This window comes from Hyla sarda, chromosome 1, assembly GCF_029499605.1.
Source record: "Hyla sarda isolate aHylSar1 chromosome 1, aHylSar1.hap1, whole genome shotgun sequence".
Lineage (NCBI taxonomy): Eukaryota > Metazoa > Chordata > Amphibia > Anura > Hylidae > Hyla > Hyla sarda.
Window position 1 is genome coordinate 322895452 of NC_079189.1, and position 72089 is coordinate 322967540.

The 72089-nt window shown below is 42.8% G+C and overlaps 1 protein-coding gene across 1 annotated transcript; it reads right to left on the bottom strand.

Annotated features, from left to right (window-relative positions):
- Positions 1-3601: 3601 nt before the first annotated feature.
- Positions 3602-55229, bottom strand: IGFBPL1 (insulin like growth factor binding protein like 1). Its single transcript, XM_056519224.1, has 5 exons — positions 54525-55229; positions 17787-17896; positions 13701-13817; positions 12982-13141; positions 3602-3748 (listed from the first exon to the last, which is right to left on the bottom strand). The coding sequence occupies exons 1-4, from the start codon at positions 54961-54963 to the stop codon at positions 12986-12988; spliced, it is 822 nt and encodes a 273-aa protein (XP_056375199.1). The 5' UTR covers positions 54964-55229; the 3' UTR covers positions 3602-3748; positions 12982-12985.
- Between the last annotated feature and the right edge of the window lie 16860 nt (positions 55230-72089).

Genomic DNA, 72089 nt, shown 5'->3' on the forward strand with positions numbered 1-72089 from the left:
GTAGTTTTGCAAAAGCTGGGGGGACACTGGTGGCAAAACTACAAGTCCCAGCATGCCTGGACAGCCTTTAGCTGTCTTTACATGCTGGGAGTTGTAATTTTGCAATAACTGGAGGCACACAGATGGCTATGGTCTTCTCTTCCGCCGCGACTTCCCTCTTATCTCCTGCCGGGAGCCGGCTCCACTCCGTCTCCTCCGCGCTCCGGCTGATAGCACTGCTCAGGTCAGTTGTATTGCTGTGCTTGACAGCTACAATACAACTTACCTAGAAGTTTGAAACTCCGCTTTTGGATAACGCATGATCTCGAACACTATGTACAAAGACTAGAGAAACAGTGCGATCTCGCTGAATAACGCAAGATCACGTTGTATCTCTGTCGCAGGGAACCTGTTCAGGCAGGGGAAGCCGGAAACATCTGACTGGGCAGTCTCGCGCTGACTCTTTCCAAAAGTGCCGGCATGAGACAGTATAATATAATGTCTATAGTGGCATTACTATACAGTTCAAATTATGAAACACATTTGGAAAAGAGCTACTTACAGTAAATTATATTAAATTAAATTAAAAAAAAATGGAGAACCGAGGTGATTAGTTCTCTTTAAGGACCAAGGGATAACTGTACTACCTGGTCCCATTAACAGGGTTTAAAAAATGATTCCCTTCAGGGCACAAGGCCCCTCCGGGACTGAGAGAAAACTGTGTATTAAAAACACAATCAAGATAATGGAATGAGGTCTTATTTGGACCAATATTAACCTAAGAGAATTATTAGAGGATCATATCACAATTATTCTTTGTTTCTGGGGCAATATATCTTCCCCTGTATCTGATCATCTAATTCCTCCTTCTCTATCCAAATAGAGAAGGAATTACAGCAGTTTTGTTTTATTTGTACAATGTGTGCACTGTGTTACTTTTTCATGCACTGTAACGGAACACATTAACCCCTTAAGGACGCAGCCCATTTCGGCCTTAACTACTCCGACAATTTTATTTTAACGTTTTCATTTTTTCCTCCTCGCCTTCAAAAAATCATAACTCTTTTATATTTTTATCCACAGACTAGAATGAGGGCTTGTTTTTTGCGCGACCAGTTGTCCGTTGTAATGCCATCACTCATTTTACCATAAAATGTATGGCGCAACCCAAAAAATACTATTTGTGTGGGTAAATTAAAAAGAAAACCGCAATTTAGCAAATTTTGGAAGGTTTTGTTTTCACGCCGTACAATTTACAGTAAAAATGACATGTGTTCTTTATTCTTTGGGTCAATACGATTAAAATGATACCCATGATAATATACTTTTCTATTACTGTTGCGCTTTAAAAAAAATCACAAACTGTTTAACCAAATTAGTACGTTTAAATTTTGAAGACCTATAACTTTTTCATTTTTCCGTATAAGCGGCGGTATGATGGCTCATTTTTTGCGCCGTGGTCTGTACTTTTTATTGATACCATATTTGCTTATTTCAAATTTTTAATACTTTTTTTTAATACATTTTTTGGAATAAAATGTTATAAAATAGCAGTTATTTTGGACTTTTTTTTTTTACGTTCACCCCGTTGACCATACGGTATCATTAACACGCACGCAGCGATACCAAATAGGTATATAAAAAAATGTTTACACTTTTTGGGGGTGAAATAGGGAAAATGGGACAATTTACGTTTTTATTGGGGAGGGGGTTTTTCACATTTTTTTTACTTTTATTTTTTACTTTTTTTACTTTTATTTTTACACTTTAATAGTCCCCATAGGGGACTATTTATAGCAATCATTCAATTGCTAATACTGTTCAGTGCTATGCATAGGACATAGCACTGATCAGTATTATCGGTCATCTTCTGCTTTGGTCTGCTCGATCGCAGACCACAGCAGAAGACCCGTGGAAGGCAGCGGAGGCAGGTGAGGGGACCTCTGGCCACCATGCTGGATGATCGAATCACGGCATCTGAGGGTTAATGGTGGACATCCGCGCGATCGCGGATGTCCGCCATTACGGGCGGGTCCCTGGCTGCTATCAGCAGCCGGGACCTGCTGCGCATGACGCGAGCATCACTCCGATACTCGCGGTTATGTATAGGACGTAAATGTACGTCCTGGTGAAGTAAGTACCAGCTCACCAGGACGTACATTTATGTCCTGCATCGTTAAGGGGTTAAATGAGTTAAAATATACTGTATATTTTTTCATACCTATTTTACTGCAGTTTTCTGGTATTGATTTTACAATGTGGGAACTTAAACTAAAAAACTACTTTATTTAGTTTATTTGAAGAGTGTATAGAAAAAAGTAAAGAAAGTAATGTGAAGAAAATAATTTCTGTAAAACAATAGTTGAGCTAACATTAGATTCTGTATATGTTGTACAAGCAAAAAGGGAATGGTTGTTTTATAATAAATGGTAGACACCCCCCCCCCCCCTCAACACAGAGGTGGCAACTTACCAGCAGAAACCCGAATATATTATTATTGTCTATGACCTCTAGATTAACACTCAGAAATGAAGCTATAAAAGATGTACCGTATTTATCGGCGGTATAACACGCACTTTTTAGGCTAAAATTTTTAGCCTAAAGTCTATGTGCGCGTTATACGCCGATACCGCCCCAGGAAAGGCAGGGGGAGAGAGGCCGTCACTGCCCGCTTCTCTCCCCCTGCCTTCCCTGGGGTCTAGAGCCCTGCTGCCGGCCCTTCTCACCCCCTGGCTATCGGCGCCGCTGCCCGTTCTGTCCCCCTGACTATCGGTACCGGCGCCGATAGCCAGGGGGAGAGAAGGGGCAGCGGCACCCATTGCCGGCGCCGCTGCCCCGTTGCCTCCCCCATCCCCTGTGGCATAATTACCTGGGTCGGGTCCGCGCTGCTGCAGGCCCCCGGCATGCGTCCCCTTCGTCGTTGCTATGCGCTGCACGGCGCGGCGCATGACGTCAGAGCGCCGCGCCGTGCATAGCAATGACGCAGGGGACGCACGCCGGAGGCCTGTAGCAGCGCGGACCCGACCCAGGTAATTATGCCACCGGGGATGGGGGGAGGCAACGGGGCAGCGGCGCCGGCAATGGGTGCCGCTGCCCCTTCTCTCCCCCTGGCTGTCGGCGCTGCTTCTCTCCCCCTGGCTATCGGTGCCGGCACCGATAGTCAGGGGGACAGAACGGGCAGCGGCGCCGATAGCCAGGGGGTGAGAAGGGCCTGCAGCAGGGCTCTAGACCCCCAGGAAAGGCAGGGGGAGAGAAGCGGGCAGCGACGGCCTCTCTCCCCCTGCCTTTCCTGGGGGTGTATCGAGGTATACACGCGCACACACGCACCCTCATTTTACCATGGATATTTGGGTAAAAAACTTTTTTTACCCAAATATCCTTGGTAAAATGAGGGTGCGTGTTATAGGCCGGTGCGTGGTATACCCCGATAAATACGGTATATGTCTGGCTTGTAAGAGAATAAGTTCATATATTAAAGGACATGCTTTAGGCATACATCAGCAAAATAGCAGTCTATGTTTTGTATATTTGTCACAAAAAGTATCAGAACCTTAATCTATAGATGTTTCGGTGTTCCTCAGTGAGTCCCCATTTTCCCATTATTTTGTCCCTCTGGCACCAATGGTTTTTAGCTATGAAACTTTATTAAACACATTTTGTTCTATTTTAAAGATCGTACAAAAACATTGCAATGATATAAAACTATTTCTACATGTCTTATACATAAGTAAGCAATCAAAATGTTATAAAAACCAGATGCGCTTCAATCCTGTAAGAAAACAGAAGAAAAACAAAAAATTAGTGATGGCCCCAAATATTAATGGATTATAATAAAGAAACACATTTCTAAAACTTACAATCATGGGAGATAGATAAATCTAAGGAATCCTACCACTGCAGTTTTTGAGCCAAAGTCATAAGTGGATCCATAAGGGAGGAGAAGTGTAAGTCCTTCCTTTATATGTCCTATTCCTTTTGAATACACTTCTAGCTTTGGCTCAAAAACTGCAGTGGTAGTATTCCAAAAACTGCCAGAAAAAAAACTAAGCACTAACATGCACTTTTAAAATTGTCATTAGTATTTTTGTCTTTTGTTACTTTTCATCTATTGCCTTTAATTTTTTACCTAAAAAAAGTGTGTAAATGTGTCCATAAATAAGTAGCATATTACTCATTTCTATGAAAATATGACCATACAATTACATAGAGCACGTTACATGTTCTTGATTTTACGGAAAAATTTTTACATAAAATATGCCTGAAAATACAGTCTGTGAACATAGCCTTAGGATATGTTCAGACGGTGGAATTCCACCAACAGTGGAGCACTGGACAGCATTGCATTTCCGTGCGGACTCAATTCCGCCATGTGCACAGTGCAGCAGAATCCCATTGATATCACTCAATATCTGCTGATTTCCGCACAGAAATTCCATAGTGTGAACATAGCCTTAGGTTGCACGCACACAGAAAGGAACCTTGCCCATGTAAAGTCCTGTGCAGCAGGTCTTTCTGAACCTTAGTCAGTGTCCTGGGGTCCTGTCATTTTAACTATAGCTTTAAAACAGGGCTGCATGAAAGACATGGATGGTTCTTCCGGCAGAAATCTTTGTGTCTGTATCAAAGCTACAAGGTTTTCAGTCGTGCCATGCCGTGAAATGTCACCAAATTTTCAGACAACTTATGCGTAGTACAATAGTACATGTGAGCATTATCCATAGAGCAATTTACTTCAATCAAAAATGTTGCTGTTTTTCCATTGAAAAGTGTGTCTACATTTTCAACCAATAGGGGTCTCCCTTCTTCTATATCTAAGGTTCACTGCCTGTTAGGCTCAGTCCTTCTCTAGCAAGAGTAATGTTCACACTGAGGAATTTTGCCATAAATTCCGCTGTAATTTACTGTCTTATGATTTTGATGGGATTCTGCAGTCCCATTTAGACAACAGAATTTTTGTGGTTGGCATTCCACCTCAGAAATTATTTTCAGGCATTCCACAAAAATATAAGACAAATCTTATATTTTGTGGAATTCCATGGTGGAATCTCATTGAAATCAATGGGACTTTAATTTCTGCAGATTTCTTTGTTCCCAGAACACAGAAATTCCACCAGGATTCTGCCACAATTCTGGCGGAATTCCGCAACTTCGTCCAGCAAGGTTTGCTGAATGGAGTTTCTGTGGAATTGAGGAAATTCCGCCGTGTGAACATACCTTAAGTCAGACTACAAGAAGAGAGGGTGAGGCTTTTAGGATCATAAGAACACTACAATATACACAGAGGGGGAGATTTATCAAACCTGTCCAGAGAAAAAGCTGCCCAGTTGCCCATAGCAACCAATCAGATTGCCTCTTCCATTTTTAACAAGGCCTCTGAAAAATGAAAGAAGCGATCTGATTGGTTGCTATGGGCAACTGGGCCACTTTTCCTCTGGACAGGTTTTGATAAATCTCCCCCAGAGAGTGTAGAAGCTCCACAAGGAGGAAAAACTTGGGGTTATTTTTTTAAACATATAAGCTTTGTATTTAAAATAATACAAAGCGGGCTATGAAAAATACAAAAATAATCAACGCATTTCAGAATAAACCTTTGTCTAGGTCAAGTTTATACAAATAATCTATCTTCAAATATATAGGTAAGTTACTACACTTGTCACACCTCCTCTGGAATACAACCTGTTCCTGTTGACCCTTAGATTACCACATAACCCCAAACATAGATAACCTGTTAATTACACCTGCATACAAGTACCATATAATTATAAATATAGAAAAATAACCTCTCTCCTAAAATGATCAATAAACAGCCTGAACATAGCCTGAAGAGCGCTCCACAGCCTTTATACCACTCACCTGCTAGCTGTTGTAAGACTAAAACTCCCAGCATGTCCTCACTGCAAGGGCATGCTGGGAGTTGCAGCTCGTGCCGCACAAGCACCACCCTTTCCGCACATGTATCACCCACACATCTACCACATGCACACGCTTGCACATCTACCACCCGCCCGCTAGCTGTTGCAAAACTACAAATCCCAGCATGCCCTTACAGTGAGGATATGCTGGGATTTGTAGTCTTGCAACAGCTAGCGGGCGGGTGGTACTTGTGTGGCGTGGACAGGTGGTAGATGTGTGGAGGGGGCTGGTACTAGTGCAGTGAAAGCGCTTGGTAGACATGCAGGCGGGTGGTACTTGTTCGGCGAGGGTGGGGGATAAATGTGCGGGTGGTTGGTAGATGACAGCTAGCAGGCGGGTGGTATTTGTGTGGCACAGTTGAGTGGTACATTACAGCTAGCAGGCAGTGGTACTTGTGTGGCATGGACAGGTGGTAGATGTGTGGAGGAGGCTGGTACTAGTGCAGTGAAAGCGGGTGGTAGACATGCAGGCAGGTGGTACTTGTGTAGCGAGGGTGGGGGATAAATGTGCGGGTGGGTGGTAGATGACAGCTTGCAGGCGGGTGGTACTTGTGTGGCACAGTTGAGTGGTACATTACAGCTAGCAGGCAATGGTATTTGTGTGGCTTGGACAGGTGGTAGATGTGTGGAGGGGGCTGGTACTAGTGCAGTGAAAGCAGGTGGTAGACATGCAGGCGGGTGGTACTTGTGCGGCGAGGGTGGGAGATAAATGTGCGGGCAGGTGGTAGATGACAGCTAGCAGGCGGGTGGTACTTGTGTGGCGCAGTTAAGTGATACAATACAGCTAGCAGGCGGGAGGTACTTGTGTGGCACAGTTAAGTGATACAATACAGATAGCAGGCGGGTGGTACTTGTGTGGCACAGTTGAGTGGTACATTACAGCTAGCAGGCGGGTGGTACTTGTGTGGCACAGTTGAGTGGTACATTACAGCTAGCAGGCGGGTGGTACTTGTGTGGCACAGTTGAGTGGTACATTACAACTAGCAGGCGGGTGGTACTTGTGTGGCACAGTTGAGTGGTACATTACAGCTAGCAGGCGGTGGTACTTGTGTGGCGCAGTTAAGGGATACAATACAGCTAGCAGGCGGGTGGCACTTGTGTGGCACAGTTGAGTGGTACATTACAGCTAGCAGGTGGTGGTACTTGTGTGGCGCAGTTAAGGGATACAATACAGCTAGCAGGCGGGTGGTACTTGTGTGACACTGGTGGGTGGTAGATGTGCGGGCAGTAAAAAGGCTGTGGAGCGCTCTTTTGGCTGCGCTGCACAGTCTGTCTTGCGGTAAGATGTGCGTAGGTTGCGTCCCAGTCCCGCGGTGAGTAAGCAGGTAGTGGGGGCGGAGATTGAGTGAACTGTGTCCCTGTAGTGCAAAGTACGGGGAGGGTGTATGGAGGGTGTGTGTGCGTCAGCCAATCAGGTGCCTCAGCAGCTAAGCAACTGCAGGGGTCACATTCGGCTACGGGGACACAGTTTCCTTCGGATCAACGGCACAGTCAGCTTCCTAGTGTTAAGTTCTTTGACCTCTGCAGGCTGTCATGCTGCTTCTGCCCCCTCTATGACCTAACATCCAGAAAAAGCTCCACACAAGAAGAAGACTGCAGGTGCACACCATAAAAGTACATGTAAGTGATGCTGTGTATCCTCCAGTCTGTAATTTGCCGCCAAGTCAGGTGGCTGGGCTTCAGATCACCCGGGGCCTTGGGGATGGGGGCCTTGGGCAATTGCCCACAGGGCCGGTTTTAGAGGGGGCAACCTGGGCAATTGCCCAGGGCCTCCGTGTCCAAAAGGGCCCCCTAAACTCTAAAGGAACATTTTTCCACGATTTGCGTAAAATCGCTGCAGACTACAGTAATATGAGAGTGGCCCTGTAGGAGCCTGGGCTCCAGAGAGCCCACAGAGCAGAATAGACACTCACACTGAATGGTAAAGGACCTTCCTGATGAAGTCATTGCAGGTCCTTTACCATACAGTGTGCTAAGAAGAAGAGGTAATAGGGAAATGCATGGGGGGGAGGGGGCCATAGGGAGCAGAATATGTGATAGGGGGCCATAGAGAGCAGTATTTATCTGATAGGAGGTCATAGGGATCCATATACATGTGATAGGGGTCATAGGGATCCATATATATGTGATAGGGGGTCATAGGGAGCAGAATATATGTGATAGGGGGTCATAGGGAGCAGTATATATGTGATAGGAGGTCAGAGGGAGCAGTATATAGATGATAGGAGGTCATAGGGAGCAGTATATAGATGAAATACGGGGTCAAACAGAACAGTATATGTGAGATAGGGGGACATACATGAGATAGTATATGTGAGATAGGGGGTCATACAGAGCAGTATATATGTGCTAGGAGGTCATAGGGAGCAGTATATATGTGAGACAGGGGACATACAGAGCAGTATATATATGATATGGGGTCATACAGAAAAGTATATATGAGAGAGGGCCATGGGGAGCAATGTGTGGAGGGGGGGAGGGTCTATTGGTCCAGTTTCAGGTCTGTACACCAAAGGTCATCACCAAAAACAGAATATCTGATCGGTGAGACCTGACCCCTGGGACCACCACCGATCATGAGAAGAGAGGTCCCTTGTCCCCCAAATGAATGGAGCAGCAGCACATGATCACCTGCAGCTCCATTTGTTCTCTATGGAAACATTGCTGATCGCTGCACTCACATGTATGGAGACTAGTGTTGCTCGCTAATATTCACAATGCAAATTTTATTTGCGAATATCGCATATTCGTGAATATTAGCGAATATTGCATATTTGAAAATTAGCGAATATTCGCGAATATAGCACTATATATTCGCAATTACGAATATTAGTTTTTTTTTTTTCATAGTACACATCACAGTGATCATCTCTCTCTGCTTCCAGCTTGTGTGGTGTAAAGAAGACTCTAATACTACTGTGTGAGACTGGCGTGCACATTTTCGCATATGAAAATAAAACGTGAATATTACGAATATGCAAATTTAGCGAATATATGACGAATATTCATCCATATATTCACGAAATATGGCGAATTTGAATATGGCCTATGCCATTCAAACACTAATGGAGACCCCATAGAGAATGAATTGAGTGACATGGGATCCTGTGCTGCTGCTCCAATCACCCAGGGGTTCCAGTGGTCGGATCCTACCGATTAGATTTTTACACTGTCACCTAGATATGTTGTAGACATGGTAATGGGGCAGCAGCAAGCACAGCATTAGCGAAGCAGGATGGCAGTGTAAAGGATGGGGGTTGTGTTACTATAGAGTTTTGGGTAGACTGCAGAAGGGGCCACAGATGTCTTGGTATAATCTTTAGTCATCAGGAGACATCATTATATTTGCCTGGGCTGACGCCCCCTGTGGTCACTAAATTTAATAGTCCTGTATGCTGTGACTGCTTCTGATCAGATGAGAGCTGCTCTAACATGGCCACAATACAGGAGTGTTTTAGGGTCTGATTTATTTTAATGGTTAAAGCGCAACTGTCACATAAAAATAAGTCAATAACCATCAGCACAGTCTACGAGCTGATCACTGGTATACTGCGGCCTATGAGCTGATCACTGGTATACTGCGGCCTATGAGCTGATCACTGGTATACTGCAGCCTATGAGCTGATCACTGGTATACTGCAGCCTATGAGCTGATCACTGGTATACTGCAGCCTATGAGCTGATCACTGGTATACAGCGGCCTACGAGTTGATCTCTGGTATACTGCAGCCTACGAGCTGATCATTGGTATACTGCGGCCTACGAGCTGATCACTGGTATATTGCAGCCTGTGAGCTGATCACTGGTATACTGCGGCCTACGAGCTGATCACTAGTATACTGCACCGACGAGCTGATCACTGGTATACTGCAGCCTACAAGTTGATCTCTGGTATACTGCAGCCTACGAGCTGATCATTGGTATACTGCGGCCTACAAGCTGATCACTGGTATACTGCGGCCTACAAGCTGATCACTGGTATACTGCGGCCTACTTGCTGATCAATGGTATACTGCGGCTTACGAGCTGATCACTGGTATACTGTGGCCTATGAGCTGATCACTGGTATACTGCAGCCTACAAGCTGATCTCTGGTATACTGCAGCCTACGAGCTGATCATTGGTATACTGCGGCCTACGAGCTGATCACTGGTATACTGCGGCCTACTTGCTGATCAATGGTATACTGCGGCTTACGAGCTGATCACTGGTATACTGCGGCCTATGAGCTGATCACTGGTATACTGCTGCCTACGAGCTGATCCATCTTATACTGCAGCCTTTGAGCTGATCACTGGTATACTACGGCCTACAAGCTGATCACTGGTATACTGCACCGACTAGCTGATCACTGGTATACTGCAGCCTACGAGCTGATCTCTGGTATACTGCAGCCTAAGAGCTGATCATTGGTATACTGCAGCCTACGAGCTGATCACTGGTATACTGCGGCCTACGAGCTGATCACTGGTATACTGCTGCCTACGAGCTGATCAATCTTATACTGCAGCCTTTGAGCTGATCACTGGTATACTGCGGCCTACAAGCTGATCACTGGTATACTGCAGTCTACGAGCTGATCACTGGTATACTGCGGCCTACGAGCTGATCACTGGTATACTGCGGCCTACGAGCTGATCACTGGTATATTGCGGCCTACGAGCTGATCACTGGTATACTGTGGCCTACGAGCTGATCATTGGTATACTGCGGCCTACGAGCTGATCACTGGTATACTGCAGCCTATGAGCTGATCACTGGTATACTGCGGCCTATGAGCTGATCACTAGTATACTGCACCTACGAGCTGATCACTGGTATACTGCAGCCTACGAGCTGATCACTAGTATACTGCAGCCTACGAGCTGATCATTGGTATACTGCGGCCTACGAGCTGATCACTGGTATATTGCGGCCTACGAGCTGATCACTGGTATACTGCGGCCTACGAGCTGATCAATGGTATACTGCGGCCTACGAGCTGATCACTGGTATACTGCGGCCTATGAGCTGATCACTGGTATACTGCTGCCTACGAGCTGATCAATCTTATACTGCAGCCTTTGAGCTGATCACTGGCATACTGTGGCCTACAAGCTGATCACTGGTATACTGCAGCCTACGAGCTGATCACTGGTATACTGCGGCCTACGAGCCGATCACTGGTATACTGCGGCCTACGAGCTGATCGCTGGTATACTGAGGCCTATGAGCTGATCATTGGTATACTGCGGCCTACAAGCTGATCACTGGTATACTGCAGCCTATGAGCTGATCACTGGTATACTGTGGCCTACGAGCTGATCACTAGTATACTGCACCTACGAGCTGATCACTAGTATACTGCACCTACCAGCTGATCACTGGTATACTGCAGCCTACGAGCTGATCACTGGTATACTGCAGCCTACGAGCTGATCACTGGTATACTGCAGCCTACGAGCTGATCATTGGTATACTGCGGCCTACGAGCTGATCACTGGTATACTGCGACCTACGAGCTGATCACTGGTATACTGCAGCCTACGAGCTGATCACTGGTATACTGCTGCCTAAGAGCTGATCACTGGTATACTGCAGCCTACGAGCTGATCACTGGTATACTGCGTCCTACGAGCTGATTACTGGTATACTGAGGCCTACGAGCTGATCACTGGTATACTGCAGCCTACGAGCTGATCACTGGTATACTGCAGCCTACAAGCTGATCACTGATATGCTGCGGCCTACGAGCTGATCAATGGTATACTGCAGCCTACGAGCTGATCACTGGTGTACTGTGGCCTATGAGCTGATCACTGGTATACTGCAGCCTATGAGCTGATCACTGGTATACTGCAGCCTATGAGCTGATCACTGGTATACTGCAGCCTATGAGCTGATCACTGGTATACTGCAGCCTATGAGCTGATCACTGGTATACTGCTGCACCTATGAGCTGATCACTGGTGTACTGTGGCCTACGAGCTGATCACTGGTATACTGCTGCACCTATGAGCTGATCACTGGTATACTGTGGCCTACGTGCTGATCACTGGTATACTGCAGCCTACGTGCTGATCACTGGTATACTGCAGCCTACGAGCTGATCACTGGTATACTGCTGCCTACGAGCTGATCACTGGTATACTGCAGCCATCTCTCTGTTTTGGCACTTTGTGTCTTCTATGCTTTAAAAATTACTTTTACCCACGGTTGCCAAAAGTCAGAGAGGAATGGCCAGGGATCTACAATGCCAAGCCTCTCTTCTCTGGCATCACAGCACTGTCCCAGTCTGACTGGCATGCAGCTCTGTTTCTTTCTCAGTCAGTGAGCGTTGCTGGGGCAATGCTGTGATGTCATCAGATCCCTGACTACGCCTCTCTGACTTTTGGCAACTGTAGATAAGTCGTTTTTACAGCATAGAAGAAAGGGAGCACCAAAACAAATGTATGGCTGCAGTGTACCAGTGATCGGCTTGTGCTGTGCTGACATGTTATTGACCTATTTTCATGTGACAGTTGCGCTTTAAACAAAAAGTTAAAATATAATATGGCTTTCTTTTGTATATATGTGGTGCTCGAGTAGGACCCAACTCCTCAATATACCAAATAGATAGACTCGACTCGGAATAAATTTACACATATTCAACTGCATATGAGTGCCGAGTCTATCTATTTGTTACACAAAAAGTATTCACTATGGGGGAGATTTATGAAAGCCTATGTAGAGGCTGACTTGTTTTAAGGACATTACATCAAAGTTGGATCAGCCTGTAGTGTGGTTTTCCACTTTGATTTTGAGTGTGACTCCATAACCAGACCTCCATGGGTTGATAAATTTGATTTCCATTGATAATTTGTGTGTGATTTTGTTGTCAGCACATTCAACTATGTAAAGACGAAAGTATTTCATACGATTAGTTCATTCATTCAGATCTAGGATGTGTTATCTTAGTGTTCGCTTTATTTTCTTGAGCAATATATATATATATATATATATATATATATATATATATATATAATGCTTGTACCACTACATACTTGGAAAGTTTATCTTTATAATTGTTTATAGACAAACCTACTACTTATTGTACGTACTGTGTTATTACCTGATCAAACAATGACCTCAGAGCTAGAATGATGGTTCTTCTTCATCCTGCGTAAGCTATGTTCTGTAACCTTTATTGACCCTTCAGCAAAGGCATCTCCAACCATATTAGTTGCATGACATTGGTAGGTTCCTTCATCTTCTTTTGTCAATGGCTTTATCTGAAAAAAAACACCAGATTTTAGGCCTGGTATTGTCAATATATATATATATATATATATATATATATATATATATATATATATATATATTCATATTGGGGGACATTTTTAAAAGCATTTAGTAGGTTTTTTTTTTTGCTTAAATTTGTCGCAAAAAAAGTTGCATGTGCGACTACTCTTTTTTTTGTGCGATTTGATTGTGCAGTGCCCTAAGCAAAAAAAATTAAAAATAAACTTGCTTACCAAAGCAAAAGTGATTTTGGACTTGCAGTGGTCAGAGATTTATCAAGTGCGAAAGTTGCAAAAAAAGTTGCATCGCATGAAAAAACCTACTAAATTTACTCCATCTCAGACATGGAGCAGAAAAAGCCCCTACGAAAGCAAAAAAAAAAAAAAAGGCTGAAACCAGTTGATAAATAAGTCGCACATAAGCAAAAAATTTTAAGAAAAAAAATAACTAAAGAAAGGAATACATAAGCAAACATTGATAAATGCTCCCCATTATTTTTACTGTTGCTCTGGACAGGATTCGCTATATGCCATTCTGCTTTCAACTCACCATAACCCAGCTAGAGCTTTCATGACGGGAGGGACCACCACGTACTTGAACAGCAACATTGACTCTGTCTCCAGGAAGCTCTTCAAACAGCCTTATTCCCTTAGGAGACTCAGTTACCTCCAAAAGAAAAGAAAAAAAAAATGCAACAAACATCAGCAAACTCGTCCAATTTCAGGGTGATGTGCTGACACTTATCAGAGAAATTGAGTTGTTCTTTTCTGTCTGACCACAGTGCTCTCTGCTGACACTTCTGTCCATGTCAGGAACTGTCCAGAGCTGGAGACGTTTGCTATGGGGATTTGCTCCTACTCTGGACAGTTTCTGACATGGACAGAAGTGTCAGCAGAAAGCACTGTGGTCAGACAGAAAATACATTGAAAAAGAACTTCCTCTGGAGCATACAGCATCTGATAAGTACTGAAAGGATTAAGATTTTTATATAGAAGTAATTTACAAATCTGTTTAACTTTCTGGCATCAGTTGATTTGAAAAAATAAAAAAATAAATTCCCACCCAAGTTCCCCCTTTAAGACCTTAGACGAAACCTCAACATTAATCAGACAGTGAAAAAAATATTCCGACCCCTAGGTCAGACTAGACCCAAGAGTAAAACTGATAGATTAATCAGACCCCATACCAGACCCCAACAAATAATTCAGACCCCCAACTACAGGGTGGGCCCTTTATATGGATTATCCTTAATAAAATGGGAATGGTTGGTGATATTAACCTCCTGTTTGTGGCACATTAGTATATGTGAGGGGGGAAACTTTTCAAGATGGGTGGTGACCATGGCGGCCATTTTGAAGTCAGCCATTTTGAATCCAACTTTAGTTTTTTTAATAGGAAGAGGGTCATGTGACATATCAAACTTATTGGGAATATCACAAGAGAAACAATGATGTGATTGGTTTTAACGTAACTTTATTCTTTCATGAGTTATTTACAAGTTTCTGACCACTTATAAAATGTGTTCAATGTGCTGCCCATTGTGTTGGATTGTCAATGCAACCCTCTTCTTCCACTCTTCACACACTGATAGCAACACCGCAGGAGAAATGCTAGCACAGGCTTCCAGTATCCGTAGTTTCAGGTGCTGCACATCTCGCATCTTCACAGCATAGACAATTGCATTCAGATGACCCCAAAGATAAAAGTCTAAGGGGGTAAGATCGGGAGACCTTGGGGTCATTCAACTGGCCCACGACGACCAATCCACTTTCCAGGAAACTGTTCATCTAGGAATGCTCGGACCTAACACCCATAATGTGGTGGTGCACCATCTTGCTGGAAAAACTCAGGGAATGTGCCAGCTTCAGTGCATAAAGAGGGAAACACATCAAGTGGATTTGTTGTTGTGGGCCAGTTGAATAGCCCCCAAGGTCTCCCGATCTGACCCCCTTAGACTTTTGTCTTTGGGGTCATGTGAAGGCAATTGTCTATGCTGTGAAGATACGAGATGTGCAGCACCTGAAACTATGGATACTGGAAGCCTGTGTTAGCATTTCCCCTGTGGTGTTGCTATCAGTGTGTGAATAGTGGAAGATGAGGGTTGCATTGACAATCCAAAATAATGGGCAGCACATTGAACACATTTTATAAGTGGTCAGAAACTTGTAAATAACTCATGAAAGAATAAAGTTACGTTAAAACCAAGCACATCATTGTTTTTCTTGTGAAATTCCCAATATGTTTGATGTGTCACATGACCCTCTTCCTATTGAAAAAACAAAAGTTGGATACAAAATGTCCGACTTCAAAATGGCCACCATGGTCACCACCCATCTTGAAAAGTTTCCCCCCTCACATATATTAATGTGCCACGAACAGGAAGTTAATATCCCCAACCATTCTAATTTTATTAAGGTGTATCCATATAAATGGCCCACCCTGTAGAATGCTTCCCCAAAGGTGTTTTCCCACCATAAAGACTTATTTCACACCCTCATAGAGGATAAGTGTCCAACCACTGAGACCCCTCGCAATCTTGTGAACTGAAGCCTCTAAACTCTCATCTTAATAAAACAACAGTCATGCATGTCGATTGATGCTCCATTCTCTGACTATGGGGGCTGCCAGAGATAGCTAAGTACACCACTTGGTCACCTTTAGGAGTCCCACATAGAATAAATGTAGAGGCAATGCACTTGCATGACTGCTGCTCCATTCCTACTGGAGCTTTGTGATCCCATTCTCAAGATTGTGAATAGAAGATAAGTTTTGACGGTAGAACAGCCCCTTAAAATTTAAACCCCAGCTCAGGGGAAAAAAAACATACAGACTCCAAACTCCTAACACTCTTCTGTTCAAGGCGTCATCTTTCTGTTGCTGGAATGTGTCAGGAATCAGAATAGTACAAAAAAAGGATGGAAGTGTGGAAACAGCCTTGCTCACTCCTCCCTGATCCTCCTGTACCAAGAGAACTAGTTTTACCTTATAATCACCCCATTGCATATGTCACTGTGTATAGAGGAGTAAGGCAGGACTACCATATGTCTTACAAGTGGCCAAAAGATTTAATATGGTTAAAGGGGTACTCCGCTGCTATACATCTTATTCTCTATCCAAAGGATAGGGGATAAGATGTCTGTTCATTGGGGTCTCACTGCTGGGGCCTCCGTGATCTCCCGCAGCACCCCGTGTTCTAAACAATTGCTGGCATCCTGTGGCAGTGATCGTGATATCAAGGCCATGCCCCTTGTGATGTCACACCATGCCCCCTACATTCATGTCTATGGGAGGGGGCGTGTCTGCCGACACGCACCCTCCCATAGACATAAATGGAGGGGGCGTGGTGTGACATCACAAAGGGCATGGCCTTGATATCACGATCACGGCCTCCAGCTCTGAGCGTTCTGAACAAAATGTTCAGAATGCTGAAGCCCTGGAGTACCCCTTTAAGGACATTTTTAGCTGTGGATTTATGGATTCCATACCACAAAGCAAGAACATTATACCATGTAAGTCACACACATTTTGTTCTACATTTTTTATTTGTAATATATCATTACATTTACAAGCATTTTTGTGTTTTTTTCTTTTTAAACTTTTGTAAGATGTTTTTTCATGTCATTTTTTTTAGTCCTGTGTTGCAGCCAATCAGAAAAAGAATGCCACCTAGAGCATGCTGCAGTTAGAAAAAGAAAATGTCACAAACAGAAGTCCTTGCAAATGCAAACATTTGTGTTGCATTTTTTCTGGAAATGTCTGTGTGTGAAACCTTCCCAATACATATTTATGTGCTAAATCCATGTCCCCTATGTTGTGGAACTGTAATGGGCTGAAAAAAAGCATTGAAAAAAAAAATACATAAACTAATGTAAAATTCTAAAATTTTTACTAGGGAAAAAAAACATAAAAAAGCATGTGTAAAACAAGCCTAATGCAGCAGAACCGATTAGGCAGTTCCCAGAATTCAAGAAGTTTGCAGACAGACACTAAGCTAGCATAATTATTAAAGGGGTACTCCCGTGGAAAACTTTTTTTTTTTTTTAAATCAACTGGTGCCAGAAAGTTAAACAGATTTGTAAATCACTTCTATAAAAAAATCTTAATCCTTCCAGTACTTTTTTGGGGCTGTATACTAAAGAGAAATCCAAAAAAGAAATGCATTTCCTCTGATGTAATGACCACAGTGCTCTCTGCTGACCTCGCTGTCCATTTCAGGAACTATCCAGAGCAGGAGAAAATCTCCATAGCAAACATATGCTGCTCTGGACAGTTCCTAAAATGGACAGCAGAGGTAAGCAGAGAGCACTGTGGTCATGACATTAGAGGAAATGCATTTCTTTTTTGGATTTCTCTTTAGTATACAGCCCCAAAAAAGTACTGGAAGGATTAAGATTTTTTAATAGAAGTGATTTACAAATCTGTTTAACTTTCTGGCACCAGTTGATTTTTAAAAAAAGTTTTCCACGGGAGTATCCCTTTAATCCATCTTTGGATGACAGTAAAAGCTGTAACTTAGAATGAATACAAAATAAATAAAGAAATGTATTTAATTGACTCACTTTTATGTGTACAATAATTGTATATGTAAATAATTTGACAAAGTCTTATCACGTGTTGCCATCGGGCACTTATTACCTTTCTCCAGGAGATGCTGGGAGTTGGAACGGCCTTTACTTCACAAGACAAATACACCTGGGCACCGGTTACATTGTGGATCTTTTTAGGTGCCACAGTTATAACAGGAGCTAGAAGGAAAGAGACAGAAAGTTATTAAGAGTCAACATACTGACACATATACTGACATCTGATCTTATTTATAGAGTATCTACAAAATGACACATCCCCATGCTACAAAAATAAGTACATGAGACATTGCAACTGCGATTCCAAACATCTTGACATAAGCCGGTGTAGAAAGAAAAATTTGTGTCATTTTACCCTTAGGGTAGGGCTAAATGGAAACTTTGGTCAGGCAACATGTTAATCACAATTCTTTAATACAGGGGTCCCTCAATCGGTTCCAGGACGACCATTGTATGTTGGGGCCATAACTCTATGGAAACCTGGTAATTGGTTCTGAAGCCCCCAAAATGTCATCCAAAAATAGGAAAAAATTTGGATTAAACAAAAACTTGTGAATAGTGCCCCATACACTTGGTTAAGAGTTGGCCGAACCCACCAACCATAGCAGGACAGGACGACTACATAAAGTGTTTGCGGGCCATCTGACTGTACCCAGACAGATAATGGTGAGGGAGGAAAAGGTCATGTGTGTTGGATTTCAACTGGCTGACCCTGTTGGTTGGCTAAACATTCTCATGTATGGGGAGATCTGGAGAGGTAGCTTTCAGGCGAATGACCATGTGGCCGACAGCTTATGAAGGTGTTTTGCCACCTTAAGAATCGATGTTTAAGAACCAAAATTGCCATGTAGCCCTAGTCTTGCTCTGTTGGCAAGAATGGAGAGGAGAGTAACCTATTGCCAGGTACCAAAAGGCATTTAGATTCTTTAGGCAGTGTTAGTATTATGTTGTGTTACTTTAGGAACCAATATCATTCAGTTTTGAACTTCTGACTCCCTATGTATACAGCTCCACAGCTGTGTATATACAGTGTGAAAACAAAGTATTCCTCCTTCAGCCTGTTACCAGAATACAAGATCATCACTCATAGGATGTGGGTGTCATGTTTTACTAAGTAGGACAGCTGCTTCTTGTTCTGCATTAATGCCACAAAGCATTATAGTTAGAGCTTTTTATATTTTCCTAATGGCTTCCAGCTAACGTCTTACAGTGTTTTTCTATAAAATAAAAAAGATGCAGGTAAAGGATAAAGATGTTTGGAAAATACACATAGCATTTTCTTGAAAAACGTTACACACCAGCCCTAAAATGGGTATTCCTTTTTAGATATATTATCCCCTATCCAAAGGATAGGGGATAAGATATCTGATCATGGGGGTCCCGCCGTGGGAAACCCCTCGCGATCTCCGCGCAGCACCCAGCATTCTGGTCACGAGACTGAGACGTGACATCATGCCATGCCCCCTCATGATGTCACAGCACGCCAGGGGTCAAGTCCTGGGAAAAAAAAGTGTGGGAACTCACCTAAGATTTCCACTCAAGGGCTGGTCCTGCAAATAGGAATGTTGTTCCTGCTGTGAAAAAGTGCAGGAACTCAGTTCCCATGCGTTCCTGCAGGACTTGAGTCCTGCACCACGCCCCTCCAGAACGCAGGACCCTGGCAATCAGACATCTTATCCCCTATCCTTTGAATAGGGGATAAGATGTCTAAGACCGGAATACCCCTTTAAAGACGTTTTTTCAACTTAGCAAGAAACAGCTTATCTCTAGGAACTTATACTATATGTTGCTCATGGGGTGGTCCCCCTATTTCAAGAGAATGTAGGAATAGGGTGCTATAATTTTCTTGGTACAATACAATATCTAGTCTTGGCATCGGCAGTGAACAGTAACTTAGCCCTATAAAAAGAAAAAGAATAATATTGAATTGCTGTTCCTATATGGCTCATTGACTAGTGTGTAGGGAACAGTGTTCAGAGCGATCCAGTGAGTCCACATGACCCAGCTGCAGCAGTCCACATAACCCAGCTAAATTTTCCCTATATTCTTCTTTTCCAATGTTATGGTTAAACCCTGTGTAGTTTCTCCCACGCAGAAGAACCTACGTAGGATAAAGCAGTACAGGCACTTCTGTGACATCTTTCCCAAAACTTCTCTGATGCTTAGAAGGTGTCTCTATATATTTTTACATATTTAGTGTAGACCATCAATATCAAGTCCATGGAGGTATTACTAACATTATGGAGCGGTGCCAGGGACACAAAATTATATTCCAGCTTAAAGAACATAAAAAAAAATGTACTCCTGTCTGTATGTTGTATTCCTCGCTTTGCACCACCAGACGTTCTGTAGTTTCTATAGTTTTTCTTACCTCCTCCCTTTTGTGCCAGCATATCACAAGTCAGACAACAAAGGGGTTTCATTCTCCACCTTGTGCTTTTTTTTGCTTCAACCACCCCTTTCTGGTGCACCAGATAGTTTTGGTCTCAAGCAGGAAAAGACAGCTGCAAAAATACCTAAAACCGCCAAAAGCATGCCAGGTGTCAATCATATTTCCTTTGTCCAATGTATAACCCAACATTCAGCAGCCAAAGGAGATATAGAGATAAAGGGAACATCCTATATGCTGGCCAAGCCCAAGACGAAATTTTCATGGTTATTTATGAATATTTCTATTTATTTATAATATTTTATTACTATGTATAATCTTATATTATTTAAAATGAATTTTGCAACAAAAATATTGCATAAAACTAACTTAAAATGAAGAGAAAAAAAAAAGCAAAAATAAAAAGACTGTATGATTTGCCAGATATAAACATGGTTTTCCATGAAATGATTATGACATAATAATAACACAGTACCAAAAAACATAGCTAAGAAAAGCATTATTAGTCACTCCTGGTGTTTGTCTGTTATAGTAATGAAGGACAGTGGCACAGTATGGCATATTCTGTTGGTATACTGTATGCACATGGAATAATAAATGATTCACATAAGAGGTTGGACTCCCGCAGATATTTTGGCAGCTGTGAGAGGTCACATCATTTTTCCAAAATAGATGTGAAGGAAAGAAGGGCCATCTGTTAAAAGACATGCCTTCTGAATATTTACCATTGAAACAAGTATATCTGTATCTGTAAGTGCCTAATTGACTGTGCTGGAAGATAATGCAGCGCCCACCAAATCCCTAAATTATTCCCCTTGAGAGAAAGCATTAATACCTGCCAAGTGCCTGCTCGCCTCCTTTGTTGTCTGTAAGACTGTATCCTACAGAAATCTAAGTCATCCTGAGATGTCTTCTTGAAGTGTCTTTAACAATATAAAAATAGATAGATAGATAGATAGATAGATAGATAGATAGATAGATAGATATGGGATAGATAGATATGAGATAGATAGATATGAGATAGATATGAGATAGATAGATATGAGATAGATGATAGATAGATAGCTAGATATGAGATAGATATGAGATAGATAGATAGATAGATAGATAGATATGTGATAGATATGAGATAGATAGATAGATAGATAGATATGAGATAGATATGAGATAGATAGATAGATATATAGATAGATATGAGATAGATATGAGATAGATAGATATGAGATAGATATGAGATAGATATGAGATAGATATGAGATAGATAGATATGAGATAGATATGAGATAGATAGATATATATGAGATAGATATGAGATAGATAGATAGATAGATATGAGATAGATATGAGATAGATAGATAGATAGATAGCAACAGGAGAATACAGCAGCACACTGCTAGCACAAAGATAGATAGATATTAGATAGATAGATAGATATTAGCTAGATAGATAGATATGAGATAGATGGATAGATAGATATGAGATAGATAGATATGAGATAGATAGATAGATAGATATGAGATAGATATATAGATAGATATGAGATAGATATATATATATATATAGAGAGAGAGAGAGAGATATGAGATAGATAGAAGATAGATATGAGATAGATAGATAGATATGAGATAGATAGATAGATAGATATGAGATAGATAGATAGATAGATAGATATGAGATAGATAGATAGATAGATATGAGATAGTTAGATATTTTATATATATATATATATATATATATATATATATATGATAGATAATAAATAGATATATGATAGATAGATAGATGATAGATATATGATAGATAATAAATAGATAGATATGAGATAGATAGATAAATAGATAGATAGGAGATAGATATGAGATAGATAGATACAAAACCGGAAGACGCAGCACTCCAGAAAAAAATTAAATAAACGTGTTTTTATTCCAACATATCAAGTCCACAAGCAATGCTTCTACTCTCTATGGAGCCATTTACAAGCTTGTAAATGGCTCCATAGAGAGCAGAAACATTGCTTGTGGACTTGATATGTTGGAATAAAAACACGTTTATTTAATTTTTTCTGGAGTGCTGCGTCTTCCGGTTTTGTATCTAAGAGGAACCCTGATCAGGTTTGCTGGACGCTGGCACCCACCACATTTTCTACACTGGATAGTGCTGCATATTGGATTTTGATAGATAGATAAATAGATATGAGATAGATAGATAAGCGAAAAAATGCAGCAGCACTCCGTTGTGGATGAAAAAGTGGAGTTAGGCTTTATTCATCAGGTGCAGTACACAACATTTCGACCGTCTCTCACGGTCTTTGTCAAGCCTTGACAAAGACCGTGAGAGACGGTCGAAACGTTGTGTACTGCACCTGATGAATAAAGCCTAACTCCACTTTTTCATCCACAACGGAGTGCTGCTGCATTTTTTCGCTTATATTTGGGGACCCTGCCCGGGTTGGACCAGCTTGCAACCGTAATCCACATGGGAGTGCGGTTCTCCTACAGGACTAGATAGATAGATATATAGATATGAGATAGATAGATAGTAAATTCTTATCCATCTCCAATTGAGGCGATTCACTAGCAGTGCTGAAACGGCACCAGCGGAGGATCAGCAGGAGGTGAGTATTTTATTTTTATTTTTTATCATCCTACCCTGAGCCATTTTAAGTGTAAAGTTAAGGCTCTGGAAACCCCTTTTTTGTTTTGAGAACAGGACGGGAGTCCACGCTTCAACCACTGATCAACTGATGTGTTTAGAAAACTTACCGTATATACTCGAGTATAAGCCGAGTTTTTCAGCACGATTTTTCGTGCTGAAAACACCCCCCTCGGCTTATACTCGAGTGAACTCCCCCACCCGCAGTGGTCTTCAACCTGCGGACCTCCAGAGGTTTCAAAACTACAACTCCCAGCAAGCCCGGGCAGCCATCGGCTGTCCGGGCTTGCTGGGAGTTGTAGTTTTGAAACCTCCGGAGGTCCGCAGGTTGAAGACCACTGCGGCCTTCAACATCATCCAGCCCCCTCTCGCCCCCCTTTAGTTCTGAGTACTCACCTCCGCTCGGCGCTGGTCCGGTCCTGCAGGACTGTCCGGTGAGGAGGTGGTCCGGTGGGATACTGGTTCCGGGCTGCTATCTTCACCGGGGAGGCCTCTTCTAAGCGCTTCGGGCCCGGCCTCAGAATAGTCACGTTGCCGTGACAACGACGCAGAGGTGCGTTCATTGCCAACGTACTTCTGCGTCATTGTCAAGGCAACGCCTCTATTCCGGGCCGGAAGCGCGGAGAAGAGGCGCCCCCGGTGAAGATAGCAGCCCGGACCACCTCCTCACCGGACCACCTCCTCTCCGGACAGCCCTGCAGGACCGGACCAGCGCCGAGCGGAGGTGAGTACTGTACAGAACTAAAGGGGGTGAGAGGGGGCTGGATGATGTTGAAGGCCGCAGTGGTCTTCAACCTGCGGACCTCCGGAGGTTTCAAAACTACAACTCCCAGCAAGCCCGGACAGCCAATGGCTGCCCGGGCTTGCTGGGAGTTGTAGTTTTGAAACCTCTGGAGGTCCGCAGGTTGAAGACCACTGAGGGCGAATGATGAGAAGAGGATGATGAAGGGGGGGGGGTGTGGGGATGATGAAGGGGGGTGGGGATGATGAAGGGGGGGGTGTGGGATGATTACAAGGGGATGATGAAGGGGGGGTGTGGGATGATAAGGGGATGATGAAGGGGGGATGTGCGGGATGATAAGGGGATGATGAAGGGGGGATGTGTGGGATGATGACAAGGGGATGATGAAGGGGGGATGTGTGGGATGATGACAAGGGGATGATGAAGGGGGGATGTGTGGGATGATGACAGGGTGATGATGGGGGTGTTAATGACGGGGGTCTGGATGATGACAGGGGGGGGATGAGGTATTTCCCACCCTAGGCTTATACTCGAGTCAATAACTTTTCCTGGGATTTTGGGTTGAAATTAGGGGTCTCGGCTTATACTCGGGTCGGCTTATACTCGAGTATATACGGTAGTCGCAAAATGGTTTTAGGTTGTAACAACTTACTTTCACCCTACCAACAAGTCTCCAAGGCAGGTAGATAAATAGCATAAAGTTGTGGTGAATATCATTAGTTTCCTGTTTTATCTAAGATAAACAAACTCATATATTTTGAAAACAGACATAACTATATTACTGCTGCTTTTAGCAATAAAGATTGTTCCCATGTTCCTTGGTTTACAGTAAGCGACAACCTTCATGGTTTCTGCTCAGTATCAGATACAGTTCTGATAACTGTGCTGTAGCTGTAGTATGCCACACATCTGTGTATCCATCACATGACTAGGACAGATTTTTATACACTGCAAGTATAAAAATATAAGGACAATTTTAACCCCTTAATGACTGGGCCAATTTTCATTTTTGCTCTTTCGTTTTTTCCTCCGCACCTTCTAATAGTCATAACGCTTTCAATTTTCCATCTACAGACCCATATTAGACCTTGTATTTTTGTGGCACCAATTGTACTTTGTAATGGCATAAATGATATAACCACTAAATCTACAGCGAAACCCCCAAAAAATATTTGTGGGGCAAAATAAAAAGGCCATTTTATAATTTTTGCTGCTTCTATGCAGTGCACTTTTCAGCAAAAATTACATATTGGCCCTGATTTACTATTGTAAACCTGACCTGTTTTGTCGGGTTGTGTGCCAGAATTTGGCGCATTGCTCCACAAATTGTGTCTACATCAGAAGTTTTGGAAAAAAAAATGTAAAAACCTGACCAAGCCATTTTACTCTGAAAATCCCAAAAAGGGGCGTGGATGTCAGTAAAAGGGGCGTGGCCGTCGAAAAGGATTGGGTCCCTGATATTTTTTTTAAAATGGCAACATATTTACTAAGGGTTCCACAGAAAATGTGGTGGAGGTGAGCTGAGGAAAACCCAACAGATCAGAACATGTGTAAAAAAAAAAAAAAAATGTAGGGAAAAAATCAAAATGTAGGGAAACCTTAGTAAATATTATGGAAAAATACTTGTAGAAAATAAAAACCCACAAAGAAAACTACACTCCACTCTTAGTAAATCAGGGCCAATATCTTTATTCTATAGGCCCATATGAATACAACAATACCCAAGTTATATAGGTTTTGATTTATTTTACTACTCTTAAAAAATTATGACTTTTTGTATGAAAATTTGTATGCTTAAATTTGTCCTATTCTGATCCCTATAACTTTTTTTTATTTTTTTTGTATACAAGGCTATTTGAAGGTTCATTTTTTTGATCCATGGTCTTAAGTTTTTATTTGTACCATTTTTGTTTTGCTGGGACTTTTTCATTGCTTTTTATAATTTTTTTTCTGCCATGTGAAGTGACAAACAATAAGCAATTTTGGACTTTTGTATTTTTTACCTTTATGTTATTGACCATGCAGTTTAATTAACATCATATTCTAATATTTCAGACATTTTCACACACGGCAATACCACATACGTTTACATTAATTTTTGTTTACATAATTTTATTTAAAAAATTGGAAAAGGGGGATGATTTAAAATTCTATTAGGGGAGGAGCTTATTTACAATTATTAGGCTTTTATATATACTTTTTTTTTTACAATTTTTTTAGTCCACATGTGAGACTATTAAATGCAGTCTTCAGACTGCAAACACTGAATAATGCTGTTCCGTAGAACAGCATTGATCAGTATTATCATCATTCCATTTATACAGCCTGCCATGGCTGGCTGCCACATAGAGGTGGCGACGGATGGCAGGGTAGCATATTTAAGACTTTAAGGCTTAAGACTCTGTCCTTACAGCTGATCATGACTCCATGATTTTGCCGCAGGTGTCCTGATCAGCTACCCTGAGCTACCAACATGTAAATTTTGCTTTTATACGCCGCAATCAACTTTGAGTTCAAAATCTAAAGGGTTAATGCAGGACATCCACGATTTCCAGCATTAGCCATGGGATCAACCAGCTATGACATAGTTTGGGAGAAGGCCCAGGACATACATGTACGCCCTGTGCACTAAGGGGTTAAATGACTGCACAAACAATTATTTTCTGAAACTGTAATACCTGTTTAGAGCATAGGCTCAGATACAACCAATAAAATGTTAAAATCAAGCAGAACTTTACAACAGACAAAAACGACTATATGTCTATTTTTATTCCATTGTTATCATGGTAGATATAAATGTTATATACTAATTGACAAAAAAAAAATAATACACAAGAAGGAATTGCTAGAATTAAATGAAGCGTTATATGTGCAAATATAATGAATAAAAAGCAATATAAAAGTCTGATCAATGCCAAAACTACAGATTGTGACACCAAAAAGTTAGAATTTCCTACGTCATTAAGAGGTTAAAGAGAATGAGCGGATGATTAAATTATATTTACCCACTATTTAAGCATGTTATTTTAATATTTTTTCATAACCCCTAAAGTCAACTGTTACGCCGAGCACTCCGGATCCCCGCTCCTCCCCGGAGCGCTCACAGCGTTCTCTTATTCACAGCGCCCCGGTCAGACCTGCCGACCGGGTGCGCTGCGATATTGCTCCCAGCCGGGATGCGATTCGCGATGCGGGATGCGCCCGCTCGCGATGCGCATCTCGATTCCCTTACCAGACCCGTTCCCCATCTGTGCTGTCCCGGCGCGCGCGGCCCCGCTCCTTAGGGCGCACTCGCGCCGGGTCTTTGCGATTTAAAGGGCCGGTGCGCCACTGATTGGCGCAGCAGGTTTTAATCAGTACCTTCACCTGTGCACTCCCTACTTATACCTCACTTCCCCTGCACTCCCTCGCCGGATCTTGTTGCCATTGTGCCAGTGAAAGCGTTTCCTTGTGTGTTCCTAGCCTGTGTTCCAGACCTCCTGCCGTTGCCCCTGACTACGATCCTTGCTGCCTGTCCTGACCTTCTGCTACGTCCGACCTTGCTCTTGTCTACTCCCTTGTACCGCGCTTATCGCAGCAGTCAGAGAGGTTGAGCCATTGCCGGTGGATATGACCTGGTTGCTACCGCCGCTGCAAGACCATCCCGCTTTGCGGCGGGCTCTGGTGAATACCAGTAGCAACTTAGAACCGATCCACCGACACGGTCCACGCCAATCCCTCTCTGTCACAGAGGATCCACCTCCAGCCAGCCGAATCGTGACATCAACATTTTATTGCAACACCTTTGAGTAGAATAATCTGGAAAAAAAAAAAAGTACAGATGTCCTAAAGAGTTAAGAGACTGTTCATTCTAATGATGGTCACACAACGGCAACAAAGAGCTACTGAAAAGGTATTTAATGCAAAAGTAAATTTTATTGATACATGGTAAAAAATATTGCACTAAAAAGAATGAGCAAAGAAGAGGCATCAAACTCTACTAGATATATGGTATATAGTTGGTAAATTGCCAAGCAGCATGTAATATATATATAAATATATATATATATATATATATATATATATATATATATATATATATGATAAAGGATTGAAAGCAGGTAATATAATATAATATAACAGTGCAGAGACATCACAGCCACAAATGTATCCCAAATAAGACGTCATCAAAAAAGAGCTAAGTGTGGCAGCTAAGGACACTAGATAAGGTAACACAATCCTTAAAAGTTACCTACCACAGTTAGTGAAGTAATATGGTGGGTCCTGGGATACTGCCATCCCAACACGTGTTTCTGTCCACACGACCTTCATCAGGGGGTCTTTTTGCCTCTCCTTTGCTTATTTATCCTTTTCGATAACATTTTACCGTGTATCAATATTTATTTTTACATAAAATATCTTCTCAGTAGCTCTTTCTTGTTGCTGTGTGTTCACTATTATGCACTATTATGATACTTTAGTATATATATTTGTTGTCCCTCTCTTTCATGTTTTTGTCTTTTCATTCTAATGATTGGGTACCCCATCTAACCATCTCACAGAGCCTCTACTGTAAAAAAAAAAATTAATGCTACATAATTTTAGAAAATGGAATGAACACTTTGTAGGCAAATCTGTGGGAAGTGTTTTCAGAATTTTTTTCAAGGATGTGTTCAAATTATTCAACTGAAGAGTAATAAAAATGACTGGAGCACATAGGTAAAAAGAACAATGCTAAGCATTGATATAGCAATGGATTCTAAACACTCCTTGGATTGATAAAGATGGAACTCATCCCCAGATAACATGCCATCCTTGGATCCGGTGCACATGATAGCCACATATGTTATATCAATTAAGGGAAACCTAAACTCTCTAAACTGACACCACTAGCTAAAATCACTATCCTGTCCAAAATCAAGAGCATGTTGTCTCCAAGTTTTAATCCTTTTCTAACAGGCTGGTTGCTTCCAGCGCATACACAGTGCAAAGATAAAGCTGGGCAAGTATACCCTGCTTCACGTGGTATGCCCTGGAAGCCACCAGTTAGTTAGAAGAGGAGACTTAGAAAGTAACAGTGATTTCAGACCTGCTTGTGATGATGTACCCCCGGGACCACAATGAAGCCAGATTGGTCGGGATTAGAGCACAGCCAGCTTGACTTCTCTCCAAAGCATCTCCTCCTTCTAGCCTAAAAAAGGCATTTGCCATACGGTGTGTGTGTTTAGGGATTATAGTCCTTCCCTACAAAAATAAATAGAATCCAGCAACTGCTATGGCTAATGAGGGCACCTTTAGAAAGCATAGGAGCGGAACCGTCAGCTAGTCGAAGTAGTGTGCAATGCAAAAAGCTTCTGACAGGTTCAGTTGCCAGTACATAAACTATATACTTAACTATGTATGTAACATTAAAAGAAATGTTAACTGTTGTTTTTATTATTATTCTTGTCCTGACCAGACACTACCATGTGCATTTCAAGGAGTCTTCATAGAAAGACGCTCACAAAGGCCTTTTGTGCAGAAGGAAAGCCATTGCATCTTCTTGCCAAGCCCTTGCGAATGTGTCCTCTCCATTCACTATTTTCTTTTGAATAATCTCAATGCACAAAGCAAAATATTTTATTGAAATTCTTTCGTTTCCATGACAAGCTGCATCTTACCCAGAATCCTATAGAGCTTATAGAGGGGTTTAGAAATGTAAACTATAACTGGCTGTATTTTAGTAACATATATTAGTCATCCGACAGACAATTCTGCAAGGTTGAATGACATAATTGATTCTGTAACTTCAAGATTACTTCTATATCTCCAGATCTGGAGGCACAATCTAGTTACTTTCATCCTTATCTAAGGTGCTTTCATCCAGTTCAGCTTTGAAGCTTGAGATGACATGGACATTGTTTCTGAGGACCCCATTATATATTTTTCCCAATATATGCATATACATGACCCCTCACGGCGAACAGCTGATCAGCAGAGGGGCTTCCCACAGAGAGGCCCCATCTTGCTTGCACACAAACACTGTTTCTTTTGTGTTCATTGTTACCATTTGACTAATTGGATACATTTTTACCAAATAAAGCATTTAATAGAGTTATATGGTATACTAGACATCCTAAAACAAGAAATAATGTGCTGTTAAGTCATTATGCCTCTCTATACAACACCACTACCACTGTGGATAAACTAAAGCATTCACCATTCACTAATCAGACAAGTCAAATAGGACCGATGTGACATTAGCCTATTCAGCTAAGCAGAGGCTATGGTTTATGCTGCTTTTAGATACACACACACACACACATATATATATATATATATATATATATATATATATATATATATATGTATATACAGGTGAAACTCGAAAAATTTGAATATCGTGCAAAGTTCCTTTCTTTCTTCTTCTTTCAGTAATACAACTTAAAAGGTGAAACTAATATATGAGAGAGACTCATTACATGCAAAGCAAGATAGTTCAAGCCGTGATTTGTCATAATTGTGATGATTATGGCTTACAGCTCATGAAAACCCCAAATCCCCAATCTATTATATGATTTGGGGAGCCATGTCATCTGCTGGTGTTGGTCCATTGTGCTTCATTAAGTACAGGGTCAACGCATCCGTCTGCCAAGAGATTTTGGAGCACTTCATGCTTCCTTTCCTTTTAAGTTGCATTAATGAAATACAATGGACTTTTGCATGATATTCAATTTTTTTCAGTTTCATCTGTGTGTGTGTATATATATATATATATATATATATATATATATATATATATATATACTGTATATATGGTTGTATGCTAAAGTTTAAGCACCCCTGACAATTTCCAGGAGTTTCATTTATAAATAATTGGGTGTCTGGATCAGCAATTTATTTTACCTATCAAATATGTGAAAATAATATTTCAGTAGTAAAATGAGGTTTATCGAATGAATAGAAAATGTGCAATATGCATCAAATCAAAAGTAGACAGGTACATAAATTTGGTTACCCCAATATCACATCAATATTTAGATGCACCTCCTTTAGCAGAAATAATGGCCTCTAGACACTTCATGTAGCCTGTAAGGAGTGTCTGTTCTGTATTTTGGACCATTCCTCCTCGCAGAACTTCAGTTCAGTTAGGTTTGATGGTTGTTGAGCATGGGCAGCCTGCTTCACATAACACCACATATTGTCAATGATATTCAGGTCTAGGGACTGGGATGGCCATTCCAAAACATTGGACTTGTTCCTCTGCTTATTCAAATTGCATAATCATAAAACTTTTGCATACCTAAACACATTTACATACATATAGTCCAGTATAATATATTAGGATTGTATAATATGGGCATATAAATGAATGACACAGAATCTGTATCAGAATATGTGCATTGGGACATTTATATTCAGGGAAGGTTAGGTAGACATTACACATTAAAAGGGGTACTCCGGCCCTAAGACATCTTATCCCCTATCCAAAGAATAGGGGATAAGATGTCTGATCACAGGGGTCTCGGCGCTGAGGACCCCTGCAATCCTTCATGCAGCACTTCGCTATCATCAGCCTCCGTAGCGAACATCACTCCGGGTCTGATGAATCACGATCCTTGGGCCGGAGTATCATGAGGTCGTGGCTCCTAGCCCCCCCGTGTGATGTCACACTCTGCCCCCTCAATGCAAACCTATGGGAGGGGGTGTGGTGGCTGTCACGCCCCCTCCCATAGGAATGCATTGATGGGACGGGGCCATGATGTCACGATCCTCCGGCCCCTTGATCGTGATTCATCAGACCCGGAGCAATGTTCGCTTCGGAGGCTGATGATAGCGGGGTGCTACATGAAAGATTGCGTGGGTCCCCAGCGGCAGGACCCCCACGATCAGGCATCTTATCCCCTATCCTTTTGATAGGGGATAAGATGTCTTAGGGCCGAAGTACACCTTTAATTTTCAGCTGTCAGATTTGCACAGGGCCGGAGTACCCCTTTAATTTTCAGTTGTCAGATTTGCACATAAAGTAGAGTCCATTACTGTTGTATGGTTCATAATATGTCCTAGTGAAAAATATAAATACGGGATGTTTCAATCCCTCCACATTTTAATGATCTCCAATTACTTGTGGCTTTTGCTCACATTTATATAATTGGAATTCATTTCTTCTTCATCTAATCCTCTGTAGTGCTGCCGCTTAATTACAAGTACACAGTCAGGGGTCACCCAATTTCTTGGCAGGAAAGCCTCGCTCATTGTTCTGTTACTACTCTGGTGAAACTAAGCACTCCTTAATAAGATCCATTCACTATCCTAGAATATGGCAGCAAAACCTTTTGTTTGTTTCAGTGTCTTATTAACAGCAATACAGTTTAAAAAATATAAATAAATAGCATATGGGAAGCTAAAAAAATGATTGATAAAGGCCCTCCCGCTGTCGTTTAAAAAAATATTTTCATGATAGTGTTTAGATTTTATGATGACTAAAAGAAGCACTGCAGTTTTTGTCTGCCTATATACTGCAGAATAGGCTATTGTTAGAGAATAATGTAGATGTTCTAGTGTATGCCTTGTGCGTACCTCTTTTAGCTGATGTGGCAGGAATTAGCTTGGTTCTATGTTGGTTTGCAATTCCACCCTGAAATAATTCTCTAAAGCTGACTACATTTTCCATAAATCATCTGGCTGTACAGAGATATTTGCCCAGATTTATCGATCAGTCTGAAACCCTAATTGTCTGCATTTTCCCATAACAACCAATCACAGCTCAATTTTCATGTCTTAACTAGCTCTTGTACAGTGAAAGTTGAGCTTTGCTTGGTTGCTATAGGAAAAAACAGACAATTAGGGTTTCATGCTGATTGATAAATTAGGGCCATTGGGTGTGGAGTTTTATCATTGCACCTGGTCATCTCATTAAAGGGGTACTCCAGTGGAAAACAGTTTTTTTTATTTTTTTTTATCCACGGTTGCCAGAAAGTTAAACAGATTAGCAAATTACTTCTATTTAAAAATCTTAATCCTTCCAGTACTTATCAGCTGCTGTATACTCCACAGGATGTTCTTTTCTTTTTGAATTTCTTTTCTGTCTGACCACAGTGCTCTCTGCTGACACCTTTGTCCATGTCAGGAACTGTCCAGGGCAGGAAAGGTTTGCTATGGGAATTTGCTCCTGCTCTGGACTGTTCCTGACATGGACAGAGGTGTCAGCAGAGAGCACTGTGGTCAGACAGAAAAGAACAACTCAACTTCCTCTGTAGTATCCAGCAGCTGATAAGTACTGGTAGGATTAAGATTTTTAATAGAAGTAATTTACAAATCTGTTTAACCTCTTGGGGACGCAGGGCGTAGAGGTACACCCTGCATCCCCAGTCCTTAAGCATACCCTGGTCCCGTTCAGTGGGTTTGAACCATTCTCACCTGCGGAGAATGGTTTAAACCCGGTGGGTCCTGATTGCTACGGGCAGCCAGGACCCACAGCTAATGCCGGACATGGCCGATTGGGACGATGCCTGTCATTAACCCTTTAGATGCCTCAATCAAAGTTGATTGTGGCATCTAAAGCGAAAGTAAAAGAATCCCGGCAGCTCAGTGGAGCTGACTGGGACTATCGCGACAAAAGTGCAATGTCCCGATCAGCTTATCGGACGACGGGAGGGTGCTTACCTGCCACTCCGTCATCCGATTGGCGATCTACTGCTTCATGCCTTCTCAGCAGAGCGCCGAGAACACTGATCAATGCTATGCTATGGCATAGCATTGATCAGTGTAAGCAATCAGAAGATTGCATGTTGTAGCCCCCTGTGGGGCTAAACAAAATAGTAAAAAGTGTTAAAAAAATGTAATAAAAGTTCATTAACCCCTTTCCCGTTCATTGGGTTTGAACCATTCTCACCAGTGGCGAACGGGTTAAACCGGGTGGGTCCTGATTGCTACGGGCAGCCAGGACCCACAGCTAATGCCGGACATGGCCGATTGGGACGATGCCCGTCATTAACCCTTTAGACGCCGCAATCAAATTTGATTGTGGCATCTAAAACGAAAGTAAAAGAATCCCGGCAGCTCAGTGGAGCTGACTGGGACTATCGCGACAAAAGTGTAATGTCCCGATCAGCTTATCGGACGACAGGAGGGTGCTTACCTGCCGCTTCGTCATCCGATTGGTGATCTACTGCTTCATGCCTGCTAAGCAGAGCGCAGAGAACACTGATCAATGCTATGCTATGGCATAGCATTGATCAGTGTAAGCAATCAGAAGATTGCATGTTGTAGCCCCCTGTGGGGCTAAACAAAATTGTAAAAAAGTGTAAAAATTTTTTTTAATAAAGGGCATTAACCCCTTTCCTATTAAAAGTTTAAATCACCCCCATTTTCTCATTTTTTAAATAAAAGAATGTAATAAAAAATAAAAATATTCATATGTGGTATTGACGCATGCATAAATGTCCGAACTATTAAAATAAAAGGGTACCAATCAAAAAGTCCCATCAAAACAAAAATGGTACCGATAAAAACTACAGACGATGGTGCAAAAAAATGAGCCCTCATATAGCCCCATATGTGGAAATATAAAAGAGGGGTCAGAAAATGATAATTTTAAACATACTAATTTTGGTGCATGTAGTTTATAATTTTTTAAGTATTAAAATAAAATAAAACCTACATAAATTGGGTATTATTGTAACCGTATGGACCTACAGAATAAAGATAAGGAGTAATTTTTACCGAAAAGTGCACTGCGTAGAAGCGGAAGCCCCCAAAATTTACTAAATGGCGGGTTTGTTTTTATTTCACCCTACAAATAATAATTTTTTTGTTTCACCGCAGGTTATATTATAAAATAAGTTATGTCAATACAAAGTACAATTGGTGACGCAAAAAACAAGCCCTTATATAGGTCTGTAGGTGCAAAAGCGTTATGATTTTTAGAAGGGAAGGAGGAAAAAAACAAAAATGCAAAAACGAAAATTTGCCTTAAGGTGAAAATGAGCTGAGTCCCTAAGGGGTTAACTTTCCGGAGCCAGTTGATATGAAAAAAAATAGTTTTCCACCGGAGTACCCCTTTAAGTGCTTTGATTTTCTCTGGGTCAGATTATTGATCACATGACCAAATGACAGTAGTAATGGCATCGGTTTAACGGAAATGTTGTGAAAAGCTATTGAAAAGCTTTCTATTTATTTAGTAAACAAATATCAATTTATCCATTGTACAGATTAAAAGGATACTCTTTTGGATTCCATCTGACTAATGGACCCTTCTGGAGGTGTTTAGCGTGTACTTTAGCATGTAAATTAATAGTGTGATGGACTTGAGTGCCCCATTCGCTCTCACCAGCTTGTCTAGAGCGTTGTTATGGAGTGCCTGTACTCTTTCCCTTCATAAGGAAACAGATACCGTATTTTTCGCCACATAAGATGCTCCGGGATAGAAGACGCACCCAATTTTAAAGGATGAAAATCTAGAAAAAAAAACATTCTGAACCAAATACAACGTAAAGTATAGGACAGTGATCTTCAACCTGCGGACCTGCAGATGTTGCAAAACTACAACTCCCAGGAGTTGTAGTTTTGCAACATCTGGAGGTCCGCAGATTGAAGACCACTGGTATAGGAGGTAATACTCACGTGTCCCCGCCGCTCCGGACCCATCACCGCTGCCCTGGATCTCGCCCTCCATCGCTGTCGCCGCATCCCCGGGGTGTCCCTGTCGCTCCGGAACATCTCTGCTGCCCGGTATCCTCGCTCTCCGTCGCTGCCATCACGTCGCTATGCACGTCGCTCCTATTGGATGACGAGACAGCGTGCGCGACGACGTGATGATGACGAAGAAGAGTGCCGACAATGCAGGGGATCCCGGCACGGAGCAGACACCGAGGAGGCAGGTAAGGTCCCTCCCAGTGTCCTGTAAGCTGTTCGGGACGCCGCGGTGATATTTCACCGCGGCGGTCCCGAACAGACCAACTGAGCAGCCGTGTTAGTGTGACTTTCGCTTCAGACGCGGCGGTCAGCTTTAATCGCCACATCTGAAGGGTTAATACAGGGCATCACCGCGATCGGTGATATCCTGTATTAGCCGCGGGTCCCCGCCATTGATGGCCGCAGGGACCGCCGCGATAGGACAGGGTTTTAATGTGTATTTGCCGTATAAGATGCACCAACTTTTCCCCCCCAGTTTTGGGGAAGAAAAAGTGCATCTTATATGGCGAAAAATACGGTAAGTAAGAGAGCATTTAGCTGTTGCCATATCTCTCATACAAACTCACTTCAGATTTGTCAGTTTATTTTGAAGTCCTGTTTTACATAAAGGCTATCAGTACATTTGACAATTGTTTTTTTTATAGTAAAAATGATTTTCCAGTCGTTATAATTATACTAGTGTGTCATTATGACTATTTTACATATCACTTTTATGGTCATTATTTAATATTAAAAGAAAAAAAATGAAATACAAAACAAAACAAGACCCAGGTGCCAAGTGTAACCAGTGTATTTGCAAACTGTTGTGTTGGGCGCTGTCCGGTTGACATGCACTTCGAGGGCATGGACACTTCCTATTCAACAGTGGATCAGCCTTTGAATAACAGGCCTCAATGAAGCACAGGCCACAGACCAGACCAAAGCGTTTCCTAATCCCTCCTGATCTGTGCGAGCTTTAGGAATAAAATGACTATGAAAACCCTTGGTGCGGATGGCAGGAAATAAATATTCAATAGGAGTAATGCAATATGAAGGCACAAGCTTTGTCTATTAACAGACAGGATCAGTAGCATTGAACCTCTCAGAGGAGAATATTACAAAGAGCCCCATTCCCCGTGTGCAGAGGTTAATCAAATCATACATCCTATCAGGCAAGAAAAACCAAGTGAACCTGCAAATATATATGCAAACCACACAAAATTACTCTTTTAATAGAGCATTTATCTTTCTAGTTTTCAATTAGAGTGATCTTTGTAGGATTTGTTACGGCACATTAATCATACCTGTTATTTTAATCTCTACACTAATTTGGACTCATGAAATCCCTAGGCAAGCACATTCTGCACTACAAATAACATTTTAATAACATTTTGGATCGTATGTACACAAAAGATTCAGCTCCCATGCCCACCACAACCAAGCACGCAATGACTTTACAATGTGAGAGAAAAAAAGATTTCCAATCACTGCTATACTGAATGTAAGTGGATTGGGGCGCTTTTGGTATATATATATATATATATATATATATATATATATATATATGTATTGATATGTGTGTATACTGTGTGTCATAGACAGAAATGGTGGTCGGGAATCATTAAATTTCCCAATGGTACCTGTCATACATAGCAACCAAGTTTCAGGAAGCGCATAGCTCCGCTAGAAAAAAAGCTGAGTGATATAGGAAGAATCAAGGTATAGTGTAATCCCTAGAATACCATATCTGCTGAGGACTTAGAAGTCAGTTTTCAGGCCCGAAATTTTAGAATGAAAGGCAGGTTGATAGTGGGGCCATTTATTCATTTCCTGGCCAGTCCAGGTTTTCAGTTGGTCTCAAATCAGCACAGGTGCTGAGTAAGGATTGTTACTTGTCTTTAAGGCAAGGTGTAAGTCAGTCTGCAGGCGGAGACTGTGAGGAACCTGTAACTCTTATGTATGAGTAACACATTTGATAACTCTTTTGTTGGTTGACTGGTAGCAAGCCACCGGTATAGATAGGGATAGACAAGCAGGAATGCATTTTGGGGGGGATTCATCAATCTATATGGAGTAATTTTAGGTGTATTTTCTTGCGCAAAATTTTGCGCAAGGATATTCCCTGCGTTCTTTTTGTGCGTCTTTTTTGGTGGAACTTTTTCTAAAGATGTCACCGTTCAGGTGTACCGTAGAGCCGTTTTTTCCTGTAGACATGAATTTACTAACTGCGTCTTTTTTTTTGTGCACAAACAGAATGCAAGTGTCATTTTTTTGCGCAAATATACACCAGCTCCGAGCACACGTACAAGTCTGCCTTATATTTTTTTCAAGAGCTGAGATGGGCTGGATTCTATTACTGCACATGATTCACAGAGACCGGTGCGCAAGTTTAGTAAATTTTGCGCAGCTAAATGACAAATACACGCAGCAGAAAGGGATAAAAAAAAGCACTACCCCTTTCTGAATCTTTGTCCCTAAGTGTGAAGGTCCATGGGACCTTTTTTAAGCATAATGATACATGCTATTCAGGGGCTTTTTATGCCCAGACTGATTGTATTAATAAAGCGCACAATCACTTATTGAAATGCTACATCACTCATGGAAAACATTATTATTTTTTCACTTCTATATGATGTTCTATCTAAGTCTAGACTTAAACAGAACACATTATTATGTTAAACAAAGCTTTTTACACCGATTTTACTGGCGTTTTTTTCTTTTTATTTTAGAAAGTGTGAACCTTGTCCATAAGTGATGACAGAGTCTATTTAAAGTCGAAATCTTGAGAAATTTACATACATAATTTGAATAAACACTAAAAAAGCATGTACAGGGAACATGAGTGGCAGACAGTTTATGCCAGTAAGCGCTTGCAATGTATGATACACATGGTAGATATTGGTAGGATAAACTACCAATATTTGTTTGGTTGGATCTGACTACAGATGGCCTTGCTCCTAAATGGAGGATCCGTAGTGCTGGAGCAATTCATCCTCAGGCAATACACTGTACATTCAATTGTGGTTGTAGTTAGCACTCGAACCCAGTCCCATCCAAGTGAGCCCAAGCCTTCTTCACTTAGATAATCCAATTATAAGTTTTATGTTGGTCTGCCTTCATCAAAATGCATTAACCCCTTAAGGACCAGGCCAATTTTATTTTTGCATTTTCGTTTTTTCCTCCTCGCCTTCTAAAAATCGTAACTCTTTTTATGTTTTCATCCACAGACTAGTATGAGGGCTTGTTTTTTGCACGGCCAGTTGTCCTTTGTAATGACATCACTAATTTTACCATAAAATGTATGGCGCAACCAAAAAATAATATTTGTGTGAGGAAATTAAAAAGAAAACCGCAATTTTGCTAATTTTTTAAGGTTTCATTTTCACGCCATACAATGTACGGTAAAAATGACATGTTTTCTTTATTCTGTGGATCAATGCGATTAAAAGGATACCCATGATTACATACTTTTCTATTATTGTTGCGCTTAAAAAAAATCACAAACTTTTTAACCAAATTAGTACCGTATATGCCGGCGTATAAGACGACTGGGTGTATAAGACGACCCCCAACTTTTACAGTTAAAATGTAGAGTTTGGGATATACTTGCCATATAAGACTACCCCTCCTACCGCGATGTACAGAACCTTGTAGTTCCCCCCACATTAGATAGGCAGCATGTTCCCCCACATTAGTAGGCAGCATGTTCCCTCACATTAGGTTGGCAGTACAGTTCCCCCACATTAGGTAGGCAGTATAGTTCCCCCCACATTAGGTAGGCAGTATAGTTCCCCCCACATTAGGTAGGCAGCATGTTCCCCCACATTAGGTAGGCAGTATAGTTCCCCCCCACATTAGGTAGGCAGCATGTTCCCCCCCATAATAGTAGGCAACTCCCCCCCCATAATAGTAGGCAGCGCCCCCCCCCCCCCATAATAGTAGGCAGATCCCCCCACATTAGGTTGTCAGCTCCCCCCCCCCCCGGGAACATACAGCGTCAGCCTCCAGCCATATAAAGTGTATGGCTGGAGGCTGTATGTCTGTACTGCCCCCACTGTGATCCGGTCACCGCTCATCCGGCCCGGGTCACCATCTACTGCTATGGCCTATGGACCATAGCAGGAGGTGCCAGTACCGGGGGGGTGGTGACCGGATCACTGAAGAAGATAATGCACCGCCGGTCACTTACCATTCCCTGGCCAACACGCGTTCTCCTGCGGTCCTCCTGGTCCTCCTGCGTCTCTATGGTTGTGCGCACGGGACGTCACTGACGTACAACCATAGAGGCGGAGGACCAGGAGGACCGGAGGATCATCGCAGGAGAACGCGCGTTGTTATGGTAAGTGACCGGCGGACACAAGGCTGTCCGGGATAGGAATACTTATTTTTATGTGTCCGGCCCCGTTCCCGTGTGCGGCTGCAGACGGGGTCCGGCCATAGCATGTAAAAACTAATACTGTCTACTAAAAACCAGGGGGCCTCCAGCTGTTGTGAAACTACAACTCCCAGCATGCCCGGACAGCCTTTGCCAGTCCGGGCATGCTGGGAGTTGTAGTTTCAGAACAGCTGGAGGCCCCCTGGTTTTTAGTATCAGTAATTAGTTTTTACATGCTATGGCCGTCCCCCGCCTGCAGCCTCACACGGGAGCCGGGCCGGGCAGATAATCATAGGTATTCCTATGCTGGACCCCAGTACCCGGCGTATAAGACGACCCCGACTTTTCAGAAGAAAATTCGGGGTTAAAAAGTCGTCTTATACGCCGGGATATACGGTACGTTTAAAATCTCTCTATTTTCATTTTTCCTTATAACAAGATGCATGAGGGCTAATTTTTTGCGCCGTGATCTTTATTTTCTTATTGATACAACAATTGTGTATATAAAACTTTTATACATTTTTCAATACTTTTTTTTTTAATAAAATGTGACAAAAAGCAGCAATTTTGGACTTTTTTTTTTTTTAAGTTCACGCCGTTCACCTTACGGGGCATAGCACTGATCAGTATTATTGACGATCTTCTGCTCTGGTCTGCTGGAAGGCAGATCAGTGCAGAAAATGCCCGGAAGGCATCAGAGGCAGGTGAGGGGACCTCCATCCACCATATTAGCTGATCCGATCCCTGGGGCCGTGTCACAGGCAATCAGATCAGCATAAAATGTAGCCGCGCTGCTGCAGATGCCTTGATCTGTATTGATCACGGTATCTGAGAGGTTAATGGCAGACATCACCGCGATTGCGGATGTCGGCCATTACCGGCGGGTCCCTGGCTGCTATCAGCAGCCGGCACCTGCTGCACATGACCCAATCATCGCTCCGATGCTCACGGTCATGTACAGGACGTAAATGTACGTCCTGGTGCACGAAGTACCACCGCATCAGGACGTACATTTACGTCCTTGGTCGTTAAGGGTTTAAACTATGTAAGAATTTTGAATTTATGACACAATTTAAATTTTACTATATCAGGATTCTAGCACTTTAATTTCTTGGTATTGTGTGTGGGTGCTTCTTTATAAAAAGAGTCATAGGAAAAAGGGATCACATTTGTGTAAAGCACAAATAAGAAACCATGTGGTACTCAACATTTTCTTCAATTACCATTTCTCCTATTGATCTCTGTAAATAAAAATAAAAACTTTAAAAAATTGACAGAATTTACAGAAATTTGACTAGGTCAGGCAAGCTAGATTTGCTTTACTTATTCTTCACTATGTAGATTTCACTAATATAAAAAGTGATTGATTTTGAGGCTCCATATGACCCTGGGTTTACAGACTTTATTATATACACTTTATTTTAAGAAATGGAATTTGTCATTGTAAAAATTACAGACACTTAAATGAAGAGTACAAGCTGCTACATCCCGTTTTACAGCCAAATGTGCTCTATAGCTTGGAAATTATTTAAAGTCTGTGTCCAATATGTTGATGTAAGCTGTTCCTTTCTTGGATTGTTTCATCGCAACAAGACCACACAGGAAAATAGAAACATAGCATGTGTAGGCAGATAAGAACCATTTGGCCCATCTGTAAATAATGAATAATCCCTGGTTCTCTCTTATATGAAGGATGACCTTATACCTATCCCATGCATGCTTAAACTCCTTCACTGTATTTGCAGCTATCACTTCTGCAGGAAGGCTATGCCATGCATCCACTACTCTCTAAGTAAAGTAATACTTCCTGATATTGCTGCAGATACCTTGTTCCTTTCATTTAAAACCATGCCCTCTTGTGGTGTTTTTTTTTTCTTTTTAAATATACTCCCCACCCCCTTACTGTGATGATTCCTTTTATGTTTTTAAAAGTTTCTATCATATCCCATCTCTCTGAATTAAACCCATGTTGTTTTCACCTTGCAATCCATGGGATTTTAGATTTTCCACAATCAATTTCCCCACCATTGATGTCAGACTTACTGGCCTATAGTTGTCTGATTCCTCCCTACTACCTTTCTTATGAATGGGTACAACATTTACTAATTTCCAATCTTCTGGACAACTCCTGTTACCAGTGATTAGTTAAATAAATCTGTTAACAGTTTTGCTAGTACGCCACTAAACTTTTTTAATACCCTTGGGTGTATCCCATTAGGACCCAGTTACTTATTTGTTTTTACTTAGATAGCTAATGTAGAACATATTCCTCTGTAAAGACACAGGAGCAGGGACTCCTCTCAAAAGACAGTAGTCTCCCCAAATGAGTTGGGGAGGTTACACTTTATGCTTCCACCCCACTTAGTTAATATGTGTGGCTACCTTCTGGACAAATAAAATCAGTAGAGGAACTGATCCATGGGGAAGCGCTGGAAATCTTCGAGCTGTAGCTATGAATGTAATGTTACATCCAAAGTCCTGCCCCGGTCACTTTTTTTTTTTTAGCAGTACTAAATATCATGAATACTTAGCAGCTCTGGCTAAGATATGTGACAGAAACATTCAAATACATAAAGGAAGTGGAGACTACTGTGTTTGACAGTAGTCTTTGTTCCTGTTTGTAGTTGGACATTCCTCACACATTTGTTCTAGTCTGAGCAACTGAAAATTCATGAACAGGCCGGAAGAGGTGCATACCTGTCTTACCTTTCCGTTTAAATTTGCCCTGCTATGTACATATTTCTACAATAAAGACGATAATCAGCTCTGGATGAGTGCTGCAGTTTTCTTCTTTATCTTTGTAATGTTGGATGTCTATATGTATTTTACAGTGCATCAGTACCACATGAACCTACGTTGAAGTATGCTGTGTCCTAGCTAAATACCAGTATAAGTGTGTCAAAAGGTGTATAAAGTCGAGCAGTGCTGGAACTCCATGCTTTATGGAATTCATTGACTGTTCATTAGTGCTGATGAAGTGATAGTGATTGGGGCAAAACTTTGGCAAGGAACATTACATTCACAGCTACAGCTGGCAGAAGGCCCCAAACACATTCCCATGAACACTGGGCAGACATCTCCCAACACTTCCCCAGGGACCTAGTACCTTGCACCCTCCTTTCTGGGTGGGCTGCATACATTTTTCCTGCTCCCTCCTTCTGTCTGAGCAACCACACACATTAACTAAGGATAGGGTATAACGCGCAGATCGGTGAGGTCTGACCATTGAGACCCGCACAAATCCTTTAACAGGAACATAACTGTCCCCTTAATAAATGGTCTGGCCTGTGTCTGCATAGCCACTAGTCCAGTCATTGATAATTGGGAAATGTTTGGTGGCCCCATATAGAATGAATAGAGCAGATGCTGCACAGGTGCGCCTCACACTATTCCAATATGTCATATAAGCGAGTGCACCCCTCACCTTTTTGTAAATATTTTATTATATATTTTCATGAGACAACACTGAATAAACAACATTCTTCTACAATGTAAAGTAGTGAGTACACAGCCTGTATAACAGTGTTTAATGTTGTGTCTCCTCAAAATAACTAAATAAACAGCCATTAATGACTAAACTTTGCAACAAAAGTGAGTACACCCCTAAGTGAAAATGTCCAAATTGTGCCTAAAGTGTCAATATTTTTTGTGCCTACCATTATTTTCCTCCTTACCTTTTAAATATCATAACTCTTTCCATTTTCCACCTAAAATCCATATGATGGCTTATTTTTTGTGCCACCAATTCTACTTTGTAATGGCAACAGTCATTTTACCCAAAAATCTATGATGAAACCAAAAAGAAAATCATTGTGCGACAAAATTGAAGAAAAAATGCAATTTTGTAAATTTTTGGGGCTTCCTTTTCTACGCAGTACTTTTTTATGTAAAAATGACACATTTTCTTGATTCTGTAGGTCCATACGATTAAAATGATACTCTACTTATATAGGTTTGATTTTGTCTTACTTCTGGAAAAAACCATAACTATATGCACGAAAATTAATACGTTCAAAAATGTCCTATTCTGACCCCTATAACTTTTTTATTTTTCTGCATACGCGGATGTTTGAGGGCTGATTTTTGCACCTTGATCTGAAGTTTTTATCGGTACTATTTTTGTTTTGATCTGACTTTTTGAATGCTTTTTATTCATTTTTTATGGTATAAAGGGTGACAAAAAATACACTAATTTTGACTTTGGAATTTTCTTTGGGAATCACAATTATACATTTTTTTTTTACACAATTTTTTTTTTTTGCAATATTCTAGCCCCCATAGGGGACTATAGCATGCAGTACATTGCCAGCACTGACCATTGCATTTATCAGTGTTATCGGTGGTTGATTGCTCAAGCCTTGATCTCAGGCTTGGAGCAATCAAACCCTGATGATCAGACATGCAGGTGACAGGTAAGGGACCCTCCTGATGCATCCTAGTTTTGCACCGTGGTCCCGATTAGCCCGACTGAGCAGCCGGGAATGTATTTTTTAACTTTAGACACGGAGATCAACTTTGACCGCTGCATATAAATGGTTAAGAGCGCACTTCATCACGATCGCTAACGTCGCTATTAGCCACGGGTCCGGGCTACTGTTAGCCGCTGGGACTGACCCGATATATCGCTGCGTTATATCGCTGGAGTGGGCACAGGACGTACAGGTATGCCCTGTGTCGTTAAGGAGTTAAACCTCTTGGGCATGGAGTTCACCAGTGTTTCACAGTTCGCCATTGGAGTCCTCTTCCACACATACATGACAATATCACGGAAGGCGTAGATGTTAGAGACCTTGTGCTCCTCCATCTTCTGTTTGAGGATGCTCCACAGATGCTCAATATGGTTTAGTCCAGGAGACATGATTGGCCAGTCTACTACCTTTACCCTCAGCTTCTTTAACAAGGCAGTGGTCATCTTGAAGGTGTATTTTGGGTCATTATGTTGGAATACTGCCCTGCGGCCCAGTCTCCGAAGGTATGGGAACATGTTCTGCTTAGTTAACATGCTCTGCTCAGAATGCGACAGTGTTGAACTGTAACTCCCCAGTGCCAGCAGGCCAAGCCAAGGCCAAGACAATCCCACCACCATGCTTGACTGTAGGCAAAACACACTTGTTTTTGTACTTTTTATTTGGCTGCCTCCACACATGCATGACACTATTTGAACCAAATACGTTTATCTTGGCCTCATTAAACCACAGGACTTGGTTCCTGTAATCCATGTCCTTGCTTAGTCTGCTTGTCTCCAGCAAACTGTTTGCAGGCTTTCTTGTGCTTCATCTTTAGAAGACTCTGCCTTTGGGGATGATGCAGATTACTTTGATGCAGCATGCAGAGTATGGTTTGGGCAGTGAAAGGCTGATCTCCCACTCTCTGTAGCAATGCTGGCAGCCCTTATACATCTTTTTTCCAAAGACAATCTCTTGATATGACTCTGAGCATGTGCACTCAACCTCTTTCGTCAACCATGACGAGGCCTGTCCTCTGAAACCACTGTATGGTCTTGCCCACCGCAGCTCAGTTTCAGGGTCTTGGCAATCTACTTATAGCCTAGGTCATAATTATGTAGAGCAGCAATTCTTTTTTCTTTTTCTTTTTCAAATTCTCAGAGAGTTTGTTGCCATAAAGTGCCATGTTGAACTTACAGTTACCAGTATTAGAAAGTGTGAGAGGGATAGCAGCAAATTTAAGGCAGCTGTTCCTGTTACGCCGAGCGCTCCGGGTCCCCGCTCCTCCCCGGAGCGCTCGCAACATCCTCGCTACGGCAGCGCCCCGGTCAGATCCACTGACCAGGTGCGCTGCGATACCGCCTCCAGCCGGGATGCGGTTCGCGATGCGGGTGGCGCCCGCTCGCGATGCGCATCCCGGCTTCCGTACCTGACTCGCTCTCCCTCGGTCCTGTCCCGGCGCGCGCGGCCCCGCTCCCTAGGGCGCGCGCGCGCCGGGTCTCTGCGATTGAAAGGGCCACTGCGCTACTGATTGGCGCAGTGGTTCCAATTAGTGTCTTCACCTGTGCACTCCCTATGTATACTTCACTTCCCCTGCACTCCCTCGCCGGATCTTGTTGCCCTTGTGCCTAGTGAAAGCGTTCCCTTGTGTGTTCCTAGCCTGTGTTCCAGACCTCCTGCCGTTGCCCCTGACTACGATCCTTGCTGCCTGCCCCGACCTTCTGCTACGTCCGACCTTGCTTTTGTCTACTCCCTTGTACCGCGCCTATCTTCAGCAGTCAGAGAGGTTGAGCCGTTGCTAGTGGATACGACCTGGTTACTACCGCCGCAGCAAGACCATCCCGCTTTGCGGCGGGCTCTGGTGAACACCAGTAGTAACTTAGAACCGGTCCACTAGCACGGTCCACGCCAATCCCTCTCTGGCACAGAGGATCCACCTCCTGCCAGCCGGCATCGTGACAGTAGATCCGGCCATGGATCCCGCTGAAGTACCTCTGCCAGTTGTCGCCGACCTCACCACGGTGGTCGCCCAGCAGTCACAACAGATAGCGCAACAAGGCCACCAGCTGTCTCAACTGACCGTGATGCTACAGCAGCTACTACCACAGCTTCAGCAATCATCTCCTCCGCCAGCTCCTGCACCTCCTCCGCAGCGAGTGGCCGCTTCAGGCCTACGACTATCCTTGCCGGATAAATTTGATGGGGACTCTAAGTTTTGCCGTGGCTTTCTTTCACAATGTTCCCTGCACTTGGAGATGATGTCGGACCAGTTTCCTACTGAAAGGTCTAAGGTGGCTTTCGTAGTCAGCCTTCTGTCTGGAAAAGCTCTGTCATGGGCCACACCGCTCTGGGACCGCAATGACCCCGTCACTGCCTCTGTACACTCCTTCTTCTCGGAAATTCGTAGTGTCTTTGAGGAACCTGCCCGAGCCTCTTCTGCTGAGACTGCCCTGCTGAACCTGGTCCAGGGTAATTCTTCCGTTGGCGAGTACGCCATACAATTCCGTACTCTTGCTTCTGAACTATCCTGGAATAATGAGGCCCTCTGCGCGACCTTTAAAAAAGGCCTATCCAGCAACATTAAAGATGTTCTGGCCGCACGAGAAATTCCTGCTAATCTACATGAACTCATTCATCTTGCCACTCGCATTGACATGCGTTTTTCCGAAAGGCGTCAGGAGCTCCGCCAGGATATGGACTTTGTTCGCACGAGGCGTTTTTTCTCCCCGGCTCCTCTCTCCTCTGGTCCTCTGCAATCCGTTCCTGTGCCTCCCGCCGTGGAGGCTATGCAAGTTGACCGGTCTCGCCTGACACCTCAAGAGAGGACACGACGCCGCATGGAGAATCTCTGCCTGTACTGTGCCGGTACCGAACACTTCCTGAAGGATTGTCCTATCCGTCCTCCCCGCCTGGAAAGACGCACGCTGACTCCGCACAAAAGTGAGACAGTCCTTGATGTCAACTCTGCTTCTCCACGTCTTACTGTGCCTGTGCGGATATCTGCATCTACCTTCTCCTTCTCTACTATGGCCTTCTTGGATTCCGGATCTGCAGGAAACTTTATTTTGGCCTCTCTCATCAACAGGTTCAACATCCCAGTGACCAGTCTCGCCAGACCCCTCTACATCAATTGTGTTAACAATGAAAGATTGGACTGTACCATACGTTACCGCACGGAGCCCCTCCTAATGTGCATCGGACCTCATCATGAAAAAATTGAGTTTTTGGTCCTCCCCAATTGCACTTCCGAAATTCTCCTTGGACTTCCGTGGCTTCAACACCATTCCCCAACCCTGGATTGGTCCACAGGGGAGATCAAGAGCTGGGGTACCTCTTGTTTCAAGGACTGCCTTAAACCGGTTCCCAGTACTCCCTGCCGTGACCCTGTGGTTCCCCCTGTAACCGGTCTCCCTAAGGCCTATATGGACTATGCTGACGTATTTTGCAAGAAACAAGCTGAGACTCTACCTCCTCACAGGCCTTATGACTGTCCTATTGACCTCCTCCCGGGCACTACTCCACCCCGGGGCAGAATTTATCCTCTGTCCGCCCCAGAGACTCTTGCTATGTCCGAGTACATCCAGGAAAATTTAAAAAAGGGGTTTATCCGCAAATCCTCCTCTCCTGCCGGAGCTGGATTTTTCTTTGTGTCCAAAAAAGATGGCTCCCTACGTCCTTGCATTGACTACCGTGGACTTAATAAAATCACGGTAAAGAACCGCTACCCTCTACCTCTTATCTCTGAACTCTTTGATCGCCTCCAAGGTGCCCACATCTTTACCAAACTGGACTTAAGAGGTGCTTATAATCTCATCCGCATCAGGGAGGGGGACGAATGGAAAACGGCATTTAACACTAGAGATGGACACTTTGAGTATCTGGTCATGCCCTTTGGCCTGTGCAACGCCCCTGCCGTCTTCCAAGACTTTGTCAATTAAATTTTTCGTGATCTCTTATATTCCTGTGTTGTTGTGTATCTGGACGATATTCTGATTTTTTCTGCCAACCTAGAAGAACACCGCCAGCATGTCCGCATGGTTCTTCAGAGACTTCGAGACAATCAACTTTATGCCAAAATGGAGAAATGTCTGTTTGAATGTCAATCTCTTCCTTTCCTAGGATACTTGGTCTCTGGCCAGGGACTACAAATGGACCCAGACAAACTCTCTGCCGTCTTAGATTGGCCACGCCCCTCCGGACTCCGTGCTATCCAACGTTTTTTGGGGTTCGCCAATTATTACGGACAATTTATTCCACATTTTTCCACCATTGTGGCTCCTATCATGGCTTTAACCAAGAAGAATGCCAATCCTAAGTCATGGCCTCCTCAAGCGGAAGACGCCTTTAAACGGCTCAAGTCTGCCTTTTCTTCTGCTCCCGTGCTCTCTAGACCTGACCCATCTAAACCCTTCCTATTGGAGGTTGATGCCTCCTCAGTAGGAGCTGGAGCGGTTCTTCTACAAAAAAATTCTTCTGGGCATGCTGTTACTTGTGGGTTTTTTTCTAGGACCTTCTCTCCGGCGGAGAGGAACTACTCCATCGGGGATCGAGAGCTACTGGCCATTAAATTAGCACTTGAGGAATGGAGGCATCTGCTGGAGGGATCAAAATTTCCAGTTATTATTTACACCGATCACAAGAATCTCTCCTATCTCCAGTCTGCCCAACGGCTGAACCCTCGCCAGGCCAGGTGGTCTCTGTTCTTTGCCCGGTTTAATTTTGAAATTCACTTTCGCCCTGCCGATAAGAACATTAGGGCCGATGCTCTCTCTCGTTCCTCGGATGCCTCGGAAGTAGAGCTCTCTCCGCAACACATCATTCCTCCTGACTGCCTGATCTCCACTTCTCCAGCCTCCATCAGGCAAACTCCTCCAGGGAAGACCTTCGTCTCTCCACGCCAACGCCTCGGAATCCTCAAATGGGGTCACTCCTCCCATCTCGCAGGCCATGCGGGCATCAAGAAATCCTTGCAACTTATCTCTCGTTTCTATTGGTGGCCGACTCTGGAAACGGATGTTGTTGATTTTGTGCGGGCCTGCACTGTCTGTGCCCGGGATAAGACTCCTCGCCAGAAGCCTGCTGGTCTTCTTCATCCTCTGCCTGTCCCCGAACAGCCTTGGTCTCTGATTGGTATGGACTTTATTACAGACTTACCCCCATCCCGTGGCAACACTGTTGTTTGGGTGGTCGTTGATCGATTTTCCAAGATGGCACATTTTATTCCTCTTCCTGGTCTTCCTTCAGCGCCTCAGTTGGCAAAACAATTTTTTGTACACATTTTTCGTCTTCACGGGTTGCCCACGCAGATCGTCTCGGATAGAGGCGTCCAATTCGTGTCAAAATTCTGGAGGGCTCTCTGTAAACAACTCAAGATTAAATTAAACTTTTCTTCTGCTTATCATCCTCAATCCAATGGGCAAGTAGAAAGAATTAACCAGGTCCTGGGTGATTATTTACGGCATTTTGTTTCCTCCCGCCAGGATGACTGGGCAGATCTTCTTCCATGGGCCGAATTCTCATACAACTTCAGAGTCTCTGAATCTTCTTCCAAATCCCCATTTTTCGTGGTGTACGGCCGTCACCCTCTTCCCCCCCTCCCTACTCCCTTGCCCTCTGGTTTGCCCGCTGTGGATGAAATAACTCGTGATCTTTCCACCATATGGAAAGAGACCCAAAATTCTCTCTTACAGGCTTCATCACGCATGAAGAAGTTTGCTGATAAGAAAAGAAGAGCTCCCCCCATTTTTTCTCCCGGAGACAAGGTATGGCTCTCCGCTAAATATGTCCGCTTCCGTGTTCCCAGCTACAAATTGGGACCACGCTATCTTGGTCCTTTCAAAATCTTGTGCCAAATTAATCCTGTCTCTTACAAACTTCTTCTTCCTCCTTCTCTTCGTATCCCTAATGCCTTTCATGTCTCTCTTCTTAAACCACTCATCATCAACCGTTTCTCTCCCAAACTTATTTCTCCTACTCCTGTCTCCGGTTCTTCAGACATCTTCACCGTAAAGGAGATACTGGCCTCCAAAAAGGTCAGAGGAAAAACTTTTTTTTTAGTGGACTGGGAGGGCTGTGGTCCTGAAGAGAGATCCTGGGAACCTGAGGACAATATCCTAGATAAAAGTCTGGTCCTCAGGTTCTCGGGCTCTAAGAAGAGGGGGAGACCCAAGGGGGGGGGGTACTGTTACGCCGAGCGCTCCGGGTCCCCGCTCCTCCCCGGAGCACTCGCAACATCCTCGCTACGGCAGCGCCCCGGTCAGATCCACTGACCGGGTGCGCTGCGATACCGCCTCCAGCCGGGATGCGGTTCGCGATGCGGGTGGCGCCCGCTCGCGATGCGCATCCCGGCTTCCGTACCTGACTCGCTCTCCCTCGGTCCTGTCCCGGCGCGCGCGGCCCCGCTCCCTAGGGCGCGCGCACGCCGGGTCTCTGCGATTTAAAGGGCCACTGCGCCACTGATTGGCGCAGTGGTTCCAATTAGTGTCTTCACCTGTGCACTCCCTATGTATACCTCACTTCCCCTGCACTCCCTCGCCGGATCTTGTTGCCCTTGTGCCTAGTGAAAGCGTTCCCTTGTGTGTTCCTAGCCTGTGTTCCAGACCTCCTGCCGTTGCCCCTGACTACGATCCTTGCTGCCTGCCCCGACCTTCTGCTACGTCCGACCTTGCTTTTGTCTACTCCCTTGTACCGCGCCTATCTTCAGCAGTCAGAGAGGTTGAGCGGCGGGCTCTGGTGAACACCAGTAGTAACTTAGAACCGGTCCACTAGCACAGTCCACGCCAATCCCTCTCTGGCACAGAGGATCCACCTCCTGCCAGCCGGCATCGTGACAGTTCCCAATTGACACCTGAGACCTTGTAACACTAACAAGTCACATGACATTAGGGAAGAAAAATGTCTATTTGGGCCCAATTTGGACATTTCCACTCAGTGGTATACTCACTTTTGTTGCCAAGGTTTAGACATTAATGGCTGAGTGTTGAGTTATTTTGAGGGGACACAACATTAAACACTGTTCTACAGGCTGCGTACTCACTACTTTACTTTGTAGCAGAGTGTCATTCCTGTTACGCCGAGCGCTCCGGGTCCCTGCTCCTCCCCGGAGCGCTCGCGGCGTTCTCCTTCTGCAGCGCCCCGGTCAGACCCGCTGACCGGGAGCGCTGCACTGACATTCACGATGGGGATGCGATTCGCATAGCGGGACGCGCCCGCTCGCGAATCGCATCTTAAGCCACTCCCGGTCCCCGGCTGTCACGTTCTGGCGCGCGCGGCTCCATTCTCTAGGGCGCGCGCCAGCTCTCTAAGATTTAAAGGGCCAGTGCACCAATGAGTGGTGCCTGGCCCAATCAGTCTAATTAGCTTCCACCTGCTCCCTGTCCATATAACCTCACTTCCCCTTCACTTCCTGGCCGGATCTTGTTGCCTTGTGCCAGAGAAAGTGTTTAGTGTTGTCCAAAGCCTGTGTTCCAGATCTTCTGCTGTTGCCCCTGACTACGACCCTTGCTGCCTGCCCTGACCTTCTGCTATGTCCGACCTTGCTCTTGCCTTGTCCTTTTGTACCGCGCCTATCTCAGCAGTCAGAGAGGTTGAGCCGTTGCCGGTGGATACGACCTGGTTGCTACCGTCGCTGCAAGACCATCCTGCTTTGCGGTGGGCTCTGGTGAATACCAGTAGCAACTTAGAACCGGTCCGCCGGCACGGTCCACGCCAATCCCTCTCTGACACAGAGGATCCACCTCCAGCCTGCCGAATCATAACAATTCCTTTAGCATTGTCACATGAAAAGATATAATAAAATATTTACAATCTACATTTTAAATATTTACAACTGTAAATGTCCCTGTGCCATCCAGATATACCTGGCATGCATCATTTTGCTTTTGTGAAAGTTTTGTACCCAAAAAAGCACAAAGCATGTTCAACAATAGACTTGTAGAATTTGCACTCATAAGTCTCTTCTCTTGGGATATGGAGTCATTTATAACCCATATATCAGATGGAAGTGCCAAGGGAGAAAGTCATTGTTTCTGTAAGCATTAATATGTTGGCAGATGGCATGTTACATAACCCCATGTTCACTGTGTTTTGACCACATCTCCTAAGGGGATCTTGCAAAATTAGTACACTCATTAAATTAGCATACATAAGCACCTCTTTGTGTCTGACCGCTGAAAGCCATCACATTGATGAAAGCTTGATGTTCTCAGTTAATGGTAAAATTTTAAATTTGTAAAATTTTTATGTAAAAAAGAAGGACTAAAATGCAAGGAACTATGACCACGCCATCTGATTTAATCTTGTTGCGATTTTGGAAAAGCAAGAAAAACTACTGGTCTGAGGTTTTTGTAATAAGAGCTATTGCCACTCATTAGACTATATCTCAGACATACAGTCACAAGGCCACAACAAAGGGCCTGGTCTACAATGCATTCCTGATGTTGCAGTGAAGGGTTATTGTGTTGTCAGTGCTGACAAAAGCAGCTTCTTCCAGCAGTCAGGTATTGTGCTCTTCACACATTCAGCATTCATTGTATTGCATTGCTTTCAGTCGAATTCAGAACTGATGCTCATTGCTAGATGGTGTCAAGGCTTGATATGTCAACCAGTTCTTAGATTAGAGTAAAAGAGAGCACTAAGATAAAATGGATTGTGAGTCTGACACAAAATCAAAATCTTATGTTCCATAAGATGGTTTATTCTTATTATGCACACAAACTTATTTTGGTTTCTCCAAGTGTGCCAGTGTGCAAATATCCTATAGAGGGAATGGTCCTCCAAAAGATTAGAGTTAAAGAATAATTAGTGAGAATGTCACTGGGCATGGTTCTATTCACATTGCTTAGTGGCGCTGTATCAGTGTGTTTGGCAGACGAATGACACACAAACCTTGGATGGTCCATAATTACAATGTTACAATATGTAACAAAACATATGAAACCAAGTATAACCTCAAATAAAGGTACATATCAAACAAGCTAGAACTGTTCTAGAGGCTTCCTAACAAATACATGACATGACTTATGTGTAAAATTACACTATTGCTGCATAAACCCCAAATTTTGTTATATCTAACTATAGTCCAAGGGCATTTGTGTTCATAGCTTTAACCTCAGGTAATTTTTAGTGCCCAGTATGCAAATGATGGCACCATTGAGAAGGTGCCATCATACCTACCGCTGTGGTTGTGTAAATACTGCTGTGTGTAAGAGTGGTGGCAGATATCATGGTACTATTGCAATTGTAATTTGTCATTTGTATACAGGGTGCAAAATTGTCTAGGGCTTAAAGGTCTGGGCATCAGCCTATGTTTCTTCTGCCAATTCATGGAGCTGGATGGCTCCCTTTCACTACTGCACTTTTTCCTTATCTATATGAATGTTGCCTTTGTCCCTCACCCAATGTTAGTACAGTGTGGCTTTCTACCCTTCTTCTGCCGTACATACTCTGTCAGGTACAGTACATATGAGGCATATAAAGATATAAGAACCCAAGTACTTGACTCATGTGTACAAGCTAGTAGATACAGATAAAACAGTACATAAACAGTGCTATATCATGTAATATCCACAATATGATGTGAATTTAAGGAATGACAGCTTGGCATTATCTTGCAGAATCAATTAAACCAAACAATAACATAACCTATAAGCTATACTCTAGTTAGTTGTTAACTCATTCCACCATTTCTTACAGGATCTCTTAAAATCTAATGTAGCGGGTGTGAATATATTATCTAGCAGAATCATAATATTTACCAACCTATTATTATGCTTGAATAAACAAATGTTAATAAACCATCTTCTACGTATTACTTGTGAAATAGCATACCACCATTCAGAGGGTTGTTCTTGGAAACAATAGTCTGTCATTACCTATATTGATATAGATATTTTCTGTACAATACATTTATATGTAGTCAACATGTCATAAGAATTCATCTTTACTATAGAAGTTATTTAATAAGTTTAGTTCAACCGGTTAGAAAACATGCTGATCCTATTCAGGTTCTCACAGTAGAGTTTGTTACAATATAAAAACCTACAGCCTACTACAAGGATCAAACTTCAGATATGAGAACACAAGACAACTAAAGCTGCTTCATATAGAAAGCAAACTTTCTGTTAAAACAAATGGTAGTTTGCCATGGAAACTTATTTAAAAAGGAAGTTAGAAAAGAATTAAGTATGTACTGCTGGATTCTTAAGGTCCTGCATATAATCCAATATTGCTGCCTGTGTACCTGAGATTTCCTAAATTGATGGGAAATTGCATCCAAATTGTAGCCTATACTATATTACAAAGTTCCAGCATAAGCCCGAACTTGTCCTAGAGAACCCCTTTATTTTATTTGCCTTGACAAAGCTGGACTTGCACCGTTTCTAATGCAGTCAAAAAAGAGATTTAAGTCTTTCCTTTATACTTTACTCTTTTGTATCTGCTACTAGCTTTGATAAAAAATAATAAAATAAAAAAAGAAATTAACCAAAAACCAGTACCAGGACTGACTATTCTTGGTTTTGACAATCATAGTAAAACATACTGAAATATCTTACCAAATGTACACTCCCCATCATGGACCTTGTGGACAGAACCTTTGCCTTGGCTTTGTGTCCTCCAGCTGTGCAGGCGTAGGGCACACACGCTTGAATGGGTCCTTCCATCAGAACCACACACAGCACCTTCCTCTTCACACAAGCAGAATCCTGTTCCATCAGAAAAAGAGGATGATCCACTTCCATAACTGGACCGACTTACACAAACCATGCCAGGAGCACAACGGGCTCTGGTCTCATCTCGCCCACCACATTCTTCTCCTTCTATGCTGAGGCACCGGTCGCAGCAGTCACAATCATCTTTGGTGAGCAGCTCTGGAGCTGCACAGGTAACAGGTCTGCAGGTGTCCCTGACACAAGGACCACAGCCAGTTGCACCTACATCATGTATCTGGTACAAAAATAAAGATATTGGTAAAAAAAACAAGAGGTGCTGCATGTCTCTAGTACCTTACTACTGACTTTGTGCTTACTGACTGGCTGTGACTGTTATCCCAAACAAAGTGTGAGTGCTAATGGGCTCTGACAGTAACACCATGGACAGCTGGGGCTTAGAAGCCACTCCCCTGGATCACCAATGTGCCAAAGAAGTTTAGAAAAGGACAGTTCTTTCCATCACTCATTCAGCTCCAGATAAACCCAGCAAATGAGATACATTGATTCTCTAGGAAGAGCTCCTGTGGGTTCTGCTATCCTCCTAGCCCTGTAGCTAAGTGGCTATAATACCACTTTCACTGGAAGCTACTCGTGAGAAAGAAAGCCCCTTCCAAGCTCATTGGTTTCATTGAATAGCAGCAGAGAGAGGACAATAGAGCTTACAAAGGATGTGGAGCCACAACAGAGTGCTGCTTTGGAGGAATAGGATCAGACAATATCCAGTAAAAAACAACTTCCTAAATATAAATAATTGCTATCATATATGCAATAAGATATATATTGAGAAATATGTATGTCTAAGATATCAATATTTATTATGTAAAGCTTGCCACCTAAATCTTTTTTTCTCTCTTTCCTATCAGACTTGATAACCCGGAAATGTATGAATAAAATTATTATATTGCATAAAGGACGAAGACTAGTAGACTGTTTTATTTGATTATCAAATTCTTTTGTAATCCAAAATAAAATGGAGGCTTTTACCCTCTATCTAAAGAGGCAGAATAGCTTGCTGGAGCCTCCTTTGCCACACATATACTTTGATTTTGTATGTTTAACCCGTCCAGGACACAGGGCATACAGGTACTCCCTGGCATCCTGGTACTTAAGGACCCAGGGCATACCTGTATGACCTGAATGTTTCCGTTCACCGCTGGTAACCGAGCGGTGAAAGGAACGAGATGCCTGCTGAAATCGTTCAGGAAGCATCCCGAACCAACACCTAAAAAGTGTGTCTCCAGCTGTTGCATAACAACTCCCAGCTTGCACAGACAGCCAAAGGTCATGCTGGGAGTTGTAGTTGTGCCTCCAGCTGTTGCATAACTACAACTCCCAGCATGCCCTTAGGCTGTCAGTGCATGCTGAGAGTTTAAGTTTTGAAACAGCTGAAGGGTTTGTTACCTAACTCAGTGTTTCCCAACCAGTGTGCCCCAAGCTGTTGGATTACTACAACTCTCAGCTTGCACAGTCTTACTGAATGCTGGGAGTTGTAGTTTCGCAACAGCTGGAGGATTGCCTGCCCCCCATGTGAATGCACAGGATACATAAACTCAGGCGTGGGTTTACAGCGAGTTTCCAGCTTCAAGTATGAGCTGTGGCAAATTTTCCGCTGCAGCTCAAACTCCCAGCGGATAACTCGCTGTGAACCCTCGCCCGTGTGAATGTACCCTAAAAATACTACACTACATTGACACAAAATAAAGAGTAAAACACTACCTATAAACACATACTTACATAATAACCCCCCCCTCCCCATAAAAATTTGTGTTTCCAAAATGGAGCCTCCAGCTGTTGCAAAATAAATACTCACAGTATTGCCAAACATGCTAGGCGTTTTGCAACAGCTTGAGGCACCCTGTTTGGGAAACAATGCCGTAGGGTATTTTTGGTGGCAGAGGCAAGTGTCATGCTTGCATCCGGGTCCGCCCCTATGCAAATCCCTAATTTAGGCCTCAAATGCACATGACGCTCTCTCACTTTGGAGCTGTGTCATATTTCAAGGCAACAGTTTAGGGCCACATATGGGGTATTTCTGTATTCGGGAGAAATTGTGTTACAAATTTTTTTTTCTCCTTTTACCCCTTATAAAAAGGTAAAATCGGGGTCTACATCAGCATGTTAGTGTAAACAAATTACATTTTTTACACTAACATGCTGGTGTTGCTCCATACTTTTCATTTTCACAAGAGGTAAAAAGAAAAAAATACCCCCAAAATTTGTAACGCAATTTCTCCTAAGTACGGAAATACCTCATATGTGGAGGTAAAGTGCTCTGCGGGCGCACAAAAGGGCTCAGGAGTGACAGTGCACCATGTAGATTTGAGGCCTAAATTGGTGATTTGCACAGGGGTGTCTGACATAAACACAAATATAAAACCTCCCACATGTGACCCCATTTTGGAAACTACACCCCTCATGGAACGTAACAAGGGGTAAAGTGAGTCTTAACACTTCACAGGTGTTTGATGACGAATTTTCCTTAAATTTGGACGTGAAAATGAAACATTAGATTTTTTCACTAAAATGCTCGTGTTACCCCAAATTTTTCATTTTCACAAGGGGTAATAGGAAAAAAGACCCCCAAAATTTGTAGAACCATTTCTTCTGAGTAAGGAAGTAACCCATATGTGGATGTAAAGTGCTCTGCGGGCGCACTACAGGGCTCAGAAGAGAAGGAGCGCCATTGGGTTTTTGGAGAGAGAATTTGACTGGAATTGAATGCCATGTGCGTTTACAAAGCCCCCATGCTGCCAGAACAGTGGACCCCCCGCCACATGTGACCCCATTTTGGAAACTACACCCCTCACTGAATGTAATAAGGGGTACAGTGAGCATTTACATCCCACAGGTGTCTTACAGATTTTTTTAAACAGTAGACCGTGAAAAAAAATATATATATTTTTCATTTAGCCCACTGTTCCAAAGATCTGTCAAATGCCAGTGGGGTTTAATTGGTCACTTCACATCTTGCTACATTCCTTGAGGGGTGTAGTTTGTGAAATGAGGTCACATGTGGGGAGTCTACTGTTCTGGCAGCATGGGGGTTTTGTAAACGCACATAGCCCCTGACTTCCATTCCAACCAAATTCTCTCTCAAAAAGCCCAGTGGCGCTCCTTCTCTTCTGAGCCCTATAGTGCGCCCGCAGAGCACTTTACATCCACACATGGGGTATTTACATACTCAGAAGAAATGGTTTTACAAATTTTGGTTGGCTTTTTCTCCTATTACCCCTTGTGAAAATGAAAATTTGGGGTAATACCAGCATTTTAGCGAAAATTTGTCAAATACCTGTGGGGTGTTAAGGCTTACTGTACCCCTTGCTACATTCTTTTAGGGGTGTAGTTTCCTAAATAGTTTGCCATGTGTTTTTTATTCTGTCCTGGCACCATGGGGGCTTCCTAAATGCGACATGCCCCCCAAAAACCATTTCAGCAAAATTCGCTCTCCAAAAGCTGAATGTCGCTCCTTCCCTTCTGAGCCCTCTAGTGCATCCACAGAGTGCTTTACATCCATATGTGAGGTATTTCCTTACTCAAACGAAATGGGGTTACAAAATTTTGGGGACATTTTCTCTTATTACCCCTTGTGAAAATAAAAATTTGGGGTAACACCAGCATTTTAGAGAAAAAAATAAAATTTTTCATTTTCACATCAAACTTTAACGAAAGTTTGTCAATTACCTGTAGGGTGTTAAGGTTCACTATACCCCTTGTTATGTTCCTTAAGTGCACCCACAGAGCACTGTACATCCACATATGAGGTATTTCCTTACTTGAGAGAAATTAGGTTACAAATTTTGGTGGGCTTTTTCTCCTTTTAGCCCTTGTAAAAATTGAAAAAAATGGGTCTACAAGAACATGTTAACGTAAAAATGTAAGATTTAAAATTTTCTCCTTCACAATACTTTGAGGGGTGAAGTTTTCATAATGGGGTATTTCTAACATAAAGACCCTCAAATGCACTTCAAAACTGAACTGGTCCCTGAAAAATTTTAATTTTGAAATTTTCATGAAAAATTGGAAAATTGTTGCTAAACTTTGAAGCCCTCTAATGTCTTCAAAAAGTAAAAAAAAATCAATTTTATGATGCAAACATAAAGTAGCAATATTGTATATGTGAATCAACATATAATGTATTTGGCATGTCTATTTTCCTTACAAGCAGAGAGTTTCAAAGTTAGAAAAAAGCTAAATTTTCAAATTTTTCATGAAATTTTTACATTTTGCCAGAAATTATGCAAGTAGCAATGGAAATTGAAAATGTCCTCTTCTGACCCCTATAACTTTTTTTTATTTTTCCATATAAGGGGCAGTATTTTTTTGCGCCATAATCTGAAGTTTTTATCGGTACTATTTTTGTTTTGAACAGACTTTTTGATCACTTTTTATTCATTTTTTTATGGTATAAAAAGTGATCAAAAATAAGCTATTTTCGACTATTTTGGAATTTTTTGACGTGTATGCCATTCACCGTGCGGTTTAATTAACAATATATTATTGGAAAAGGGAGGTGATTCAAACCTTTATTAGGGAAGGGGTTAAATCACATTAATTAAAAAAAATTTACGCCTTTATTTTGCAATGTTATAGCCCCCATAGGGGACTATAACATGCAATACACTGATCATGTACACCGATCAGTGCTATGCCATAGCATAGCATTGATCAGTCTTTCTGCCGCTTGACTGCTCCTGAATTGATCTCGGCATGGAGCAGTCATTCAGCAATCGGACAGCAAGGAGGCAGGCGGTGGTCCCGAACAGCACATCTGAGCTAACCGGCAATGTTTACTTTCATTTTAGGGATTCGTAAAGGGTTAATGCAGGATATCAGCTTGATCAGCGATATCCGGCATTAGCTGTGGATCCCGGTTGTTTATAGCAACCGGGACCCATCAGGTATGATGTGCGCTCACCTGCTGAGTGCACATCATACCTCGGGAGCCGCAAATGGATGTGAATGTACATCCATTTGTGGTGAGGGGTTAAAGTGACAGTGGTCAGATTTGTAAAATAAAACAGTTCTGGTTGTTAAGGTCAAAATGAGCTTGGTCCTTAAGGGGTTAAATAGCAACATTAATGTGAATTAATGTATGCTTGGTGTAATACTAAAACATCATGCAGACTCTCTTTTTATTATTAAAGGAGATATCCAGCAAAAAGTGGTAAAAAAAAAAAAAACACCTAAATAAGTTATATATATAAGCTCACCATGACTCCACAAGGCATTTCAGCTGATTTGTTTCAAAATCAGACACCCATTGCCCCCGTAAACAGCCTTTGAAAATCCTGTTGAGTCAGCAAAAAACTCCACACACTGGGCTTGTTTCCTGTGTGAGCTACAGGGAGGGGCTGCTGTGAGAGTGAGAAGGGAGGCAGGTGTGTTCCCATCCAGCCAATCAGGGACACTCAAACCTGGCACACTGAATCTGTAGGCTCTCTGAGAAGGGAGTGTGCAGTTTGGCTACAGTAGATGCTAGTCATCAGTGTGATAAGATCTCCTGGACTTCCTGCCTGGAGAGAAACAGTGTATGCATCCAAACACAAAAACATTGGGGCTCAACCTCTATATCAGAGTAAATATCAGGTTGAAAAGCAGTATAACCGAATAGCCATGTACAAAACAAAAGGAGAAAAAAAGCGTATATACTAAAATGCAGTGCACACCTATCAGTAACAACAATATTCTGTTTAAAATATTAATCTTTATTAGCAGATGATATACAAAAATACATGGATACAAAAAGACAGTACAATTAATATCAATTAAAATTGCTCTAACCAGATCAACCTCCTACAAAAACATGGAGGGAAGAATATACCCACCCTGAAGAGTGCACATGTACACATATGGTAGGCAGATAATACTACTCAGTCTGTCTAGAACCCCAACCCCCTGTGTAAACCATATATGTGGCAGAAAAAACAATACCTAGTGTACATAATCAAATTACACAGTAATCAAAGAAAAAGTAATGTTACCCTATACTTCATATACAGGCTGAACTGGCTATGCTACATAAGTATAGCGATGAGTGGAAAATTAAGGCCTCTATCACACTATACATTCATCCATTTCAAAGATCCGTTATATGTTCTGTTATGAAAACCCTGCAAATCGGCCGTTAAACGGCTGTTACAAAATCCCATTATAGTCTATGGGATTTTTACATTATCCGTTTTAACCCGTCATAGCCTTATTAATAACGGACGTTATTTTGTGACGGGAGAACGTAACAGGAGAAATAATGCATGCCCTATTTCTTCCGTTCTTTCATAATAACATCCGTTATTAATTAACTGGCTATGACGGGTTAAAACGGATAATGTAAAAATCCCATAGACTATAATGGGATTTTGTAACGGCCATATGGAATTTTGTAATGGCCGTTTATTGGCCGATTTTCAGAGTTTTCATAATGGAACATTATAACGGATCTTTAAAACAAATGAATGTATAGTATGAAAGGGGCCTAAAACATGCAAACCAGTACAGGATACCACAGATTAGACAGATGCAGGTATAAACAGGTCAAAACATGTCCCCACACAGAACCCTACACGTTCCGTCGCTGTTAGGCAACTTCCTCAGTGTATGTGCTCAGCAAAGATTAAACTTCACATTGAAAAGTTATATAACTTTATCATGTGCAGCTATATAAAGGTAATTTTATTTGGCTGGAGTTCTCCTTTAATTCATAACCAAGCTTGCTGCTATGAAAGCCTAACATTAAAAAGAGCGTAAGCCCTCCTTCTTGCAGTAGCCGCTGCTATGGACAAAACTGGGCCACGTGGAGACTCCCTGGCAGCTGTAGTCCCCCAGTTACAATGCTACAGACACCGCAGAGTAATGAAATGCTAGATCCTAGCCTCCACAACATGTTTCACACGATCCCAAATGTTTTCACGGAATTGCACAAGGGAATTAGATAATATGGGTAAGATACCCTACATTCACCCCAGGGCACTTTAGAGGGAGTATCCCCTGACACACAGCACCCATGGCACATGGCCTGCCAGTTTCTACCGAGCTACATACCTATATATCTACAATATTATATAATGATGTACAATTATTGATAACTAGCTGAATACCCGGCGTTGCCGGTTTTCCTTCCTGATCCTTGTTGAGGAGGAAAATAAACATAGGAGGAAGCTTTTGACTTCATATCCCGTCCTTATATATTGTTGTCATATCCCAACCCCATATCCTGTCCTCATATCCTGACCTCCTATCCCGTCATCATATCCCAACCTCATATCCCATCCTCACATCTCGTCCTCATATCCCGACCTCCTATCCCGAATTCTTATCCCAACCTCCTATCCCGTCCTCCTATCCCGTCCTCCTATCCCGTCCTCCTATCCGGACCTCCTATCCCGACCTCCTATCCCGACCTCCTATCCCGACCTCCTATCTCGACCTCCTATCCCGACCTCCTATCCCGTAGTCCTATCCCGACCTCCTATCTCGACCTCCTATCCTGACCTCCTATCCCGACCTCCTATCCCGTCCTCCTATCCCATCCTCCTATCTTGACCTCCTATCTCGACCTCCTATCCCATCCTCCTATCCCATCCTCCTATCTCGACCTCCTATCACGACCTCCTATACTGACCTCCTATCTCGACCTCCTATCCCGACCTCCTATCCTGACCTCCTATCTCAACCCCCTATCCTGTCCTCCTATCTCAACCTCCTATCCTGACCTCCTATCCTGTCCTCCTATCACGACCTCCTATCTCAACCTCCTATCCCGTCCTCCTATCCCGTCCTCCTATCTCGACATCCTATTCCGACCTCCTCTCCCGACCTCGTCTCCCGACCTCCTATCTCGACCTCCTATCCCGTCCTCCTATCCCGTCCTCCTATCCCGTCCTCCTATCTTGACCTCCTATCCTGACCTCCTATCCCGACCTCCTATCTCAACTCCCTATCCTGTCCTCCTATCTCAACCTCCTATCCTGACCTCCTATCCCGTCCTCCTATCCCGACCTCCTATCTCAACCTCCCATCCCGTCCTCATATTCCGACCTGTAATATGTATACCAGGTATTGAAATATCTCCAGCCGTACAGAAGTTATGTGAGAACATACATTTCCCATTGATTTGCATGGGACTTTAAACAAAACCCCCGACCCTCACAAATGGGGGTAGTTAAGGGTTAAATTAACTATCCCATATTTTAAGTGGACATATAAGTAACATGTGACCAAGTATTATCGAAATATCTCCAGCCGTTTGGAAGTTATGCAGTAACATACATTTCCCATAGACTTGTATAGGACTTTAAACATAAACCCCGCCCCTGGCAAATGGGGTTAAGTAAGGGTTAAATCACCTATCCTATGTTTGTTGTTGACATATAAGTAACATGTGTGCCAAGTTTCATGTTAATATCTTTAGCCGTTTGGAAGTTTTTGTGGAACATACACACATACATACATACATACACACACACATTGAGTTTTATATATATATATATATATATATATATATATATATATATATATATATATATATATATATATAGATAGATTGCTTATTGATGATTGCTTACAATATTTCCTATTGGTAATTTTCAAAAATGTTATCCTCATGACCATGAATAAAGTAAAATTAGAAAAATCAAACATATATAACAGAACTCACCAATGCCCAGATGCACCTTCTACATACCATACCACAAACTGCCACAATTATTGCATAAAACAAAAGCTTTATTGTTCAGAAATTCAACATTGTATAGTTAAATTTAGTAAAGATTGAGGCGGAAACAGTCATTAAATCAGTAAGTGTCTCATGTATTCTGAATATCTGAGGAGTAACATATAGGCAAAATAGAATTCTCTAAATATAGAGACAATGATGTTGAGATTATTGTTATATAGTAATGAGCGTAATCCAAGGATTTACCCTACCTAATTCTTTCGCACTAAGGCGCTTAACAATTTACTGCATTCATAATAATTGTTGTCTGCAAAGACCATGATCTGATTTCTTGTCTTATAACACAGTCAGAGCTAATCTATACATATTAAAGAAGCACTCAGGCTTTTTTTGCCCATATCATGCACACTTACCAATGCTACAGTGCTCCTGCCAATTACCATTCCATAACTGAAAAATCGTAAGATTAAAAATTACGATCAAAAGAAAGAAACTACCCAGAAAAATTGATTAAAGAAGTATTTGAAAAAGCGGGAAAAAAAATAGAAAGGAAAGAACTATTCATCCCCAACAAAATTAAAAATAGACGGGAAAAAAAACAAGAAAATAAAAAATTCATCATTAACCCCTTCAGGACGGAGCCGATTTTGGCCTTAAGGACCGGAGCGTTTTTTGCACATCTGACCACTGTCACTTTAAACTTTAATAACTCTGGAATGCTTTTAGTTATCATTCTGATTCAGAGATTGTTTTTTCGTGACATATTCTACTTTAACATAGTGGTAAATTTTTGTCGATACTTGCATCCTTTCTTGGTGAAAAATCCGTAAATTTGATGAAAAATTTGAAAATTTAGCATTTTTCTAACTTTGAAGCTTTCTGCTTGTAAGGAAAATGGATATTACGAATACATTTTTTTTGGTTCACATATACAATATGTCTACTTTATGTTTGCATCATAAAATTGACATGTTTTTACTTTTGGAAGACACCAGAGGGCTTCAACGGTCAGCATCAATTTTCCGATTTTTCACAAAATTTTCAAACTCAGTATTTTTCAGGGACCAGTTCAGGTTTGAAGTGGATTTGAAGGGTCTTCATATTAGAAATACCCCATAAATGACCCCATTATAAAAACTACACCCCCCAAAGTATTCAAAATGACATTCAGTAAGTGTTTTAACCCTTTAGGTGTTTCACACGAATAGCAGCAAAGTGAAGGAGAAAATTCACAATCTTCATTTTTTACACTCACATGTTCTTGTAGACCCAATTTTTGAATTTTAACAAGGGGTAAAAGGAGAAAATTTTTACTTGTATTTGTAGCCCAATTTCTCTCGAGTAAGGACATACCTCATATGTCTATGTAAAGTGTTCGGCGGGCGCAGTAGAGGGCTCAGAAGCGAAGGAGCGACAAGGGGATTTTGGAGAGTACGTTTTTCTGAAATGGTTTTTGGGGGGCATGTTGCATTTAGGAAGCCCCTATGGTGCCAGAACAGCAAAAAAAAAAAACACATGGCATACCATTTTGGAAACTAGACCCCTCGGGGAATGTAACATGGGATAAAGTGAACCTTAATACCCCACAGGTGTTTCACGACTTTTGCAAATGTAAAAAAAAAAAAAAAAAAATTTTACCTAAAATGCTTGTTTTCCCAAAATTTTTTTAAAAGGGTAATAGCAGAAAATACCCCTAAAAATTTGAAGCCCAATTTCTCCTGATTCAGAAAACATCCCATATGGGGGTGAAAAGTGCTCTGCTGGCGCACTACAGGTCTCGGAAGAGAAGGAGTCACATTTGGCTTTTTGAAAGCAAATTTTTCTCTGGGGGCATGCCGCATTTAGGAAGCCCCTATGGTGCCAGGACAGCAAAAAAAAAACCACATGGCATACCATTTTGGAAACTAGACCCCTCGGGGAATGTAACAAGGGGTTAAGTGAACCTTTATACCCCACAGGTGTTTCACGACTTTTGCATATGTAAAAAAAAAATTACATTTTTTTACCTAAAATACTTGTTTTCCCAAAAATTTTACATTTTTAAAAAGGGTAAAAGCAGAAAATACCCCCCAAAATTTGTAACACAATTTCTCCCGAGTACGGCGATACCCCATATGTGACCCTAAAGTGTTGCCTTGAAATACGACAGGGCTCCAAAGTGAGAGCGCCATGCGCATTTGAGGCCTAAATTAGGGACTTGCATAGGGGTGGACATAGGGGAATTCTACGCCAGTGATTCCCAAACAGGGTGCCTCCAGCTGTTGCAAAACTCCCAGCATGCCTGGACAGTCAACGGCTGTCCGACAATACTGGGAGTTGTTTTGCAACAGCTGGAGGCTCCGTTCTGGAAACAGTGGCGTACCAGACGTTTTTCATTTTTATTGGGGAGGGGAGGGGGGTTGTATAGGGGTATGTAGTGTTTTTTACTTTTTATTTTATTTTTTGTGGTAGTGTAGTGTAGTGTTTTTAGGGTACAGTCGCACAGGCGGGGGTTCACAGTAGTTTCTCGCTGGCAGTTTGAGCTGCAGCAGAAAGTTTGCGACAGCTCAAACTTGCAGCCATATACTTACTGTAATCCTCCGCCCATGTGAGTGTACCCTGTACGTTCACATTGGGGGGGGGACATCCAGCTGTTGCATAACTACAACTCCCAGCATGCCCGTTGGCTGTCGGTGACTGCTGAGAGTTGTAGTTTTGCAACAACTGTAGGCACACTGGTTATGTATCACTGAGTTTGTGACCTAACTCAGTGTTTCACAACCAGTGTGCCTCCAGCTGTTGCAAAACTACAACTCCCAGCATGTACGGTGCATGGTGTACGGTGACTGCTGAGAGTTGTAGTTTGCAACAGCTGGAGGCACACCGGTCGTGAAACACTGAGTTAGGTAAAAAAAAACTCTGAGTTTCACAACCAGTGTGCCTTCAGCTGTTGCAAAACTACAACTCTCAGCAGTCACCGACAGCCAACGGGCATGCTGGGAGTTGTAGTTATGCAACTAGCAGATGCACCACTACAACTCCCAGCATGCACTTTAGCTGTTTGTGCAAGCTGGGAGTTGTAGTTATACAACAGCTGAAGGTACACTTTTCCATAGAAAAAATGTGCCTCCAGCTGTTGCAAAACCATATGTCCCAGCATGCCCATAAGGGAATGCTGGGAGTTGTGGTGGTCTTCCTTATGCTGTTGCATAACTACAGCTCCCAGCATGCCCTTTTTGCATGCTGGGATCTGTTGCTAAGCAACAGCAGGAGGCTGTCACTCACCTCCAACGATCCAGCCGCATGAGGTCAGTCCCGCCGCCGCCGCCGCTGCTCCTGGGGCCCCGATCCCAACATTGACGCCGGGAATCGGGGTCCCCAGCACCCGGGGTGCACGTCCCGCACCCGCTCACGTCCTCCGGAAGAGGGGCGGAGCGGGTGCGGGAGTGACACCCGCAGCAGGCGCCCTGATTGGTCGGCCGGTAATCCGGCCGACGAATCAGGGCGATTGTGAGGTGGCACCAGTGCCATCTCACCCCTGCAGGCTCTGGCTGTTCGGGGCCGTCAGAGACGGCCCCGAACAGCCAGTAATTCCGGGTCACCGGATCACTGGAGACCAGATTGATCCGGAATCGCCGCAGATCGCTGGACTGAATTGTCCAGCGATCTGCGGCGATCGCCGACATGGGGGGGCATAATGACCCCCCTGGGCGATATGCCGGGATGCCTGCTGAACGATTTCAGCAGGCATCCGGCTCCGGTCCCCAACCGGCTAGCGGTGGGGGCCGGAATTCCCACGGGCGTATGGATACGCCCTCGGTCCTTAAGGACTCGGGTTGCAGGGCGTATCCATACGCCCTATGTCCTGAAGAGGTTAAAAATGCCATCTTTTCAAATTGATATATGTTAGAACAAGACCCGTTAATCCAAGAAATAGCTAAGAACAAGCCTATTATTACTTTTAGGAAAAATATAAATATTTCTGACTATATTAATTTGCAAAAAAAGAAAAACTCTAATACTGAATAAAATTGGCTTAATAAAAATATACCTAAAGGCAATTTCAAGTGTGGACACTAACTACTGTATTTAAAATCTCAGACAAAAATACATCACACTAGGTGGCTTCACAGTTAGTGTTAATCAATTTATAACATGCAAAACTAATTATGTGGTTTACTGTTTAATATGTACTTGTGGATATTTTTATATAGGTAAAACTAAAAGAAATTTAAATACTCGTTTCCGTGAACATGTATATTCACTACGAACTAAGATAGGTGCTACTCGTTTTATTAGCCTTATGGAAACACATCATAATAACAATATTAATGCTATTAAATTTGCAGGCATACAACATATTATGCCACAACCGCAAGGCACAGACAGACATCAAAAATTGCTCCAATGTGAGACAAAATGGATCATCAGATTAAAAGCTTTAGGACCACTTGGTCTTAATGAAAGAAACGATTTTAGCTCTTTCCTATGAATACAGCAAGATATAGATCTCAGTTTTTCTATTGGTTTTATCTTTCCCTTTATACTTTAAGTCATGTATTTCTACACACTGGTGAATAGGTTACTCATCCCCTTCCACCCCTTACCTATATATACCTGACTAAGGATTTCAATGGATCAGGAACCGGAAGATGCATTTGTGACGTTGAAGTTGGCGCTGTCGTTCTGCTGATACGCTCCGGCTGCCGGCTGGTAGCCGCATTCCCTCCCTGCACCCCTGGTGACTCTGTTTTTGGACTTTGTTCATTTTTACAGTGCTATGAATAAAAGCATGAACTTCATTTTAACACATGGTGAGTGCGGACATTCTTCTTTCTACTTTGCCTTATGTTTGAGGATCTATATAAGTGATTATATACAGGACCATATGGCGGTAGATAACAGCTGTACACAGGATGTGTATACCATATAAGTGATTACAGTTACATTTTGGGACTCACAATTACGTCTTTTCTGATCAGCGGCGTCCTCTTTCATTTTCTTCTCTGTCCGGATGAGACCGCCATATAGATCTCTTAACATCTGCAGGACAAACATGTCAGACAAACTGTAATAAAATCCTCTTTCGTGTCCTGCACAGTAAAAGGGCAGGTAGGTAGGTAGCCAGGTAAATAGGTAACTAGGTAGGTAGATCAGGAAGCCAGATATGTAGGTAGGTGACAAGCCAGGTAAGTAGGGGGCTAGCTAGGTAGTTAGGAAGCAATGCATGAAGTCCAGGTACATAGTTAGATAGCTGGGTATGTAGGTAGTGTGATAGCCTGGTATGTAGGTAAGTAGTTAGGCATCGAGGTATAAAGTGAGTTACCCGCCCCCATTCCCCATGGGTATAGGCAGAGTAACCCACCCCCCTTTCCCCATAGGTATAGGCAGAGTTACCCTCCTTTCCCTGTAGGCAGAGTTACCCTCCTTTCCATATAGGCAGAGTTACCCACCTTTCTCTATAGGTAGAGTTACCCCCCCCCCCCTTTCCCCATAGGTATAGGCAGAGTTACCCCCCCCCTTTCCCTATAGGCAGAGTTACCCTCCTTTCCCTATAGGCAGTTACCACCCCCCTTTCCTTATAGGCAGAGTTACCCCCTTTCCCTATAGGTATAGGCAGAGTTACCCCCCTTTCCCTATAGGCAGAGTTACCCCCCTTTCCCTATAGGTATAGGCAGAGTTACCCCCCCCCCTTCCCCATAGGTATAGGCAGAGTTACCCCACCCCCTTTCTTCCCTATAGGTATAGGCAGAGTTATCCCCCCTTCCCCATAGGTATAGGCAGAGTTACCCCTCCCCCCTTTCCCTATAGGCAGAGTTACCCCCCTTTCCCTATAGGCAGAGTCAACTTCAGGCTGTGTCATTCTTCCAGATTATTGTCTCCTTATGCTGCTGTCACCTCCAGGCTGTGTCACTGTGCCGCCATGTGGTCTCCTTGTGCTGCTGGCAGATTAAATAAAACTTTTTAGGTTAATCTATTTGAACTCTTCAATTTAAATGTTAAAAAATATCTTTAATCTTTTCAATTGTGAGGCCCTATGGTCTCGTCAGGCTGTTGCCACCTCCAGGCTGGGTCATTCAGGCACTATATGGTCTCCTCATGCTGCAGCCACCTCCACGCTGTGTCATTCAGCCACCATATGTTCTCCTCATGCTAATGCCAGCTCCAGGCTGTCTCATACTGCCACGATATGTTCTCCTCATGCTGATGCCAGCTCCAGGCTGTCCCATACTGCTGCCATATGTTCTCCTCATGCTGAAGCCACCTCCAGGCTGTCTCATTCTGCCACCATATGCTGTCCTCATGCTAATGCCACCTCCAGGCTGTCTCATTTTGCCACCATATGTTCTCCTCATGTTGATGCCACCTCCAGGCTGTGTCATTCAGCCACTATATGGTCTCCTAATGCTGCTTCCACCTCCAAGCTGTGTCATTCAGCCACTATATGGTCTCCTATTGCTGCCGCCAACTCCAGGCTGTGTCATTCAGCCACTATATGGTCTTCTCATGCTTCTGCCACCTCCAGGCTGTGTCATCCAGCCGCTATATAGTCTCCTTATGCTTCCGCCAACTCCAGGCCATGTCATTCAGCCACTACATGGTCTCCTCTCGCTGCCGCCAACTCCAGGCTGTGTCATTCAGCCATTATATGGTCTCCTCATGCTTTGCCACCTCCAGGCTGTGTCATTCAGCCACTTTATGGTATCCTCATGCTGCCACCAACTCCAGGCTGTGCCATTCAGCCTCTACATGGTCTAAAAAATGCTTCCGCCACCTCCCGGCTGTGTCATTCAGCAACTATATGGTCTCCTCTTGTTGCCGCCAGCTCCAGACTGTGTCATTCAGCCACTATATGGTCTCCTCATGCTTCCGCCACCCACCTGCAGGCTGTGCCATTCAACCACTATATGGTCTCCTCTTGCTGCTGCCAACCCCATCTTACCCATAAGAGACCAGTAGTATAAATGCCACATGGGACCCTATTGAAGATTTTGTATTGGGGCTCAGAAGCTACAAGTTACGCCTCTGTTTTTTTTCCAACAGATCTGCAACAGATCTGCAGCAGATCGGCAGCATGTGAGCATACCCTTACACAGTCAAAAAGTAAGGTTGTGGCATTAGCTGTATGCATCTACCTGTCTGCTCCTCTGTCTGTAGCATTGTTCTTACATTTCTTACAAGCATTTCTTTTCTGGCACTTTTCAAGTTGTATTTAGAAAAAACTGGGACAAACACCAAAAAATTCCCTCTCTACCTAGAGCATTCTGCAATAAAAAAAAAAAAAAAATGTCAGGAACCCAAAATAACAGAGAAATGCCACAATGAATTTTCATATAACATCTGGTCACAGTGTTTTTGGGCAAAAAAATGAAAATAGTGTCCAGAAACTTACAGGAAAGGTGTCACCAAAAAAGTAGACATTTTCAAAAAGAAGCTGGGTTTGAAACTACCCTAATGACTGCATCTTATGTCTAGGGCTGGCTATGTACTACTGCATCCCAGGCAACTTATATCTACTTATTACCTACCAAAGGTGACATCGGATTTCACAGACAGTAAATAGAGCATGGCTTTCTCTTTGATAAATTATACATTAACCCCTTAAGGACACATGACGTACTGGAACGTCATGTGTCCACTCCCGATCTATAACGCGGGGCCATGTGTCCACTCCCGATCTATAACGCGTCATAGCGGGTCGGGCCCGGCCGGGACCCGTGGCTAATAGCGCGCGGCATTTATCGCTGTGCAGCGCGCTATTAACCCTTTAGACACGGCGTTCAAAGTTGAACGCCGCATCTAAAGCGAAACCGAAAGCATGCCGGCTAGCTCAGTGGGCTGTTCGGGATAATAGTGCGCGGCACAGCGATCAATGCCGCGCGCTATTAGCCAAACAGTTTACAGAACAGCGGGAGGGCCCCTACCTGCCTCCTCGCTGTCCGATCGCTGAATGACCGCTCAGTGCCTGAGATCCAGTGTTCCTATGAGAAACCAGTGATCAATGATAAAGATCAGTGTGTGCAGTGTTATAGGTCCCTATGGGAGCTATAACACTGCAAAAAAAAAGTGAAAAAAAAGTGAACAAACATCATTAAATTTTGAATCACCCCGCTTTTCCCATAAAAAAAAAACACAGTGTAAATAAAAATAAAAATAAACATAAATGGTATCGCCGCGTGCGGAAATGTCAAAATTATAAAAATATATTGTTAATTAAACCGCACGGTCAATGGCGTGCGCGCAAAAAAATTCCAAAGTCCAAAATAGTGCATTTTTGGTCACTTTTTATATCATGAAAAAATGAATAAAAAGCGATCAATAAGTTCTATCAATGCAAAAATGGTACCGTTAAAAACTTCAGATCACGGCGCAAAAAATGAGCCCTCATATCGCCCCATACACGGAAAAATAAAAAGTTATAGGGGTCAGAAGATGACAGTTTTAAACATATAAATTTTCCTGTATGAAGTTATGATTTTTTCCAGAAGTAGGACAAAATCAAACCTATATAAGTAGGGTATCATTTTAACCGTATGGACCTACAGAATAAATATCAAGTGTCATTTTTACCGAAAAATGTACTACGTAGAAACGGAAGCCCCCAAAAGTTACAAAATGGCGGGTTTTTTTTCCAATTTTGTCTCACAATGATTTTTTTTTCCGTTTCACCGTAGATTTTTGGGCACAATGACTGACATCATTACAAAGTAGAATTGGTGGCGCAGAAAATAAGCTGTAATATGGATTTTTAGGTGAAA

Bases quoted from the DNA above. Each gene is read 5' to 3' on its own strand.
- IGFBPL1 (XM_056519224.1), bottom strand. From the start codon at position 54,963: ATGCAGCACCTCTTGTTTTTTTTACCAATATCTTTATTTTTGTACCAG. The intron at 17,897-54,524 runs GTAAGATATTTC...CTTTCCTTCTAG, and splicing joins TGATGGGGAGTGTACATTTG to CTCCTGTTATAACTGTGGCA. The intron at 13,818-17,786 runs GTAATAAGTGCC...TTTCTTTTGGAG, and splicing joins CCAGCATCTCCTGGAGAAAG to GTAACTGAGTCTCCTAAGGG.